General features: G+C 36.9%; 1 protein-coding gene across 1 annotated transcript; it reads right to left on the reverse strand.

The window, feature by feature from the left end:
• Window positions 1-14668: 14668 nt before the first annotated feature.
• Window positions 14669-50890, reverse strand: LOC114053739 (alpha-tocopherol transfer protein-like). The gene is made up of 5 exons (XM_027876881.1): window positions 50625-50890; window positions 30096-30249; window positions 19728-19921; window positions 18194-18304; window positions 14669-15929 (listed from the first exon to the last, which is right to left on the reverse strand). Exons 1-5 carry the CDS (start codon window positions 50829-50831, stop codon window positions 15756-15758), a joined length of 840 nt encoding a protein of 279 aa, XP_027732682.1. The 5' UTR covers window positions 50832-50890; the 3' UTR covers window positions 14669-15755.
• Window positions 50891-72089: the final 21199 nt, after the last annotated feature.

Raw genomic sequence — 72089 nt, forward strand, 5'->3', positions numbered from 1 at the left:
GCTCAAAGGCTGAAAGGGCCTCCTCCCTAAGATCAGTGTCATAATCCTTTCTGAATAACAGAATAGGGCACTCCCCTTGAGTAAGTCTCAGGGTAGTCAGTCATTTCATAGGATCTAAACCAAAGGGGAAATCCATTTAATTAATTTACCTTTTGTACTACTCATCTAAATAAAGGGAAAGCCTAGAATGGGTTTTAGCCTGGAGAATATATTATTTTTTAATATTTTCAATTGAACTAAAAATGAGATTTTTTAATATGAATCAACAACCTATATAGTTTTTCTCTCTTATTTCCTTCTCATTTACTTATTTTTCCCAGCCCAGATTAAGGTATGATTTACAATATTTCCTTCTACCTCATCCATCCTCTTAATTTGAGATATTTATCTATGATCAATAGATATGTTCTCTATATATGTAAAATATATAGATATATCATAGTATCCAGCTCCATAGATTCTCTTTCTTACTTAGGACATCAGCAGAGATGCTGGAGGGTACAGAGAAAATAGTATTAAAATGTTGGTAAACAATGTATTGCTACAATCCTCTTATAATTTTCTAGTACTTGATCCTCACAACCTTTTGTAAAGAATTTTGATAGTATACTACATGTTAATTCAGTCCTTTCAGGAAATGCTTTCTTTAACCAGGATTAACTTTTAGAGGAGAGACGTCTCAACTCTGACACTGCCACCTGGTGTAGGCTCTCATCACCTCACACCTGGATTATTGAAATAGCTTGCTAGTGGGTCTGCCTGTCTTAAGCCTCTCCCCACTCCAATCCATCCTCCCCAGCTCTTAGCACAGCACATAGTAGGCACTGAATAAATGTTTATTGACTATTTTATTGGCAATAAAAAAAACTACTATAATCATTTAGGCAAGAGGTGATGAAAACCTGAAATAAAGTGGTGGCCATGTGAGTGGAGGAAGGAATGCATATATAAGAAATGTAATAGAAGTAGAATCAACAAGAGGGATGGTGTGAGAAGGTACCAGATTTCCTAAGGAGCTTGGCCTTCTTAAGAACTTCCTAAGAATTGGCCTGGGTTGGAAACAGCTCAGGTCTGAGCTTCTGTGCTGATCAGTAGGAGAGTTGGCTGGTTAATGGCTGCTGCACTTCCATCCTAGGTAAGAAAGGGAGAGAAGGAAGTTAGGAAGGAAGGGAGGGAGAGAGGGAGGGAGAGAGGAAGGAAAGGAAAAAAAGGGAAGGGAGAGAGGAAGGATGAATGTCAGGCTTTTCCAGACTGCCAAAGGGATTCATTACATAGACACAAAAGTAAGATTCTTAAGGTCAGGAACTCTTTCATTTTTCATTGCATCCCCAGTTCCCAGCACAGTGCCTAGCATACAATAAACAATAATGAATTGTAGATATTCAACATCTTAAAAAAAAAGTTTCCATTGATGTCTTCTCTTCCTTCTAGAAGGCAAAGAATATGTATTTATGTCTAACTTATCCAGCAAAACTGAGGATAAATGCTATAGGGATAAAAATGGACCTTCTTCTGAGAAAGAGGACTTCCAAATGTTCTTGATGAAAAGATCAGAGCTATGTAGAAACTTTGAAGTTTGAAGGCAGGAGTGAAGAGCATTATTGAGTAAACAATGATAATGGACTAAAAAAGAATAAACTGTTTACATTCAAATATATCATCACAGGGTTCATACAGGGGACCCAGTTAGATAAGGCCTGGTAGTGGTTATATTATGTCTTGATGATCTTGGGGAAAGAATGGGAAGAGAAGGAAAGAGGAATACAGTGAAGTGAGGATGAGGGAAGGGAAATGTAGGTTAAGGAATATTATATCAAATGATCAAAGGAGGAAGGGTTGAGGGGAGAGGATGACACTTGAGCCTCACTTATCTAAACAGAACAAAAGAAGGAATACACACACACACACACACAAAATTGGGTAGAAAAAATACACTTTACTCAACAGGGAAATAGGAAGGAAAGGGGGCAGGGAGAATTAGAGGAAGGGCAGATTAAAGGAGGGATTAGTGTTAAACAAAACAAACTCTAAGGATATGCATAAAAATTTATAGTTCTTTTTAAGGTAGCAAAGAATGAGAATCTGAGAGGGTGTCCATAAATTGGGGAATAGATGAACTAGTTATGGCATTTAAATGTGATGGAATGCTATGATGTCACATTGTTGCCAGAGTAATGATAACCAATCAGGATTTCAGAGGACCAAAGATAAACATGCCACCCATCTCCTGATACAGGGGAACTCAGAATGTAGAATGAAATGATTTTTTGGGGGGAGGGGCTAGGAAATGGGGTTAAGTGACTTGCCCAGGGTCACACAGTTAGTAAGTGTTATGTGTCTGAGGCCGGATTGGAACAGAATAAAAGGTCTTACTGAATCCAAGGCCAGTGCTCTATCCATTGTGCCACCTAGCTGCCCCGAAACAAAAATTTTTTGACACAAAGTAGAAATTTGTTTTTGATTGACTGCATGTTTATAATGGATTTAGCTTTTCTTATGTTCTCAATTTAGGGGGAGGGTCTTGGAGTAGAAGGGTGGGGAGGCAGATCCTGAAAGATTAAAATGAAAAAAATGTTCAAGATGAACGGACAAAGAATGGTGCAATGGAAAGGAGAAGAATCTCCCTACTCTCTGAGTTTTATATAAGCATTTGCAGTGCTTACACATGGAAGTGTATAAATCCATGTTATAGCCTTATCAACACCCCTGAGTTAGCTGACATCAGTTCCACTTATAGGGTGTGCCACCTGAGGTGGCTGCAGGACATAAAGAAGTTATATTAAATTTCAGAGGAGGTGTGTCTTTGTCTGTATGAAGGGTGTGAGTGAGTGGTTGATGGGAACAGACAGAAGATAGGGTGATGGTATCCGCACAAGGTCCACCTGGTCATGCCCTCCAGTCACTTAACTGTGCTGTGTTGTTTTTGTTTGTCCTTCATCCTTGGAATTGAAACAGTGGGTACCTACTTTCCCTATTGAAGAGGCTGACAATACGAGAACAATGAACCCAGGACAAACCATGAGGGCGGATAAAGGATTGGTGAGGATTGCTAACCCTTGGACCTCAGCTGTGTGACAGCTGGCTACCCACTGTACAAGAATGGAAAACCAATAGCTAGAAATGTAAATGAAGCTGAAGGCCTCTTCAACTAAATAACTTTAACACCCAATTTTAATTAAGAAAGGGAATGCAGAATGCACAGTAACATGCTATTGTAACAACTTCCCAACCGAACCGACTTCCTTCCTGTAGGTCCTTGAGCAAATCCATTCTCTCCACAATTGCCAAAATCATTTTCCTAAAGCACAATTTGATCCTGTTCTTGAAGTTTCAGCAATTCCTTATTTCTTTCTTGGCAGTTGGGGTTAAGTGACTTGCCCAGGGTCACACAGCTAGTAAGTGTCAAGTGTTTGGTCTGAGGCCAGATTTGAACTCAGGTCCTCTGGACTTCAGGAACAGTGCTCTATCCATTGAGCCATCTAGCCTCCCCAATTCCTTGTTTTTTCCAGAGAAAATATTCAGTCCTTCTTGTAGCATTTAAAACCCTTTATAACCTGGTTTCCAGCTTACCTTTGAAGATTTATTCCACATGTTAATTTTCTTCTTATTATTTAATAGGTTCTATATTCCAATCAAACAGAACTACTTGCTCTTCTTTGCACTTTGCAATATATCTCTTAATCTTTGTACAGACTATCCCACTATTCCACAAATGCCCTTTTCTGGCTTCTGCCTCTTAGAATTCCCAGCATCCATCAAGGCTCAACTCAGCTGCAACTTACATGAGGCTTTTTGCTATCCCGCAACTGTTTTTGTTATCCTCCTTCTCAAGTTATTGTTATTCAATTATTTTTAATTGTATTGATTACCTTTTTTTTATATCAGTCATTTACTGATCGTAATAATATCAGGTCATATATCACATTCCTTAACCATTGTTCCCCAACTATCTGAGAGGAGGGAGTTCTATTTCACCGTTTATTCTCTGGGACTAGGAAGTGAATCAGAATTTGTCTATCCTTTATTATTGTTTTCCTTGAGTGTTCTTACATTATTGTAGTTGTGTATATTGTTCTCCTGATTCTAGTAACTTCACTCTGTGCCAATTCATAAAAGTTCTTTGAATCCCTCATTTTTTTTTTACACTGGCAAGAAATATAATAGTCTCTTAAATTCTCATTCCATATTGACCAGTCATTCCTCAATCAATAGACACCCACTTGGTTCCAATTTTTTTCTACCACAAATAGTGATGCTATAAATATTTTGACATATATGTGCTTTTCTTTCTATCTTTGACCTTATTAGTCTAAATGCCCAATGGTGGGATGACTACATCAAAGGATGTGAACAGTTTAGTGACATTTCTTACATAATTCCAATTGTTTTCAATAATGGTTGGGGAAAAAAAAAAGAATGGTTGAAACTATTAGTGGCTCCACCAGAAGTATATTAGGTGCCTGTCTTCTCATAGACTCTCCAATATTGGCTATTTACACTTTTTTTTATCACCTACGGTGTTTTGAAGGGAGAGACTGAGATAGATCCTCAGCTATTTAATTTACCTTTCTCTTATGTTTTTAGAGGAAATCTTTTAAACAATTTCCAGTAGAAGCAGCTAGGTGTCGCAGTGGATAGAGCTCTGGCTTTGGAGTCAGGAGGACCCAAGTTCAAATCTGGCCTCAGGCACTTGACACTTACTGGCTGTGTGACTCTGGACAAGTTACTTTAACCCCGATTGCCTCACCAAAAAAATAAAATAAATGGTTGCCAGTAGTTGTAATTATTCTAAAAACTGTTTATTCACTTTCTTTGATCACTTTATCTGCTGGGGAATGGTTCTTGCTTTTAAATATTTGTATTATCTATACATCTTGTAAATCAGATTATATATATGTATATATACATACATGTGTATACTACGTAGTAAGATTTTTCTAGCTACATTTATTTTGTTCATGCTAAAGTTTTTTCTTGTTTTAAATTTTGTTATTTAAATTATTTCATTTTTATGTTCATCTCTTCTGAAAGACACTTTATTCTGTTCTCCTGTATATGCATTTGGAATTTATTGTGATATGTGATATTGATGACCTAAATCTAATTTTTACCAAACTGCATTCTAGTTTTCCTAGAAATTATTGTTAAAAAGGGAATACTTCCTGAAGTTATTTGTGATGTTGGGTTTGTCAAACACAGGACTACTGGGCTCCATTTTTTCCGGGTCTTATTTATCTAATTGTTTTAATGCTATACTTTTCTATTTTCTTACACCTGTATTTCTTCATGGTTTTGAAGATTATAATATTTTAATCGTAATATTATGCATTATAATATGTTTATCCCCATTTCATTCCTGCTTCCACTTCCTTCCTAATTATTTTCCTTGAAAATCTAGACCCTTTTCCACTTCACATTAATTCTGCTATTATTTTGTCTATTAATATAATCTCTTGGAAGTTTTATTAATATAACATTAAATCTGTAAACTATGTTAGTTTCACCACTTTTATTGTATTGGCACAGCCCAACAATGAAAAATGAATCTTTCTCTAATCATTTATGTCTTTATTTCTGTAAAAAGTACATTGTACTTATATATTCATATTTGTATTGTAAAATCCCAACTATTTTATCCATTTTGTAGATATTTTGAATTGAATTCCTTTTTTATATAACTTTCCCAAACTTTAAATTCTGATTGTTGCTGATTTATAACGGTACTTTTCCTGACACTATTGTTTTAATTAGTTTCTTCACTAAATCTCTTCTTACCTATGTGCCAAATATGTGCTGAGTGTTGAGGATACAAAACAAACAAAAAAAGCTTCATTGTTTTCTCATTTATAAAATGAATATTAATAACTGGTTGGGGGTGAGATAATTGTGAGGAAATCAGACTTAAACCAAAATAAATATCATTATCTTTGTCCTGCTTCTAAAATAGGCTCTGAAAGGAGAGCTAGGTTCATATCCCAGGGTTAAGTCCTCGCGGAGCTTGCATTCTATCAAGGGAGACATATAAGTACATATGCTATATATTAAGTAAATGCCAATTATGTGGGAGGAAGGTATGGGAAAGGTACTAACAGCTAAGGGAATCAGGAAGACCTTGTACAGAAGGAAACGATCTGAACTTTGAAAGAAATAGGGGATTCTTTGAGGTGGAGATGAGGAGAGTGCTGGAATATGAACCCAGCTCTCCTTTCAGAGTCTATTTTAGAAGCTGGCCAAAGACAATAATACATTATTTTGATTTAAATCTGATTTTCTCATAATTTCCCCACCTCTAACCATTTTACAGATGAGGAAACAGAAGCTAACAGAAGTGCCCTTTCCAGAGTCACTCAACTAAGTGAAGGATCTACTCTGTCTTAGGTCTACATATTCAAGCCAGTTTCCATTTCACCACGGTGCCTTTAAAAAGGTAGACACTTATGTAGAGTCCCTCTGTCCACATCAGCCCAAATAGCTTCAGACAGAGTATCTGTTTTAACTCAACTTAGATTTGAGGAGAAGTTATATTGTGTGCACTATTTCTTCCTTATTCCTGAGACTAGGTTGAAGCCTTGGATGATATCAAGAAAAAAAAGTGTGTGTACATATACACAATATATATATTATACACACTGTATATATATATATATATATATATACACACATATATATACACATATATACCCATTTTATGTGTATATATACACACATAAATATGTGTGTGCATATAGCTACATACATGCAAACACATGTATATATGGGAGAGAGATAGAGACAGAGAGTTAGGGAGAATATGGTTTTAAATTTTCATGTTTTCATGCAGGGATTGGATAATTCTGGATACGTGGAAGGTACTTTGTGCTAGCAACTCACTCGTCTTTGGTATCTGGTATCTCTTAGGGAGAAATTTTGACCTAAATAATAATCACTAACTTTTGCAAAGTGCTTTATATATCTCATCTAAGCCTTACAAAAAACGTACATGGGAGGTATATTATCACTCTCTTACAGATGAACAAACTGAGGCCGAGAGAGTTTAAGTGACTTGCTCAGGGTCATATAGCTATTAAATATCGGAGACAATATTTGAACTCAGGTCTGCTTGACTCCAGGTCTAGCATTCTTTCTACTATATCACCTATTTAGCTAAAGTCCCACTCCATTTCCAGAAATTGTCTTGAACATGGGATTGTCAAAATCCCTCAGAGGGTAGTCCTTTAAATCAAATGGACTAGGATGGCAGTCTATTTAAGGAAACTGAGGAGCACTTTGGATTGAAGTATGGCTTGTCTATCATGTTGGCCTCGTTGTATTTAAACTTTCTGTTCTCTACTACAAGGAATATAATGTTAAAAAAAAACCCTCAAATACTAAGATTTTAGTATAGTAAAAGACCATGTACAAAATGCCAAGTAAGGACTGGTCAAGGCTAGGAGGACAGAAAATACAAGTGTTCTGATGTTTCTTCAGTTTTCTGGCACACTGCTAATTTTGGCCTAACAATTAACACCAAGAAAACACAGGTGCTCTGTTAGCCAGCACCACACCATTCATACGTGGAACCATTGATTACAGGAAATGGAAAAGTTTGAATGCTGTGGATAAGTTCACTTACCATAGCACGATATTTTCTAGGGATGTACACATTAATAATGAGGTGGGTACATGCATTGACAAAGTTAGCTCAGTGTTTGGGGGGTTCTGAAGGAAAATGTGGGAAAGAAGAGGTATTCTATTGACTAACAAACTGAAGGTCTCCAATCATTGTGCTGACCTCATTGTTGTATGCCTATGAAACCAGGACAATATACCAGTGACATGTCAGGAAATGGAATCGCTTCCATTTGAATTGTCTTAGGAAGATTCTGAAGATCACCTGGCAGGATAAGATACCAGACACTGAGGTTCTTTCTTGAACTAAACTTCCAAGCATTCAAACTCTGCAGCAGAGAGGGCAACTCTGATGGTCTGGTCACATTGTTCAAATGCCAAACACACATTTGCCTAAAAGAATATCTCATGGAGAACTCACACAGGGCAAGCACTCACATCGTGGCCAAAAAAGCAATACAATGACACTTTCAAGGTCTCTCTTAAGAACTGTGCAAAGGATTGCATGACATGGGAGACATTAACACTCCCCAGCATTATGTGCCCTCATCAGAGAAGGTGCTGTTCTCTATGAGTAAAGCAGAATTAAAGTAGCTCAAAAGAAATGCAAGGTGCAAATTTAGAGAATTCATCCCAAATATTCACATGGACTATTTGTGCCTGACCTGTGGTAGAATCTTCTGAGCTCATATTGGTCTGATAAGCCACAGTCGGATACGCTGTAACTTGACTCTAACATAGTGATGTCATTTTGGTCCTCTTTGAAAACAAAGGAAAACAACCAACCAGTTTTCTGGCACATTGAAACAACTTCAGGGATTTGTTAAAGTCACTTCCTGGCAGCAAACCTATACAATTATCATTTGCTTTTATAAAGGGAATAAAAAGTGGTGGGAAACTTTATTTATTGATAATAGGGTTGCTCAAATAATTAAAAACAATTCAGTACTAGGATTTATTTAGAAGATTGGGAAGAGGGGTTGGTTTGAGGAGGAAAGAGAATAAGTTCTGTTTTGTATGTGTCAAGTTTGAAATTCTTATGAAATAACTAGTTCAAAATATCAAACTTAGGAGCTAGACAAGGGCTGGATATGTAAATCTGGGAGTAATCTATATAAAGATTGATTACATTAGCTCGAATAGGAGTTAATGAGGCCCTCTGGATTGTGTGTGTGTGTTGGGGAGCATGTAGAAATAGTGGTGGGCCCAAGAGAAAGTCTTGCGGCATGCCAACAGTTGAGGGGTGAGATATGGATAATGAATGATATAGCAAAGAAGACTAAGAAGGAATAGTTAGATAGGTAGGAGAACCATGAGAGAGAGCAATATCATGAAAATCCATTGGCTACCTCTTTAACAGGGACTAGAGTAAAAGAAGAGAAAATGGGAGATGATATCAAGGGATTTACAAATAATAACAATCCCCTGCTTTTATATAGCACTTTAATTTTTATAACTTTATATATGCATATATGTGTCAATATGTTATATGTGTATGTATATACACAAAACATCTTACATATATAAGCTTATTTAAGAGTCAAGGTGAGAAGGGAATTCACAATGACCTCTATTTTATCCATCAACAATGAGGTGAGATATCCTGCTGAGAAGGTGATGGAAGGGGTGATCTAAGAATCTTAAGAAAAGAAGATAAAAGTTTGAAATGTCACTGACTGTGGGGAGGGCAACAGAAAATCAATTAGGAAAAGTAAAAGGATTATCTTACTTCCAAGAGGGCCCAGTTGAGATTAAAAGACATAAATTTGCAGTAGACACGGTCAGCACAATTTAACAGTATGTGAGTAGGAAGATGGTGAAAGAAATCCAGGTTTGGGTTCGGCAAGGCATTAGCAATGACAGAAAAAGATGAAGAGAGATTTGAGAGTACAGAACAGACTCTGGAATGCATTGTCTGAAGAATGTGGTAGTAAAAAGAATTTCTTCGTTGCTAGTTCCCTTTATTAACAGAATCATAGGTCTAGACATCCCCTCAAAAAAAATCTGTTTGCCTTATATGAAAAATACCTTGTAATCCCTAAATACACACAAACTGACAATGGGGGAAAGTGGTTGGAAGCAGCAGGAGGAAACTGATTGTCTTGGACCTAAATTTTTCTGTGAAGAATTTTGCTTAGTTGTACTTCTTAATTTTGTTGGCAGAAAAAATATTTTTTGAAAAAGATGTCTTGTACATATATTAAAAGAAAAAAATCCAGTATACCAAAGTTTATATGAAATATATTTATTTCCTCATGAACAATATCATTAAAACAAATAAAAAATTAACTTTTGTAAAGTTCAATAACAGATTCAATACTTAACATGGTTATCTTTTAAAGGTACTCCTAGCGCAATCATAGAAAAATAACAGATAAGCAGACAGTGTTATTGCAGACTGTCTACCAATCTTAAAAATTCTCTGTTCATTTCAAAGTGGTCTTTATGGTGTTCTTCATGTACTCTGATATTTTAGAAAAATAATTTTAGAGCCATTTCCCATCATAAAGAAAGCCCTTCACATAGATGTACTTTAATCTGAAAAAATACCCACTGAAGAATCCTTATTTAAGCATACCACCAAAGAACTGAATTAAAAATTTTCAGTCATACAGAAACAAATATTGTTCATTAATTCTAAACATCCCATCAAATGACTGTAAGAAAACACCTTATATGCTCCTTGTATGAAAGAAAGAAAATTTTGTGATGTGATTCCCTTCCTAGGAAAGTAAGCAAAAGAAATGAGAGGGCAACTTCCTAATGCTAAATCAAGATTCAATGCATTTTTAAAAAAGGGATTTATTATATTCCTACCAAACAACAGGCCTTCTTGAATCACTACCTGGTGGAGGGACTTAGTTAGCTCGATGAAACTACACGCTATTCCAGGGTTACCTACGACAGACAAGTCACAGTGGAGAGTTTAGACAAAAGGTGATTGACTAGAGAAGGGAATGGCAAACTACTCCGGTACCTTTGCCAAGAAAACCTCATGGACAGTATTAAAAAGATAAAAGATATGACATCAGAAGATGAGACCCTCAGGTCAGAAACGTTCAACATGTTACTGAGGAAGAGCGAAGACAACTACAAGTAGTCTGGAAAGAAGGAAGCAGCTGGGACAAAGCCAAAAGGAAGCTCAGCTGTGGTTGCGTCTGGTGACGAAAGGAAAGTCCAGTGCTACAAAGGTTAACATTGTGTAGGAACTTGGAATGTAAGGTCTATGAACCAAGGTATGTTGGATGTGGTCAAACAGGAGATGGAAAGATTAAACATCAACATCTTGGGTGTCAGTGAACTTAAATGGATGGGAATGGGTGGATTTAATTCAAGTGATCATTTCATATACTTCATATACTAATGTGGGCAAGAATCCCTTAGAAGAAATGGAGTAGCCCTCATAGTCAATAAAAGGGTTAAAAAAAGCAGTAAAAAATGATAGAATGATACCTGTTCAAATCCAAGGCAAACCATTCAACATCACAATAATACACGCCTATGTTTCAACCACTGATACCAAATAGACCAAAGTTGCTCAGTTCTATGAAGACCTATAACATCTTCTAGAAATAATAAAAATAATAATAAAAGATGTCACATTCATCCTAGGGGAATATAATTCTAAAGTAGCAAATCAAAAGATAATTGAAATAACAGGTAAGTTTGCTCTTGGAGTACAAAATGAAACAGGGCAGAGACTAATAGAGTTTTGTCAAGATAACTCACTGGTGATAGCAAACACTCTTTTTCAACAAACTAAAAGGTGACTTTGCATATGGACATCATCAGATGGTCAATAATGAATCAGATTGACTATACTTTACAACAAAAGGTGGAGAAGGTACATAAAGTCAGTTAAAACAAGACTTGGTGCTGACTGTGGCTCAGAACATAAGCTTCTTATTGTAAAATTTGGACTTAAATGGAAGAAAATAGGGAAAATCATCAAACTATGTAGGTATGACCTAAATAACATCTCTTATAACTATGAAGTCGAGGTGATGACTAGATTAAAGGGATTAGATCTGTTAGATAAAGTGCCTGAAGGACTATGGAAAGAGGTTCACAATACTGTATGAGGTAGCAACAAAAAGCATCCCGAAGAAAAAGAAAAGTAAAATGACTGGCTGATGAAGCTTTATAAATAGCTGAGCAAAGAAGGAAAACAAAAGGGAAAGGAAAAAGGGAAAGATATACCCAATTGAATGTAGAATTTCAGAGAATAGCAAGGAAAGATAAGAAGGTTTTCTTAAAGGAGCAAAGAAGAGAATTAAAGGAAACAACACAATGGGAAAAACAAGAGATCTTTTCAACAAACTTAGAGATAGCAAGGAACATTTCATAGAAAAATGGGCATGATAAAAGACAAAAATGGTAGGGACTTAACAGAAGTAGAAGAAACTATGAGAAGGTGGCAATAATAAACAAAAGAACTATATAAGAAAGATCTTAACATCATTGATAAACATGATGATGTGGTTACTGATCTAGAGTCATTCCTGGACAATGAAGTCAAGAGGGCCTTAGGAAGCATTGCTAACAATAAGGCTAGTGGAGGTGCTGGATTTCCAGCTGAACTATTTAAAATCCTAAAAGATGATGCTGTTAAAGTGCTGCACTCAATATGCCAGAAAATTTGGAAAACTCAAAAGTTTGGAAAAGATCAGTTTGCATCCCAAATCCTAAAGAAGAGCATTGCCAAAGAAAATTCAGATTACTGAACAACTGCTCTCATTTCACATGACAGCAGTATTATGTTTATGATTCTGTAAGCTAGGCTTCAGCAAATTGTTAACCAAGAATTACCAGAAGAGCAGGATGGTTTTCAAAGAAGCAGAAAAATTAAGAGACCAAATTGCCAACATTCACTGGATGATGGAGAAAGCAAGGGAATTCCAGGAAAATATCTACTTCTGCTTCACTGACTACACTAAAGTCTTTGACTTGTGGATCACAACAAAATGTGGCAAGTCCTCAAAGAGATCATCTTACTTGTCTCCTGAGGAACCAGTATGTGGGTAGAAGCAACCATTAGAATTGAACATGGAACAACTGACTGGTTTAAGATTGGCAACAGCAAAGTTGTATATTGTCACCTTATTTATTTAACTTATAAGCAGAGTACATCATGCAAAATGTCACACTGGATGAATCAAAAACCAGAATTAAGGTTTCCAGGAGAAATACCAACAATCTCAGAAATGCAGACAATACTACTCTTATGACAGAAAGTGAAGAAGAGGGGCAGCTAGGTGATGCAGTGGATAGAGTACCAGCCCTGAAGTCAGGAGGACCTGAGTTCAAATCTGGCCTCAGACCAAACACTTGACGTGTACTAGTTGTGTGACCTTGGGCAAGTCACTTAACCCCAATTGCCTCACCAAAAAAAAAAAAGAAAGAAAGAAAGTGAAGAAGAATTAAGAGGCCTCTTGACAAGGGTGAAAGAGGTGAGTGTCAAAGCTGGCTTGAAGCTTAACATAAAAACAAAACAACAACAACAATAAAACAACCTAAGATCCTGGCAACTGGCCCCATCACTTTTTGACAAATAGGGAAGAAATGGAAATAGTGTCAAATTTTATATTCTTGGATTCAAAGACCACTGCAAACAGTGTAAACAGTCATGAAATTAAAAGATGCTTGCTCTTTGAAAGAACAGCTATGGCAAATCTGGTCAGTATACTAAAAAGTAGAGATATCACCTTGCTAACAAAGGTCTGTATGGTCAACACTACAGTTTTTCCAGTAGCAATGTAGAGCTGTGAGAGTTGGACCATAAGGAAAGCTGAGGGCTGCAGAATTGAAGCTTTTCAATTGTGGTGCTGGAGAAAACTTTTGAGAGTCCCTTGGACAGTAAGGAGATCAAAGTGGTCAATACTTAAAGAAATTAATTCAGGCTATTCATTAAAAGGACAAATACTGAAGCTGAAACTTAAATACTCTGGTTACATGATGAGATGGATAGACTCACTGGAATAGACTCTGATGTTGGGAAAGACTAGAGGCAAAAGGAGAAGGGGACAGCAGAGAATGAGATGGATAGAGTCATGGAAGCATGAACATGAGCATGAGCTTGGACCAACTTCAGGAAATAGTGGAGGTTAGAAGGGCCTGTTGTGCTATGGTCCATGGGGTCACAAAGAGTCAGACATGACTGAATGAATGAACACCAGCAAAACAGTTGTTCCCAATCTGTGAGGCCATGAACCATTGATTTTGCAAAGGGTCTGTAAATTCATATATGAATCTAAAATTCAATATGCCTCATATAGATTAAATCAATCTTTGCACATAATTTTGAAAAATATATATGTACTGTTGTGATTAATGAATACAAATTGTGAAATATACTGATAGAGGGAGTTCTCATACGGGCGAGTTTCCCATACTGATTGATGATATCCCATAGACTGAATTCACAGCAGCTTTCTTAATCAATAAATACCATGATACTTTTTTTAATCTTAAAAAGAGATCTGTATACTTGAAAAAGATAAGAACAATGTATATAGATCACAGAAATAATTAATTACATGGTATCAATTATATCAGTATCACTTAATTAGATGATTTTTCTTATACTGGGGTACCATTCAACAAGGATGACATTGCATTATAAGTACCATTATTATGTGAAAAGACAGTTAGCTCCAAAATCCTTTTCTTCTTACAAATTAAAGGTGCAATAAAAAGTGGCAAAATAGCAAATGTAGAAACTTATATTAAAATTGAAATCTATATTAAATAAGAGGGCTGAGTTGTTCTCTTCTTTTGATGTGCTATTGCACACTAGGAATAGTGGAAATAGCACATTTTAATTACCTGGCAATATTTTTCAGAAGCCTAATTAACATTTCTAAGACTTCCTAATCTAATTGCACAACTGCTACTATTAAAAAAAAACAATGAAAATTCTAGTTAAATGACATTTCTAAGATCATAGTATTTACAGTAAAGCTAAAAAAAGGCTTCAGAATTGTGGTCTAAACTGCTAATTTTACAAATGAGGAAATTGCCCAGAGTCACACAGCTAGTAAGAGTTCAGATTTGAACTTAGATCCTTTTGATTCCAAATGCAATGTTTTTTTTTTCCCTACAATGTCAAACTGCTCCCCACTTATATTAAAATAATGTGAACATTTCCTCTATTCTTTAATTTGAGGTTTCTTATTATTCAATTAATATTGTGCTTCTTTTAAAACTAGGTTATATAAGACATATGGATACAATTTCCAAATTCTTGTGCCTATTGTGGTAACTAAAAAAATTAGCTCATCTAGAAGTCAAAATTAAAAGCCTGATTATTATGTAGCTAGGGAAACACACACACACACACACACACACACAAACACACACACACACACAAACACACACACACACACACACACACACACCCATCAGGATTGGAAAACTATTAGCTATACATGAAGCATTTTCCACAATTTTTTTCATTTGTCAATAGTGATGTGAGTAGTTTCACACAGGTTGATATATGATGCACAAGAGTACATGATATTTTGTCATGCTTCAGCTAAAGTGTTTCATTGTGCAAAGCAGCTGAAATACTATTTCCCTGAGATGAATTCCTTTTTTTTTCTTTCCCTGTCTTTCTGGCCTGAGGAAGTAACTTCATATATGACAAGTGAGATTTCAAACTCAGTTGTTTCCATAACCAAACTATTTGGACTGCATTTGTCATAGATGAGTTTGTGTTACTTTTTCTTTTGATGACCTACTCTATACATTCCATTGAATTGAACTGACTTCATGTTTCAGTAACTACAGGAATATTTCTTTGGAATATATTCCAAAGACATGCAATTTACCTGCAGTGGAGGTCAGCCTTGTCATATCTAACTCTGACATAACTTATTCAAGATTAAGATGCAAATCTCCCTTAATACTTTTTGAGGTCTAACATCTATGTAATTTTCTAAAAATTAGTGGAAAATTCAATTTAAAAAATTTAAAAATGGACAATATCCATAGTTGTCCTCACTAAAGTAACTTTCACATTCTGAAGTTCACATTTTCGAAGACTGCATTTGGTAGAGGTTATTATTCCATGTAGTTACCATGGAGAAATATTTCCCCACGATTTGAATTAATAAAGCCTATCTGATGGTTTATCTTATGATAAAATGTTACTGGACATCCTGAGAAATGCTACGAAGATAATCTTCAGAGTTCATTATAAAATCTCTCCACTCTTGGCAAAGGTCCTCCATGGAACATGTCTCACCACCATACTCTATGGGTAGAATGTCTGGAAAATGCTGGGATAAGCTTTGTTTATAATTGCTTCCATGCATATGAATCTGAAAGAAACAGTAGTTTTAGAAAGTGTTTTTTACCCCTTTTTTTCAACATACAAAAAATATGTGAAAAACTATTTCCAACTGAAAGTCTACAGCATAGAACAGGGATGCTCTAATGACTTGAAAGACATGAGATTGAGTTTAGATGCCACATTATATTAAAGAATGCATTTTTACTGTTTTTTTTTATATCAGTACCAGTACAGAGGGCTACAACACTCTCAATTTTGAACCTAATTTGACTCTGACATCAATCCCTACTGAAGCTAAGCTTGAAACACATAAAGAGTCATTATTTATACTGATTCCCTGGAATCCCTACAACCATTTTCATGGTTATAGTTATAGGGAAAGGAGGATAGGTAGGTTGAAAAGGAATATTTTCCCTTCTGAAAGAAAAAAAAAGATACTCAAATTCAACATTTTCTGAATTTCACTTTCTGATATACAACTGATTCTCAGCAAAGTAACTACTCTATTGAAGGATGCTCAATAAATACTTGTAATCATGAAAGTTCTTGCAAATATTATATACGCATCTTAGGTATATGGTGTTAAGAATAATGTCTTTGTACCTTTATTCCTTAGGGTCAATTAGAAATGAAAAGAAAATTATCACTAGTTAAAAATCTGAAATCCCTCAGTTTTATAAATCTTCCAAATTCATCATGTTGAGTGTTAAAAATACTATTATGAAAGAATTGAAAATCCAGTGCCATGTTCATTCTGTTGTTAGAATAATCTTCTCCTCAAATCTCAAACATATTGACCGGTGCTCTGTATTCTAATGTGTTCTCAAATATTAAAAATAAAATTGATTGGTTGATGTTGGCTCAGGAAAGTCTAAATAAGAAAACTAAAGGGGGTACTGTTGAATGGCTTAGAGGAAGACTGGTTGAATTTTTTTTCTCCTTCCTGAGTCTCTCATAGCATTTTTATCTACTGGGATAGTTTCCTTGATTAACCAACTTCTTTATTTCCTGGTCTTTGGGCTTTCATTCTGCTCACTTCTTAGATTGATCAGACTACTTAATGATCTTCAGGTATACAGAAAATTACAAATATCATGGTAAATAACTATTTCCCAGTTCCATAAAACATAAAAAATAGGTCATCTTCAGAGAGAAGGACTTTAGGATAAGTTACATTGAATATTCTTAAACACTAAGCACCCTACAGACATTATCCTGCAGTACTGTGGCAGCTTGATTCCAACCTAACGTGTGAACACAGGACATTCTATTATTAAGTTATATTACTATACATTCCTCTGGCACAATGGAAAGAATAGATCTGAAGTCAGAGGACGTGGGTCGGAATCCAGTTTTGTTTTTACTTGGCCACTGACTAGTAGCAAATTACTTAATTATCCTGGGCTCATTTTCCTCATCAATGAAAGAAAGGGGTGGTACTAGATGAGCACTAGCTTTTAGCTCTAAAAATCAATGATTCTATGATTGCAAAGGAAGATTGTAAAAACTCCATCTTTAGAGGTCTTTAAAAAGCAGTCACCATTAGGAATTTTTTGGATGTTGAACTGTCAAATCAGGCAGGAATGCAGGTTTTTCCTATCACTGATCATTTTGACTATACTTTGGTTTTCCTCCTTGTCCTCCTTACCCTTGAACTCTACCTCTGGGACCATGGGCTCTGATAAGGTGAACTTTCACCTTATCTTTCCTGGAACAAGGCCTCTGCATCACTTCCTAGGCATTTTTAAACCAGATCACTTTTTTTTTTTTTAAAAAGCTTATGACAAAGATTTTTCTCAATTTTTTCTTTTAACTTTTGATAATCAATCTATTTTATTCTATTTTGTCATCTGTGACTTCTATTTGTTGAACTGCTAAGATTTTTTTCCTTTTCTGCAACCGAGATAGATATAATTCACTATTGCCTTCTAATTTTTAAGAAAAATCAACATTAGCTGATTTCAGTATATTAATGATAAAAATAATAGCTAGCCTTTACATAGAACTTCAATGTTTACAAAGTACTGCCTATATATTATCTCATTTGATTCTTACAACAAACCTGTGAGGCAGGTGCTATTATTATCCTCATTTTACAGATGAGGACACCGAACCTGAGAGAGGTTAAATGACTTTAGTCACACAGGTAGTCTAAGACAGGATTCAAACTCAGGTCTTCCTGACTTCAATTCCAACACTGTATAACCTAGGCGTCTAGGATTCAAATAGAGGTTATGAAAAACCATAACTTGCATATCACCATAGAACAAATGATTTAAAAATATTACTTACCCGTTGCTTAATTTTTTCAGTCAGAAAAGGTTTAATCAGAGAAAAGACCGTATGGAAGATTATAGGCTCATTTATCAAATGGATACCACGAACTTTTAAGGGAAAAGAGTCCTTTAAAAAAAATTAATGTGTCAGCAAAAAAGTATAAATAAATATTAACATAATTTCATTATAAACAAGGTGCAAGTGAAGTATTTCTTTAGTATATTCATTATACCCAAAGCCAAATCAGAATTATAACTTTTTTAAAAACATTCATACATTATAAAAGTTTGTCTGATTCACAGATAAAAGTAAACAAGCCAATAGAATTTATATTTTAGATTTATTTTAGGAATTTAGATCATACAGATCTACCTGAGGGGAAAAAAAATCACAAAATCCACATAGATAAATAATAGAAAACCCTCTCCCCATCTCCCCCAATTATATACACATCTTATAATTAGTCTGAACAAAGTTTTTCATTATTCATTTTGGACATTGGCATAAGCTATAAAAGGGGCAGTTAGGTGGTACGATGGATAGAGCCTGGGGCCTGGAGTCAGGAAGCCCTGAGTTCAAATCTGACCTCAGACATTTACTAGTTGTGTGACCCTGAGCAAATCACTTAACCTCTGCTTGCCTTAATCCACTGGAGAAGGAAATGGTAAACCACTCCAGTATCTTTTGCCAAGAAAACCCCATGGACAAAAGTCCATGGAGTCATGCAGAGTTGAACACGACTGAGTGACTTAACAACAATAATAAAATAAGCTATTAACACTAGATTTTCAAATCTGATGTACATATGCACATACTTCTCTACATATTTCCCTCAAATCAGCTTCTGACCTACTAATTTAACAAACATCAAATTCCTACTGTGTAAAAAACATTGTTCTAGGTTACAAAAATGAAATGGTTCTATCCATAGCCAATACTACACAGTTTTTCTAAGTTATGACATTTGAGTTATTATGTGTATCTTTGCATATGTTGGTTTCTTTTGATTTTACAGAGAGGTCTATTATTTTCTTGGGACTCATTTATATGGTACAAAATTTATAAGGCTTAATAAGGTGAATGGAAAAATATTTTAAAGATCCAGTAGGGCAAAAGCTCATAGTCTGGGCTTTTGTGCTACACGTAAGCATGTAAGCTTCAGTTAAGGTCAAGACCAAGTGATTTGATTAATCACACTGCACCAATGGTTAAAGCTTCCCAATTCACTTTATTTCACTTCATGATATATGAAGTGTTCAGTGGAAGGAGTAAGCAGGTTGGAAAAAAAAGCCATTCCTTATTTAAGTTTGATCCAACATAGCATAGTGACTAGAGTGACCTTAACCTCTTTAAGTCTCAGTTTTCGTATCTGTAAAATGGAGATAACAGTAACTAGAGTATCCATTTGTTTTTCTTAGAAAGAGGCCATTTTTCTACTTGCCTTCTACTAAATTCAGCCTAGTGTTAGTCACAAATGTCACCAAATATAAGCACTGCTTGTAAATATTAAATCTGATACTTAGAATTAAAATTTTTGTTTTAAACTTACTGTTAGCACAGCAGCAATCTTCTTGGAAACAGACGGACTGATTTGAAAGGCATGAGAAAAATGCCATCCTTCCAGATCAAAGATAGCTTTGATTCCATTCCGTTGAGTGTCTACCTCCTTAACAATGAGCTCTGATGTGATAAGACTTACACGAAATACATCGTAAGCTGTGAAAACCTTTGGGTCCCAATATGCTGAAAATAAAGCATTATATTATAGAACAATGGAGATCTTAAATCACATGCCAAAAGGATTAAACAAGTTTTGCAAAGACAACTATCAAGAAAAGACACAGGTATAAAGGATAAATTAAAATAAGCCCAATGAAGATAAGCCTACATGCACAGTATCTTATATCAGTGACACTGGCCTCCTTTTCATTCCTCAAACAAAATACCCCATCTCTGAACTCCAGGCATTTGCCCCAGTTATTCTGCATGCCTGGAGTGTTCTCCCCTCATTTTCTGCCTCCTGGCTTCCTCCATGTCCTAGCTAAAATCCCATCTTCTAAGATAAGTATTTCCTGATCCTCCTTATTGCTAGTGCCCTCTCTATGATGACTCTCTCCAATTTATCCTGTACATATCTTGTTTGTACATAGCTATATTATGTTGTCTTTCCCCATTAGACTGTGAGCTCCTTGAGAGTAGAGACTGTCTTTTCTCTTTCTTTGTATCCCCAGGACTTAGCACAGTGCCTGGTCCACAGCAGGCACTTAATAAATACTAACTTTATGTCAACCCCGAGGACATTTCATAAATGTTAGCTCAGGCCTGTGGGGGCTCAGGCCCTTGTATTTAAAAAAAAGCTAAGCTGTTGGTAATTAAGAATTTTAATAATTAACTGAAAATCCAATCTACCTTCTAATACTAACACTATGCTTCAGACTGCCATGTATATGTTTGCTGCAACAATGGCAAATGTGAAGAGGACTAGCCTAATAGAAGTTAGAATATTGTGTCCAGGTGATGTTTTAGATGTGATCCATGATTTGAACTTCACTGCCTACCAGATTCCCTGGCGACCTCGGGAAAAAAATGCAAAGTCATTTCAATGCTCCTGGTACACACAACACACACACACACACACACACACACACACACACACACATGCATCACTAGGAGTGAAGATAAATACAACATAAAGTAAGACCAAAAGACTTAAACCCTATGGACTCCAGGTATAGGTTCAATAAATAGTCTGTAGGAGAATTTGGCACATCATTTTTTAAAATTATCCCTTCACATTTGGCCCATTAAAATGTTCTGAAACATAGTTCATAGTCATGCTTTCACCTAGGGGATTATTTCTCATCTACTCTGTATATATCTCATATGTACATACACACGTACATACATATTCCTCTCCCAACAGAATGTGAGAGCTCCCTGAAGGCAGTGGCCATTTTCCCCTTTCTTTGTACTCCCAGCACTTAGCACAATGCTTGGCTCATAGTAAACACTTAATTAGTGTATTTTGATTGATTTTTCGTCTGGTTCTTCCTACAATCAAGTATGTTTTTTTGTGAAAGATACTGTTCTCCAATTGTTTTCTAAGTCTCTGATGGCATAAGACAAAGAAATTTTTTTACTAGGTCTTCTGATAAATCTGCTTCAACATTTCAAGTATCAGTAATTTTGTGAGAAAACCCTATAAAATATGGTAGATGGTCTTCAAGGGTTGGAGTGTCCAAACATTTAATCACTTTGTGGCTAAAAGAGCATCATAATGTAGCCAACGACTATCACCATGTCTGTCCCTGAAACATTTTCAACTGGGTAGGACCTGTCCAATTGTCTTCCATGGACAGATCCTTCAAGAACACAGGTTTACTTCTACACTATGATGAAGCATAACTTTCTAGGTATATATTCTATCTACAGATTTTTAGATTTGGAAGGGTCCTCAGAAACCAAATATGCTTACTCTTCCATGAATAAAAGCAGGAAGAGTGTACACATGGCAACATACATGGTCAGGGTGCATTTGTGGAGGAGAAACTCATGCCTCATAATCCAGGTCATACTAAAAAAAAAAATTCCCACTATAATATACCCACCTGTGCTTGAAGACCTTCAATGAGGGGGAACTCATTCTTTCCTGAGGCAGCACCTGCCACTTCTGGATAGTTCTAATTTTAGGAATTTTTCTTTTTTATAATCAAACTTTAGTGTGTCTCTTTACAACTTCCACTCATTGATCCTATTTCTGCCCTGTAGTGCCAAACAAAACAAATATAATGCTTCTACATGATAGCCTTTCAAATACTCATAAACAGCTATCGTGCTCCCCAGCCCTCAACCCCAAGCCTTTTCTTCTTCAAGCTAATACCTCCAGCATCTCTCACCAATCTTCAGATGACATGGACTTAGAACCCTTCAATATTCTAGCTGCCCTTCTCTGAATTTTCTCTAGCTTGTCAATGCCCTTCCTAAAATTTGATATTCAGAATTAAACCCCAAATTCTAGATGTGCTTCTGATTGGGGCAGAGTATAATGGGACCATCTGCTCCTTATTCCTGGAAGCTATACCTCTTTAGATGGGGCAGTAGATACAGTGCCGGGCCTGAAGTCGGGAAGACTCACCTTCCACAATTTAAATCTGGCCTCAGACACTTATTTGCTGTGTGACCCTGGGCAAGTCACTTAACCCTGTTTGCCTCAGTTTCCTCCTCTGGAAAATGAGTCGGAGAAGGAAATGGTAAATCGCTCCAGTGTCTTTGCCAAGAAAACCCCAAATGAGGTCACAAAGGGTCAACTGAAACAACTGAACAACAACAACAACAACAACAACAACAACAATATACTTCTCAATGGATCCCAAGATCACACATATCACACTGTTAATTCCTGTAGAGCACACAGTTTCCTAAGATCTCCAGGTAAACTGTGCCTAGCCGCATCTTCTCCATATCAAAAATCTAAAGCTAATTTGTCAAACCCAAGCATAAAAATTTACATTTATGCCAATTGATTTTCATTTTAGAGTAGAGTAACATAGATTTGAGATCTGGAAGGGTTCTGAGAATCCATCTAGTCAAACTTCCTCATTTTATAGATGAGAAAACTAGGGTCCAGGGAGGTTAAGTGATTTGCTTATGTTCAGTCACAGTAATGACTGAACTTAGGATCTGATTCCAGTCAGTACCTTTTCCATTGTTCCATGTTGCCTCAGATTCAGTCCAAAAGTTCTAGCTTGTTAAAATCTTTTCAGACTTTAATTCTGTCATCTGAAGTTAGCTACCCCTTTAGGATTTCTGTCACCTTCATAAATTAATAAACGTAATATCTATACTTTTATTTAGGACACTGAAAAAAATGTTTAAAAGCATAGTTCCCTTGAACATTCCATTGGAGAGCTCTTGCTAAGTCAACATAAAAGTACTGATGACTATTCTTTGAGATCAGGTAATCTGCTGACTGTGAGGCAGCTAGATGACTCAGTGGATAATGAGATGGGCATGGAGTCAGGAAGACAAGTTCAAATCTTACTACTAGCTGTGTGACCCTGAGCAAGTCATTAAACCTGTTTGTCTTAATTCACTGGAGAAGAAAATGGCAAACCACTCTAGTATCTTTGCCAAGAAAACTCCATGTACAGTATCACTGTGCTAGTCCATGGGGTCACGAAGAGCCAGACATGACTGAACAACAAATCTACCGATTGTATTATCATTTAATTCACATCCCTAAATCTTTCCATAAGAATAGCATGAGGAGACTTCATAAAATAGTTTGTTAAAATCTATATATGGTATTCCTTTAATGTCAGTTCTATCAAAAAAAGGAAATAAGGTGAACTTGGTATGATCTGTTCTTGATGAGGCCATGCTGCCTCTTTATTGTTACTATTTAACTTTCTAGACATTAATTAACCATCTCTAAATAAACACATTCCAGAATTTTTTCCAAGAATCAAAGTCAAACATCCTGGCTTATAATTTTCAGTTTCCATTATTTTGCCTTAAAAAAAAAAGAGCCATTGAGACAATATTTGAATTTTTCCAGTCCTTCAAGTGCCTTTCTATTTTCCATTATCTTTCCTGAGGATAGCTCATCAATCACAGCCACCATTTCTTTCAGTACCTGATGATATAGTTCATCTGGGCCAGGTGATCTGAACTCATCAAGGTTAATTAGGTGTTCTCATATGATCTCCTTATTCATCTTGGTCACCAACTCCCTATTAGCTCCCAAATTGCTTTTTTCTGTCCTTTCTAGTCCAAAGGTCCTTCTCCTTGGCAGAGAAAACAGAAGCAATATAAGAACTGGGCAGTTTTGCCTCTTCCCAGTTGTCAATGATCACATCTCATCAACTCCAGAAAGTAGTCCAATCCTTTCTTTAAAATTTCTTTTCTCCCATGGGGAGAAACACCCATGGGGAATCTCCCTCACCCAAACTCATGGGGTGGGTCCACTAGGCAATGGCTATCTTAGTTTCAAGGTACTCCATGCATCTGCATCCCATAAAATTAGGAGTCCACATTGATGTGTTTGCCTATAACAGCCATAAGATATACTTTAGTTCACAGAAAAGATATTTAATAAAGTATCCTGGTGAGAAAAGTAGCAACAAATCATTCCTTCCATAAAGCTGTGGCTAACTCTCCCATGAACAAAAACAATTTCTGTGGGAAGAGTGTACCCACAGCAACATGCATTGGCAGGGTGCACACGTGGAGGAGCAAGCCATGCCTCAAATGATAGGCTACTGATATTTTCTAGCGATTTCATCATGCTTCTAGATGCTGGGAAGGACTTGCCCACTTGGATCCTGCTGTGCTGGATGTTAGTCCAATAATCCCCTCTCTTTCCACCCCCACCCTCCTTTTTCCATTTCTTTCAGCTTCTGGTTCCACTGAAAACCTTGGCTCTCTCCATTTTGGGGAAGAACATGTCCTGACGTGATGTCTCAGCTTAAAGTATATAGGTTTTTTCCCCTCTGTTCTTTTAGATATAGCAGAAATACTTTCCTGGAAACTAACAAAAACTTCTTTAATCTTGTTCCCTCAGAGCTTTGGTTACTGAAACATCTCATCTACTCAGTAAAACATTGTCAGTCCCAAGCTCCAAGTTCTTTAGAACTAAGAGCAGGGTTCTCCAAGGTAGCTAATGTTATTCTTTTCTTTGGACTCCACTTCTTGGTGAAGGCTTTGAGGCCCTTTTGTCAGACATCACCCTGGTTTATGGTAAGCACACACCTCCCAATTTTCATTTCCTAAAAGCTGAACTATAAAACACAGGCAGCTGGGTGGTGCAATGGATAGAGTGCCAGGCTTGAAGTCAGGAAGATTCATCTTCCTGAGTTCAAATTTGGCCTCAGATATTTACTAGCTGTGTGGCCCTGGGCAAGTCACTTAGCCCTGTTTGTCTCGGTTTCCTCATCTCTCAAATGAGCTGGAGAAGAAAATGGCAAACCACTCCAGTATCTTTGCCAAGAAAACTCCAAATGGGCTCACAAAGAGAAGGATATAACTGAAATGACTGGACAACAACAACAACAACAACAAACAAAACTATAAAACAGGACATGTGAGCTGGAGAAGGAAAAAAAAATCAAAACAGGTAATGTTTATTTTTCTCAATAACTACCAGACATTTGTGGGATTAAGGGTTCCCTAAATTTTAATACTCTAAGTGTCTTTCTCCCTTCCATGTAGCTGAGTGGGCAGAAAAAAGGATCAAATAGAAACTAAGCCCAAGTGGCAAAATCTGTTGCTTCTATCAAACTAACTGCATGCCTGGTCTTTTGATATGCAGTTGCAGCCAGATAGATATGCACTTAAATTGCTTAATTTTTTAAAAATCTCTTTTATTGTCCTTAGTTTTATCTTCCATGCTTCAGCTCATTGTAAATTTTAGCACTCCTGACATTATTCTTGCAACGCTATGCCTCACTTATGTATTCATCTTATCCTTGCTCCCATCTTCTATACATGTCTTTTGAAAATCTAAGTAGGTTAATAAAATTGCTATATATACATCCAAGGCTCTTTAGATAACAGAATTGTTTCTCTTTCTGTCTTTGAAATTGCATTAGAATTTTTTCTAACTGCTAACCCTCTAGAATTTAGAATTTTTGTCCATTACATTCTACTCATCCTTTCTTTGACTCCTTCAAAATCTATCCTCCCAAAATCTCAGGTGCATGTCAGATTATGCCCAGTTCTCCTCCCCTTTATCATACATTCTTAGATGTAGCAGTCCCTTTTCTTCCCACTCTTGTTCCGCCCCTTATTACTTTCACCCCGGCAACTTATTCCCTTTTGGTCCAGAATAGATCCAGAATAGAATTTCACTTTGTTGGTTTCTACATCTTGTGAAAGGGAAGCTAGGTGGTACAGTGGATAGAACACCAGACTTGGAGTCATAAAGATTTGAGTTCAAGTCTGACCTCAGAAACTTACTAGTTGTGTGACCCTGAGCAAATCACTTAACCCCTATTTGCCTCAGTTCCTCATCTGTAAAATGGGGACATACCGGGGAAGGAAATGGCAAAGTATATCTTTGCCAAGAAAACCCCATCGACAAAAGTCCACAGGATTATATAGAGTTGGATATGACTGAACAACATCTTGAGAAATATGAAATGATCATTAAGGCAAGTCAAGAAGCTGCTCTGCTTTTGGTAGAGAGAAACAGTGCTCCAGTATATATATGCTGGGTAAATTAAATCCTCCATCACTATTGTGTCATACCTCAAAAACAAGTTTATTTATGGTCAGTTTCATAAATTCCTAGCCTATTTCCTCTGTCTTTCCATATGTTCTACAGTATACTCCTAAGATAAAATTGAAATGTTTCCACAGCTCTTCACCATCCTTATGATTCCTGATTTCTGAATTTCCTCACATGAATATTTCTTATTAATATACAGTGCTATCTCATCCTGTCCCCCTCCCTTTTTAAACCTAATCTTGTTTACTTTAAATAAGATATATCCATCCAGAGCCAGATTGTAGTCATAGGTCTCATCCCACCAAGTCTCACTGATATTTATGAAGTCAAATAAAATTGCTTGTGTTCAGACCTCAAGGTCACCTTGTTTGCTACCTATATTTTGTTCATTTGTGTACAGACATTTAAGGTCATGAATTTTAATAGTCACTTTTTCTTGGACTTTTTCTTCCTCCTTCTAGGTGAACTTCTAGGTGCTTCAATATCTTTTCTTCCTTCCTTGTATCTGCTCTTTGGTATCTACTCTTTTATCTAGCTTGGTAGAGATACAGAGGCAGTTTAATCCCTCCCCTCATCCCTCACAGCTTAAAGCCTTTTTGATTAGATTTACAAGATACCAGGCAAATACATTCTTACTAGCCTTTGTCAAGTGTTCTCCATCCCTAGTGAGGAGTCTGTTATTCCAAATTTTAAGCCTTCCTCATGAAATCCAAATCCATTCCCAAGACACCATCTTCTTAGCCAGCTGTTCACTTCCAAAATTTGCTTTTCCTTTCTACATCATTTGTCTTTAATAGGTAATAGTGAGGAAAACATTATGTCCTTATCATCTTCAGTTTCTTGCTTAAGAATTCATAATCTTTAGGAAGTCATTCTAGGTTCCTTCTGATAGGCTCAATTATGTCCGTATGAATATTCAGAAGTGGTTAGTAGTAGACTGTTTTTTACCAATCCTGGGAGGGTCTCTGTCACGTCTTGGATACATACCCTAGGAAGACAACAGGGTTCTTAAAAGTCATAACTTGTTTTCTTAACAGTCAAATGGGGATGATAATAGCCACCCAGTTGTTATGAGAATCAAATGAGATAATATTTCTTTTAAAAAATTTGTAAAGTATTTGTAAAAACAAGAAAAATATTTGTAAAAAAGACACTGTAAAAGGGGCAGCTAGGTGGCACAGTGGATAGAGCACAGGCCCTGAAGTCAGGAGGAACTGAGTTCAAATCCGACCTCAGACCAAATATTTGACACTTACTAGCTGTGTGACCCTGGGCAAGTCACTTAACCCCAATTGCCAAAAAAACCAAAAAACAAACCACAAACATAAAAGCACTGCAAGGCACAGTGCTTGGCAAACTGTAGATGCTATATGAATGCTAGCTAAAATAATAAGAATTATTATTATAGATATGATTATACTTTTATTATCACTTTAACATATGGCTTTCTTGATAGATATAAGCAAGATTCGTCCACCACCTCTTCTCTTCTTCCCCCTTACTGGAGAATATCTCTCCTACCAATACGTGTGTTTACCTTACCAGTTTTCTCCTCTTCAAGAAGAGACTCAAATTGTGTGGTTTTCTTTTTCTTCTTCAAATTTATTCTTCCCTTCTTCCTCTTCCATTCTGTGGCAAATTAGAATTCTCTGCCTCTTTTAATACCTTTACTTATTTCTTTTCACAACAAAGCCCCACTTTCAGGTTTTATTTTTTGCTTTTTGTTTTTTCAAAGAAACTCTTCACTGTTACTGATTATTTGGAAGGTGTAAAGGCAATCCTTGATCCAACAAAGTTCCTTGAGTCACCTCTTGGAAGAAAGTGGATGGGGTACAGGTATAGAAGGGGAGGTGAAGTGGCTAGATATCATTGCACGTGGGGATGGTATTGAATTATCAGCTCATATGAGTTAACCATATGATGTGATTGCCTAAAAAGCTGATGGAATCTTGGGCTACATTAACAGTCCCACTGTACCCCATGAGGATCAGATACCTGGAATATTGTGCTCAGTTTTAGACACCAAGAAATGAATCAATAAACTGCAATGCTTTAGAAGATGGTGGCCATGATGGTGAGGCAAGTTGAAGCCTTGTCATATGGTGAAGCAAGTTGAAGCCTTGTCATTTAAGAATGGGTTAAACAAATTAAGGGCATTTAACCCAGAGAAGAAGAAAATACTCGGAGGCACATGATAGCTCCTTTCAAGTATTTGAAGTGCTTTTACCAGAGGAGAAAAAAAAAAGAAAGGAAATGGGTTGTTTCTGTGTGATTTCATACGGAAAACTAGGAGCAATGAGTAGAAGTTGCAACAATGAACATTTTTGTTCAATATAAGAAAGAATTTCTTAATAATTAGCATTGAAAATGGGATGTGTTATTTCACAAAACAGTAAGTTCCTTGTCACTGGTGGTGTTGAAGTAGAAGTTGGATGATTACTTTTCAGGGCTGTCGTAGAAGGTCTTTTACACACTAGAGTAAAATGTGGACTATAAAGGTGATTGGTAAACTCCCTTCCAATTTCAGGATTCTCTGAGTTAGGTCCTCAGCCAGAGCCTCAAGCAAAGTGAAGGTAAGTTCTATGTCTTCCCAGTTTGGTTTCAGCTATGCACAACTATTAGGAAAGGGGAAGGCAGTTATAGGGTATCAACCTGCACAGGAAACATCACAGGAGCAAAAAGGGTTTTTCACATAAATTTATTTTGATCTTTGAACTGTCAGTAGGGCAGAGAGAGAAAGGGGGAGAAGGGGAGAAAGAAAGATAGAGGGGATGAGGGAGCAGGAAGAGAAAGGGAAAAGGAAGGGGAGAGAGAGGGAGAGAGAGAAAGAAACATAGAGACAAAGACAGAGATGGCAAAGACAAGCAGTAAGAAAAAAATGAAATAGAGAAAAGGAAAAAGCAGAAGTAAATATAAAAAGAGTATAAGATCATAGATTTAGAACTGGTAGGAACTGTGGAATCCATCTATTCTAACACTTCATTTTGCAGATGAGGAAACTGAGGCCCAGAGAAGTGAAATATGTTGCCTAAGGTCAAGAATGTGGTAAATGGTACTGCAAGGATTTGAGCTTAGGTCCTCTGACTCCAAATGTAGTACTATTCCCACTACAAATGAGGGAAATGAAGTCCAAACAATTTGAGGGATTTAACCGAGGTGTATATTGTGAGGACTATAAAAGTGCCACTCATAATTGCTGTGTGTTTAACTCACATGGGTTACATCCTATACCAATGAACTATGCACTTCCCAAAGCTGTCCTCTACTTTGTGCTGTGCCTCTAGAAATCATGTTCTAAGTACTCTATTATTGTTGTTTGACTCATTATTGACTACTTGCAAACTTCCAGATGTCTGCTCCCACTTATTCCTTCCTCTTCTCCCTTTAGATCTTTTAAATCTCCTTCTTCTTCTCTTTTCACTTTTTCCTTCTTTTCTCTTACTACCTATATTTCTTAAGGTTGATACTACTGATGGTAGGTTATATTGAAAGTTGAAATCACAAGTCCTTGACCTACTGGCATAATGATGAAAGCAGCTTCATATATCTAGGTGTTGCATTCCCAATTTCCAGAATCACGCTGAATGTCTGGACCCTTGTCTTCATCTTAAGACTAAAGGCTAGTAGCTTTCAGTAAAAAGTTAGTGTAGATGAACCACAAGGCAAAAAAAGTACTATTTTATTACTTACCAATTCTATAAATAAGAACCCTACTTCCAGTTGGGTCCCTGGATCTCAGGACCCCGTGGTAACCAGAATTCAAAAGGCCAAGGATAGTTCTAGGGCGGAGATCTGCAGTTATTTCTGGACATTCCTCTCTCCATTTGTGATAATTTTTCATTAACTGAAAAGAAAGTGCACCTTCAGATAACTCTTAGTAAATAGGAAATACTTAGGAAATTTAGAAAAAGGTAAGAATTATGCAATGATAAGGTATCTGTTTCTGTTGTGCAATAGTTAGCAAATAGAACTTTGAATCAAGTATCTCCTGTGTCTTTATTTTTTGAAAATTATGCCAGAAGAGGGCAAGCTTCAACAGGTTCTGCTGAGTTGGAAAAGTGTCTCGTACAAACCCTGAGACAGAACTTTTATTGCTTGTTGCTTGAATAGAAATGGCACCTGAAAGTGAAAAGAATCAATCTGCTAAGTCATGAAGGGATTGGGAAAGGCAAAAGGAGAGGGCATATACACACCCATGAAATCATAGACCTTTTAAAATAGTAATAAGATATTATTCCAAGACTATTTCCTCCTTGGCAGTCTACGAGAAACAAAAACAAAATAAAATTTAAAAAGCCTTCAAAAGGTCCATAAGGATTGTCAAAAGGATACTGTGATAAACACATCTATTAAAAATTTATCTTACTAATAACATACTTTGTTGAAAAAATTAAAATGTGTATAGAGCAAGATTTTGTTGCTGAGGAACAAAGATCCTATACTTTAAACTGCTATGGGTTAGGTATTTGATTTGTTTGATCCCCTAGTAACTTAGCCCAAACTTGTCTGAGGGCCAAAAAAGAGCTTTAGATTTTATTTTTATTCTTAAAGAAAAAAAAATGATCCTTCCAGGTAGTAACAAGAACACTAAAGACAACCCCATTCTCTGTCTTTGCTATCTCCCCCAAACATATGTACAACTTTCTCAATTCTGGTCTCAGAAATACAAAACAAAACCAAACCACCCAAACCCAAACCAAGAAAACCCAAATCTAATATGCCTTTTTCCTTCTCTTCCCCAACCTAGTCAAATTAAATCCCAAAAAAACACCTTAAGTACAGTCTCCTTCCATGGTGACATGCAAATTAGAGTCCAGAAAAATATTTCTCCTCATTACCCCCCCCCAACAAATTCAACAGGGTGGTAAATAATCTCTAGCTAATCCAATGGGTAAATAGCAATATAATTTTCTTTGTAAAGGGCTAAACCTCTTACCTGAGCTTGCAATAGCTAGTCTTAACAAACCTCAAGGGATTCAAAACTGCTGCTGATAATGAAAGCCTACCAAAAGTGTAATTATGTGGAGAAAACAAATCTTTTACTTCCTCCTCAAAATGTGATAGGGAATAATACATGAGTACACATGGCACTATGATGTTTGGCAGCAGGAAAAAAAAGTTCAGACAACCGGACAAGAGACCTAGTCAAGCTAAAAAAGTCATCCTGAGGCTGTGATACTTTAAAATATACAATGAAGAAGAAAGATGGAAAAGATCTACAGTATGAGAATTTTTACCATGAACTCTTTCACTGTCAAGGTCAGTGGAACCAGGTAAGTGGACTTTAACATCACAGTTATAGGTTTGTTTCTTGAAGAAGTAGAAATGGAATCAGAGAAAACAAAGGTGGAAAAAACAGCTGGACTAAACCAAGTAAAAATGACCTTATTATTTCCCCCAAAAGGCAACCAAGAAAACAAGAATGACAGCTGGTTCATATGTCTACCGTCTCTCCGACAAGAGAATTTCTAGCTTAATTTTCTTCACGTCACATAACATGCTAAAGCCTGCAAAACAGAGCTTGAGATGTCACCTACCGTTCCAGTGTTAACCAGATTCTTTCCTGTTTTACATGATATTGATCTTCTACTTCAACTATCTGTTCTCTGATGTGCAAATCATTATCTTCCCCTATCGCTCTGTGAAATTCCATTGTACCCTTCCTGTTTATGTAACACAAAATGTAGCTTAAAACTGATGCTTGGAGCTCACTGACTGATGGGTAAGTACTTGTTCAGTGTACTCTGAGTGTAATAGCCTGCAGTTTTCTCTTATTTTTCATTAGATTGTGAGCTCCTTGAGGGTAGGGATTGTCTCGTCTCTTTTTGTATCCCCAGCATTTAGCACAGTGACTGGCAGATAGTAGACATTTAATAAATTTTTACTGACTGACTAACACTGATTGCTCATTGGCAGCAGCACTTAGTCAACAGATTCCTGAACAATTCTGTCACATTATCTATATAAATGTTTATCAAAATAATCTACATGAACCATGAGAATATCACAGTGGAATTAGTAGATTTAAACCATATTCCATGTAAAGTCATATCTTTAGCATTATACAATGGACTGAAAGATGAAGAGAATATAAGATCTCAATTGTGTTTACTGTTTGTTTACTATGAAAAAAGGTTTGATTCAATACAGCAAAGTAATGGCTAAGGTAGCTCACTTCCAACAAGGTGTTTCCCCTGTGGAAGCACATTAAAAACCTTCTTTTTAGTTCAACTGAAAATATTAAGATGTAATATTTTCTCCATCCTAAAGCCCTTTCCAGACTTTGCCCTTTAGGAAAGTAGGTAGAACAAAAGCTAAGACTTTAAGGCTTTAAAAATGTAACTATAATTTTAAACAGGGCTACAAATGACATTACTGCATTTATTAATCCAAGTCACTTTTCTCTAAACACAGGCTTTGAAAGAAGCAGCAGAAAGCATGAAAACAAAAACAGAAAATAAATAACTCAAAGTTAATCCACAATTTGAGAGTACCTCATGTGAAGAGACAAATCTATGAAGTAACTTTAAATTTGATTTTTTAGTGTTTTGTTCTCTTTTTAATTAATTATGAACTTACATACAAAAAGATAAAAAAGAACATTTCCATGTACCCAGCACAACATAAAAAGAGGACTCAATATAAAACCATGAATTTCCATTTCTGTTTGCTTTAAAAAAAAAACAACTATATAATAAGTACTATGCATCATTTTCAAAGCTACCTGCTTTTCTGTGCTTCCAAATTTTCTTTTGTTTTCTGCTGTGAACTTTTTTTTTCTCCCTCCCTCACCATTCCACCCTAAAGAAGATTACCTAATTTTGATTTTAATAGATTAAGGGTGATAACCAAACTTAACTCCAGTCTGGTTAAGATCAAAGCCCCCACTTACTGAAGTGACTAGGCTATTGTCCCATCTAAAGGATATCTACTCTTTCACCATCTCTGGAAGCCAAGATGCTATGACTCACCCTTTTGCATTCAGAAAAGTTTACCATGTTGATAATGATCAATATTAATTGCTGGGAGGAAACACTTGAAATCCCAGGGAGTAATAGTTTGGGAAGGAAATGAGTGGTGACTACGGTTCTGAAATCATAACCCCAAATTGTACCTTTTCCTTGTTCAAGATTCTTAGAGACATTACTTCCATTTTGTCTTGGAGCTTAGAAGTTCATATAAAAGGGCACGGTGGGGACAGCGGTGGGCAGGGAGGAGAAGGGAGAAGGAACACAATTGGTCATTCCTCTGTAAGACAGAAAATTCTTAGATATAGAAAAATGTTAAATTAAATAAGACAGTTTCTGGTAGATTCGTACCTAAAGCACAAAGTACATTATTAATAGTTTTTTTTTGAAGTGAACCTATGTTAAAATTAGATGTAACCCATGGTTCATGGGTGATGGACTCATATTTTCTTTGCACAGGTTGTAGTCCATATTTGGAATGTACAAACTCCTCACCTCTGCCTCTCAGAAACCCCAGTATTCTTCAAAGCTCAGTTCAAATATCACCTCCACCATGAGGTTTTTCTTGATCCTTCTAGCTGCTAATAACCCACAAATGACTTTGTATTAATTTTATATGTACATAGCTTATATATTGTTATATGTATACATTTTCTCTCGTACATAGAAAGTAGCTCCTTGAGGGCAAGAAAGATTTCGTTTTTGTCTTTGTGTCCCATATAATAAAGATTTTTTTAAAGAAAAAAGAAAAGAAAAAAAGTCAGGAAAACATAAAAAAAAAATCTGATGATATGCAATGTTCCACATCTGTGGACTTCCCACTTCTGCAAAGGGTGGGGAAAAGGGTGTTCTCATTTCTTCTTTGGGGCCTAGCTCATTCTTTGTCATTTTATAGCATTTAATTTTTATTGTTTTGTGGTGGTGGTTCTTTCCATTTACATTGTTGTAGTCATTGTCTATTCATGTGATTTCTAACTTTTGTGCTAACCTAATAAGCATAGCTATTTACCTGAGCATCTCCCCTCCCATCCAACTCATATATTTCTTTGTCCTTTGGAGAACAAAGACAACTGAGAAAGCTAACCTTATAACATGAGAGACAACAGAAATAAACAAACTAATGAATTAAGAAACAAACAGTAAGAAAGTTAAATAAATAAAGAAATACTTGTTTAGGGGCTAGTAGGGGCACGGGATACAACAGAGAAAAAGCAGTTAAATTATGAGGATAATTATTATATTTCCCTCAAAGTCTGCTACCCCTTTCTGATTTCCCTTTTTCTGTCTGTAGTAACTTTCATTTTGCTTCCCAGGTTTATAACCTTGGGGCTATCTTGGACTCTTCCCTCTGCTTTCCTCTTACATCAGTTAATAAGTTATGGATTCATGTTCCATTTCACCTATTGGCCACCTCCACCTCCTCTTTTCTATTCCTATTATTTCTACTCTAGTACCCTCATTACCACAGGCTTATACTGTTGCAATAGCCCCACAAATTATTTTCTGACCTCAGTATTATTCCATAGTTGCCAAATATATATTCCTCATGGGAAGATTTGATTCTACTACTTGAGATTTTTCTTTCTTGAATTAAAAGTCATACTACTTAATTTAGCATTCAAGGCTCTCCATAAATCTGACACTACATTATCTTTCCAGCTTTATCTCACTTTATTCCCTTGCACAAACTGCACACTATAGCTAAAATGCACTACTGCATACACATACTTCCTATGTTCGCTATGATCCATAAAAGTGGAATGCAAATTGCAAAATTGCAAATCTTTGCCTTTTGAAAATTTATTTTCTACCAGGCTGTACTCCTCTAGATTCTACTTTGTTTCTGGCAGATGTGTGCCTTAAACAGAATGTATATTATTAGTAGTTTTTCTTTGACATGAGCCCATGTTAAAATTAGATGAAATCCATGGTTCATCACACTCTGGAACATCATATCAACCCGGGAACTCAGACCTTGTCGGTATGCTCTGCCACTGTTGTCCCTCTCTGATTGGAAAGGGGAAGATTATTTCAAGAACCTCCATTGAAGGAGGGTGCTCAGGCCTGTCATCTCTTCATTTCCTACCAGGCTTCAATCCTCTGGACTTCTCTATCATGTCCTTATGACATCTGGTACATAGTAAGCATTTAATAAATGCTTGTTGATTGATATCTTACCCATCCATTAAGAAACAGTTCAAATGTCATCTTTTCTATTAAAAACCTCTTTGATCCTGAGTCTAATGATTCTTTCCCTCTCTTTTCCTTGCATATCACTTGTGTCCTTAACAAGTACCATTACTATTATAGTTATTTGTGTAGAACATATCACCCCACCCCATTCTCAAAGACACCCCAGTAGAATTCTAGGAGGGCAGGGACTATGTTTTATTTAATCTGAATATCTTTCAGAGCTCTCAAACACCATCAACAAAAGTACCTGAAATAAAACTAGAATTCTCTCAAGGCAAAATAAAAATGAATAGACTTATTTATTTATTTTTCTTACTTTTTTTAGGCAATTGAGGTTAAGTGACTTGCCCAGGGTCACACAGCTAGTAAATGTCAAGTGTTTGGTCTGAGGTTGGATTTGAACTCAGGTCCTCCTAATTTTAAGGCTGGTGTGCTATCCACTGCACCACCTAGCTGCCCCAGTGAATAGACAGACTTATTAAAGAAAGAAGTGAAATTAGCAAAATATTATCAGAGGGGGTAAAGGAGCTGAATGTATCTTTTAAAATGGGTAGGAACTCACAGGGGAAAATTCTATTCTTAATTTGATTCTTACCAACAAAGAGAAACTAGCAGAAATAATGGGAATCTTGGAGGAAAGCAACCATTTTATTTTAGACTTTGTGATAGAGGAAAGCTGAGAACAGTCTGACATATAATCTAGGTTTTTGAAAAGCAGATTTCAGAGTGCTCAGAAGTATAGACAGTGGGGCAGCTAGGTGGTGCAGTAGATAGAGCACTGGCCCTGAAGTCAGGAGGACCTGCGTTCAAATTTGGCCTCAGACCAAACACTTAACACTTACTAGCTGTGTGACCCTGGGCAAGTCACTTAACCCCAATTGCCTAAAAAAAAAAAGTATAGACAGGATCCCACTGACTAAAATTCTAAAGAGAAAGTCAGTTAAGAAAAGGGTTAGTGTAGACAACAGGCATGGAATAAAGAATACATTTTCAGACATGGCCAATATGCTGATTTGTTTTGCTCAACTGTATTTATTTGTTACAGAAGTGGGGGGGGAGGTAGTAACAATGAACTTTGAAAAAGAAACCAACATTGATAAAATTTTTTAAAAAGCCCATCAATCATACAAAGTGAAGTGAACAGAACCAGAACACTGTACAGCAATACTGTATAATGAAGAATTGTGAATGATTTAGCTAGTCTCAGCAATACAATGATCTAAGACAATCCCAAAAGACTCATAAAGAAAAATGCTCTCTGTCTCCAGGGAAAGAACTGATATTGCCTGAATATGACTGATGCATACCATCCTTCTTTGTTTGTTCATTTCTTTGCTTCCTTCCTTCCTTTCTTGAGTTTTCTTGCACAAAATGACTAATATGGAAATGTTTTACATGATTGCACATGTATAAACTATATCAGATTGCTTACCATCTCAAGGACTGGGGAAGGAAGGGAAGGAGGGATAGAATTTGGAACTCAAAACTTAAAAAAAATGAATGTTAAAAATTGTTTTTACATGTAATTGAGGAAAAATAAATTTTTATTTAAAAAAAATAAAACATAAACAACTTGGAAACAAATTCTATTAAAAAATCAATAAGCATTTATTTGTTTGTTTTAGGCAATTAGGGTTAAGTGACTTGCCCAGAGTCACACAGCTAGTAAGTGTCAAGTGTTTGGTCTGAGGACGGACTTGAACTCAGGTCCTCCTGACTTCAGGGCTGGTGCTCTATCTACTGTGCCACCTAGCTGCCCTCAATAAGCATTTATTAAGTGCTTACTATGCACCAGACACTATGCTAAGCATTAGAAATACAAAGAAAATAAAAAAAGGTAGCTCCTGTCCTTGAGGGAGACAACAAACAAATATGTATAAATAAAATATAGGAAATAATTAACAGAAGAAAAACACTAGAATTAAGAAAGGTTGGGGAAAGTTTCCTGTAGAAGGTGGGATTTTAGTCAGAACTTGGAAGGAGTCAAGGAAGCCAAAAGGCAGAGATAAGGAGGGAGAACATGGCAGCCATGGGGGAGAACCAGAGAAAATGCCCAGAGCCGGGTATCTTGTTTGTGGAATCTCCTGGAGGCCAGTGTCACTGAATGGAAGAGTATGTGTTGGGAAGTAAGGTGTAAGAACTCTGGAAAGGTAGGAGGAGTTAGGTTATGAAGGGCTTTGGATGCCAAAAAAGAGGATTTTACATTTGATCCTGGAGGTAATAGAGATGCACTAAGTTTATTGGGAGACGGAGGAGAATGGTTACATGATCAGACCTGTGCTTTAGGAAAATTACTTCGGTGGCTAAATGGAGGATGGGTTGGAATGGGGAGAGACTTGAGGCAGAAGACCCATCAGTGGACTATTTTAATGGTCCATGTGTGAGGTGATGAGGTCCTGAACCAGGATGGTGACTGTGACAGAGGAGAGAAGGTGGCATATTTGAGAGATGTTGCAAAGATAAAATCAATAGGCCTTGGCAACAGATTAAATATTGGGGAAGGCAGTGTTGGTGAGAGGTAGCGAAGTCTCAAGGATGATATCTAAATTGTGAACCTAGGGGACTGGCAGGATGGTAGTGCCCTCAACAGCAACAGGGAAATTTGGAAGGAAGGAGGGTTTAGGGGGAAGGACAACTAGTTCTGTCATGGATACTTTTAGTTTAAGATGTCTTCTGGACATTCAGTTTGAGATGTCTGAAAGGCTGTTGGAGATCTAGACAAAGTCAGAAATCAAGGATGAAATAGGAAGGTCCTATAGTATGACAGATTGAGAATTGGAAGGGATCCTTGAGGAAATCAAATTCAATCCTCTCATTTTACAGATGAAGAAACTAAGGCTGTATGAGATTAAGTGGCTAGCCCAAGATTACACAGGTAGCTGAATGTTAAAACAAGAATTTGAAGCCAGGTTCTCTGATGTCAAATCCAGCTTTCCAGTGGACAGAGTGCCAGGCCTGGAGTCAGGAAGCTTCATCTTTCTGAGATCAAATCTGGCCTTAGACACTTACTTTGTGTGAGCCTGGGCAAGTCACTTAACTCCATTTGCCTCAGTTTATTCATTTGTAAAAATGAGCTGAAGAAAAAAAAATGGCAAATCAATTCAGTATCTTTGCCAAGAAAACCCAAAATGGAATCACAAAGAGTCAGACACAACTGAAACAAATGAACAACAACAAAAACAACTCTTCCCAACAATGAAATTTTGAAAACATAAAGAGAAACAATTCATATGAGGAAGAAAAGGAAAATTGCCTAAAAAAGCCTATTTGGATTAGTGGATAGGAAATCAATCAATCAACTCAAATATTTAAAAGATATGTAGAAGATGGAGCCAAGGAAAGCAAACAAGATAATACATATGTAGCATCGTACTCTACTGATGCAAAGCTTGAAATGAGTTGAGAATCTAGAGAAAAGCTAAAGACAATCACCTATAGAGCAAATAAATTTTTAAAATAACTTGCCCAAGGTCCTATAGATAATTACAGGCAGAGCCAGGATATCTGGTCCAATTATTCCAAATCGGTTTTGTTTTGTTTTGTTCTTTTCTACCCTTAAAAATATTATATGAAATTAAATTCTAAGTAATTAATAAGAAAAATGCAAATTAAAAGAACCCTAAAGTTTCACCTCATCTCCAGAAAATTAGCAAAGATGTAAAAAACTGCAATCAGTTTCTCTTCTTTGTAGAAATGCAAAGGGCTAAGGGAACAGAATGTTGCATACATTGGCAAATATGGTCATTGTAATTAGTTGTCTTGGCTTAACTATTTTTCTTTGTTATGAGAGGGTTTGATGGGAAAGAGGGTTTAAGGGTGGAAGGAACAGAGTAGGAAATATCCAGAAATGACTAAACATATAACATGTAAATACATATAAACATAAAAGGCATCAATAATATTTATTTAAAAAAAAACAGAAGAAATACAAAGTAAAAAATTGGCACCTAGAACTGAACACAATACCCCAAGTACAGTTTTCAAGACCAGGACAGAGAATAATGATAATATCACCTTTTTGTTTCCAGATGCTATGCTTCTCTTCACATGATCTAAGATTTCTTTCTTGGGTACCATGATATACTGCTGACTCATATTGATCTTAAAGTCTACTGAAATTCTCAGTTACTTTACAGATGAAATTCTGTCTCAACATGCCTACCCCATCTTGATTTTTTTACCTCAATAAATTTTAGCTAATTAGATTCAGTTTTGATGTTCTGGCTTGTCAATATAATTCTGAATGTTCAGTGTGTTAGTCATCCATTATCGCTTTGTATAATGTGTAAATTTGATAAGCATGATATCTGTACATTTATCTATGACACTGATAAACATGTAAAATAAAATAGGGTTTATTTTCAAAAAAGGAGAGAATAGAGCTTAAAAACTATATAGATCAGTGAACCTGACTGATTCATGGCAAAATTCTAGAAAATATTATTAAACATATATTCAGTGAATATCTAGAAAAGGAAGGAGTGATCACAAAGTCAGTATAGCTTCATCAAGAAAAGGTACTATCTGACTAGACTTAATTTTTTTTTGCAAGGTTACTAAACTAGCTTGTTATTGTTAAGTTTGACCTCAGACCAAACACTTGACACTTACTAGCTATGTGACTCTGGGCAAGTCACTTAACCCTAATTGCCTAAGTTATTTTTGTTCAGTCGTTTCAATCATGTCTGACTTTTTGTGGTTTGCCTAGAGTGGTTTGCCACTTCCTTCCCCAGCTCATTTTACAGATGAAGAAACTGAGGCAAACAGGGTTAAGTGACTTGCCCAGGGTCACACAGCTAGTAGGTGTCTGAGGCTGCATTTGAATTCAGGTCTTCCTGCTTCCAGACCCAGAGCTCTAGTCACTGTAGGTGTTTAATAAAAGCTTATTCCATCCACCCATCCCCCTTTGCTACTGACTATTCTTTCATCAATGTAAAGAGTACTGTACCTGGACTCACAGAACTAAATCCTGGCTCTACCACTCATGGCCTGTGAGACCTCAGATAAGTTATTTCACTTCTCAAAGCTTTAGTTTCTCCATCTGTCAAATAATGGAATAAAGCCTCTAAGGATTCTTCCAGTTCTAAGTCTATTTTGCACTTCTTCCTGTTTCTTATTGAATCATCTCACCAAGGTCATTACTTTTATAAAATATGTACTCAAAGTAGCAAAAGAAACTTAATTATGGTCAAATAAAAGCATCCACTAAGAATCTCAGGCCACGACCCTCATCTAGTCCTCTTCTAATCACCCAAGCAGGAGGGCGGGGCAACAACCTAGAACCACAGTTCTTGGATCCTTTTAGCCAGGAGCTGAACAAAAGGAACTTCATTCATGAAAGAGGCAACTGCTTACAGTGGGCTGATGAATGTCATGACCACAGGCCAATTGAGTGTCTCCCGAACACTACCTGACTTCCTGTGAGCAGGAGGCAGCTGGAAGTGATTTTGTCAGCAGCCTCACCTCCTTCTCATCTTCAGTGATCATCTTCCTCAACTGAGATTGCAGGCACATACCAACCTATGTCTCTTTTCTTCCCTTCCTTTGTATTTAGTACTGAAACAAAGTCTGTTGGGTTTCTCACAATGGAGGTAGCATTGCTAGGCTATTACAGCCCTCCCCAGGCAAAAGGCACATGTGTGAGCAAGTTGGCTTGACCTCCACTGTCATTACTCTTCCCTAAATCTCAGCATTTGTTCCCATTCCCCCCCCATCTTTGACTTCTACCTTTAAAAAAACAAACAAACAAAAACAAAAACTCTCTTCCTATAACTGTTGACAGTACCAGCACTCTCTCATGCACCAAGGCTCAAAACCTAGATGGCATATTTTACTACTCACTCTCTCTTACCCCCATATCTAACCTGTTGCCAAGGTCTGTCAATTTCATCTTCATAACACCTCTTGTATATGCCCCCTTCTCTCCTTTGACATTGCCACTACCTTTATTCAGGCTCTCATTCTGCTACATCTGGCCTACTGTAATAACCTGGGGCTTGGTGCACCCAGGCTCAGCCCCAAAGTGGAAGTGCCAAAGATAAGTGGATTAATTTCACCAGGTTCAAATCTATCCCTGTCCTCCACTCAGCTGAAGTACAGGTCTGACTGTGTTACCTTCCTATGCAATAGACTCCAATGGCTCCTTATGACCTCTAGGATCAAATATAAAATCCTCCACTTATCACTCAAAGGCATTCATTAACTAGCCCCTTCCTAACTCCCTCCTCATATCCACCTCTCGATTTCCCTCATTTCCTTCCATCCCCATCCACAATCCCATCTTTTACAGGGAGTCTTTTCCAACCCCCCCTTAATTCTATGTCTCCTTTTTATTATTTCCAGTTTATCCTGTATATAGCTTGTTCATACATAGTTGTTTGCATGTTGTCTCTCCCATTAGACATAGCTCCTTGAAAAAAGACACTGTTTTTTGCCCCCCCTTTTTTTGTATCCTTAATACTTTTCACAATGCCTGGCATTGATTAAGTGCTTAATTAATATTTGACTGAGAATGATGGCTAAGGAAAAAAAAAGTTTAAATCTAGGGAGTCAAAGGGATGGGAAACAGTGCCATAGGGAAGTCAACTGGCACAATTTTTCCAGAAGCAATGATAATAATGATTTGAAGTATAAAGGATAAGAGTATGTACATAGTTTTAGGGAAGATGGTCTTTGTGGATAGTTGGACTTCCAGGGAGTGAGGCTATAGATTCTAGAAATTTGGTTCCTGGTATTAGTTCAGGGTGGAAGCAGCAAGACAGGTGGGAAAAAGGCCTGGAGAAATGGCTACAAGGCCTGCTTTGGGGCAGGAGGATATAACAGATTAGATAAATTCAATGATCTGTAAAGTTGATTTTAGTTCTAAATCTGTGATCCTATAGCATGATGCATCAAAATAACTCCAGCTGTTATCAGAGGAAAATGAAATGAATACTAATCAATTAACAAGCATTTATTAAGTATCTACTATGTGCCAGGCACAATATTTGGGATAAAGAAGACAAAAGTAGGGGTAGCCAAGTGGCACAGTGGATAGAGCATCGGCCCTGAAGTCAGGAGGACCTGAGTTCAAATTCGGCCTCAGACCAAACACTTGACATTTACTAGCTGTGTGACCCTGGGCAAGTCACTTAACCCCAATTGCCTAAAAATTAAAATAAAATTAAAAAAAAGAAGACAAAAATAAAACAGATGCTACCTTCAGGCTAAGAAAGAGTTTTTTCAATCACAGTATTACATTTAATGAGAATTAACCTCACTCCCAAATTATGCAAGTTAAATAAACTAATATATACTATAATGATGTTGTGAAACTCTGAGCAATGAAGGGGAATACAGAAATCTTTCAGGGCATTATATGTCTGTCAGCTTCTGCTAGACCACCATACCATATATGTATAAAGAAATCTTCCCTTAGCACAAATATAATATATATATGTACATATATATATATAAACATAGTAAGTCATACAGTTTCTTATAGTGTTGTGTCCAACTCTTTGTGACCCTATTTGGGGCTTTCTTGGCAAAGATACTGGAGTGGTTTGCCATTTCCTTCTCTTGCTCATTTTATAGATGAGGAAACAGGGGTTAAGTAATTTGCCCAGAGCCACATAAGAAGATGAGTCTTCTTGACTCCAGCCCCCAAGTGCTATCTACTGTGCCACCTAGTTGTCCTTCTTATGGTACAGAAATAAAATTTGGAGATGTAAGGTATAGCCAGGATGTATGGGGTGTTCAGGGAAGACTAGCATCTCTGGTTCGAGGGCTTGTCAAGTCTTTTTCAGGGCTGTTTATCCATCTTTGGTGTCTACTTGGCACTCAACTCTCATCTACAGCTCCAAGAAGCCGTAGCATGCTCAGTGGCCACATCCTGATCAACTTTCTTGGCAAACAGGCTAAACCAAGTTGAGGGAAACAGATGGGCCTCAAACTCATTAGTGAGCTAGAGGGATATCTACCCCAAGCATATGAAGGCTCCTCTCAGCAGAATGGGCAGATGAAAACAATTTGTTTCAAGGGCCATGAAGGCAGTTGAAGCGGGTACTATGGAGTGCTTAGAACTTAGTCAGGCATTGAAGATGCCAAGGTCATTCACTGCATCCTGGGCCATAGCCAGCTGTCTTGACTTTGTATTGCCACTGGACTTTGATGACTCTGGAAGAGAGAGTAAGGCTGATGACTTTGTGCAACTCTGCCTCACTTAATTCACACCCAAATCAAGACATCATTGATCCTCTTCAAAAATGAAGGATAAACAACAACAAGGTCTATACAAGCTGGATCAACATCATCTGTTTTCCCCTTCATTGTCTCAAGAGAGGGAGGTGTCAAGTTGAAAAGAATAGAGGAGGGAACTTTGGTATATGAATGTAATGGAATACTATTGTGCTATAAAAAATGATGAGCAGGCAGATTTCAAAAAAAACTTGGAAAGACTTACATGAACTGATGCAGAGTGAAATGAGCAGAACCAGGAAAGAACATTGTACACAGTAACAGCCATATTATGGGATGACTGACTTTGACAGACCTGACTCTCCGTAGTGATGCAAGAATCTAAGACAACTCCAAAATTTTCATGATAGAAATTGCTATCCACACCCAAAGAAAGAAATATGGAGTCTGAATGCAGATGGAAGCACACTATTTGCTCTCCTTGCCCTTTGTTGCTTTGTTTTATTGCTTCATTCTTGTGGTTCCTTCCATTAGTTCTAATTGTTCTTTGCATCATGACTAATGGGAAAATATGCTTAACACATGAATGTATATGGAGAGCCTATATCAGATTGTTTGCTGTGGGGGGGGGGATGTAGGAGGGAGAGAAAATTTAAAACTCAAAATCTTATGGAAGTGAATGTTCAAAACTAAAAATAAATCAAATTATTTTTTAAAAAAAAGGAATAGAGGAGGGAAGGTAAAGGAGCTCATGTCGAATGGCCTTAATCTTCTCAAATGACTCTACAATTTACTTGAAATAGAATCCTTTATCAAGGATGTGATCTCCAATTATAACATTTGTTTCTAGGGAAAAATTCAGTTGGCTTTGTTACAAGGTAACCTTATTTTTCAAAGTGAAAAGTGGAGACAGGCCAAAATAGTGACCAACAGCATAAGATCTAGCACAGAATTAGAAACAAAGTAATGGGGTACCTCCACCAGCCATGCTGCCTTTTTTCAAACTACTGAGTACACAGTACACACCATTGCTGATACTTTGCTTCTACAAATGGAGAAGTCTAGTCTGCAATATGTTTTCTTTTCCAATAATTGCTAGATATAAAGCTCTAGTTTAAGCAAATAAATTATTGACCACTATTCAGCAACTTTCAAATAATTCAGTGAACAGGCACAAAGGGAGAAAAATATTGGCATTGCATGAATATCCTTTATTGTGAAGCCTCTTTGCTATGATGAAAAATAAGTAAACAATCACTTAAAATGTCATTTTGTTTTAGTTATTTATACTTTGTACATGAAGATATTACCATACTACTCTGTGAAATCACTCAAATATAACAGAAAGTCTAATCTATTTAAATAGAAGATTTCTAGTTAAGGAGGAATATACGAAAGAGGGCAGTTTAGGTAAGCAAAATATGAACTGTTTGGAAAGGCTGTATGGAAAACAGAGGATTGGAAATTTAGTTCTGTGGGAAAATGTTGAAGACACTAGAGCTGAAAATGCTAGAAAAAAGTAGGGCAGGAGAATTACTTAATTATCAAGCTTGGGAGGGGCTATGTAAATAATGGTCAACAGAGCTTCCCATATATCCTGAGGACTATAAAATTGTTTCAAATTGTAGTGAAGAACACTTAATTATAGTAACACTTTATCAATCAAATAGTATTCATGATTAAATGTGATTCCTTGATATTTTAATTTAACTGCAATATTTAAAAAAAATCTTCAAGCAATCAATATGTTCTAATTACTTACTAAGAGGTATAGGGAGACAGGGAAAGAAAAGAAAAACAAAGCTGTTGTCAAACTTTCACCCTTTCCCTTTTCCTCTCCTTCACAGAAAAGCAAAGAGAACCATTCAAAGGCCTTGATTCATTTCCAGTTGATTTGCAACACAGTACTTGCTTAAAATTAACCAGTTGCTTCCTGGAAGATATAGTACAATAGCAAATGTACTCTCATGTCACATTTTTTTAGCCCTCTTTTTGGATTAATTAAATAAATCATGCAGAAAATATAACAGAGTTGGTTTTTTTTTGTCATTTTAGTTGCGTTAGATTTTTGTGACTCCATGTGGAGTTTTCTTGGCAAGGATACTGAAATAGTTTGCCATTTCTTTCTCTAGCTCATTTTACAGATGAGGAAACTGAGGCAAACAGGGTTTAGTGATTTGCCCAGGGTCACACAGCTAGCAAGTGTCTGAGGCCAGATTTGAACTCACAAAGATGAGTCTTCCTGACTCCAGGCCCAGGGCTCTATCTACTGTACCACCGAGCTGCTCCTAAACACTATAATAAATGCTAGTTATTTGGAGTCAGAGGACCTGGATTAAAAATTCCAGGTTCCTATTTGCTACCAAATATAACCTTGGGCAACTCATTTAACCACTCTGGGCCTTGCTTTTCTTCCTTTGTAAAATGAAGAGGAGCTGAAGGGGAAGGCATTAACTAGGCGTCCTTTAAATCTATTCCCTACCATGAAGGTGCATGAAAACCATTTACACAATATTTATTTGTTGCTAAAGTTGCATGCAAGAAAAGTCTTCCTTCAGTTACCATTTCCTTTCCTATCATTTTTCTTTATTACCACCTCAAAATGTAGATCAATGCAATGGTAATTTATCTTTAAATGTATGCTGCAAGGGCATGGCAGGGTCCCGCAAATTTAAATCTTAGTACTATTGCCACTTACTACCTATGTGACCTTGAACAAGTTATTTAACCTATCTGGGTTCCAGTTTCTTCATTTCTAAAATAAAGCATTTGTTTAGAAGACCTTTGAGGCCCCTCCCCGTTCAAAGTCTAAGATCAGATGATCTGTCCATATTTTGATCCCATCTTCTTTGATGTGGTTTCTCTTTCATACATCTTTAATCAATTTCTCTCCATTGGCTCCTTTCTCTCTCTTATCCCCAATCCTAAGTATTTTTAAGCCTTTTATTGACTCTTCTACCTCATCTAACTACTATTCTCTCTTCCCCTTCACAAACAAATTTCTTCATAAAGTTGCCTGTATTACGGTACATCCTTCAACTTCCCCACGATCTATACTCAACCTGACTTTAGCCCCTACTATTCTACTAAATTTGCCTTCTCAAAAGTCATTAGTGAGCAGCTACTCACCAAATACAACACACCTATCACCACTCCCCTTCCCCTCATTCTCTTTGGCCTCTCTACAACACCTAATATTGTTGACAAAATTGGCAGGGGCTAGTGGTGCAGTAGTGGATAGAGTGCCGTCTCTGGAGTCAAAAAAAATCTGAGTTCAGATCTCTACTCAGACATTTATTAACTGTGTATAACCCTGGGAAAGTCACAACCTCTGTCTGCCTCAATTTCCTAAACTGTACAGTGGGGATGATAATAACACCTACCTTGCAAGGTTGATGTGAGGATAATAAGAGATATTTGAAAAAAGTGCTAAGGATAGTGCCATAATAGGTGCTATATAAATACTTATTCCTTTCCCTTGACAACTATTTCCTCATGCATACTCTTTTTCTCCCATGGCTTTAGAGACTCTGTATTCTCCTGGTTCTTCTTCCTTCTTAAATTACCTTTTCTCTGTCTTCTATGTTGGCCCCTGTTCTTTTCACTACACTGTACACTACCTGTTTGCCAAGTTTACCAGCCCTGTGCTCTCTTTTCTCTTCAAATTCTCTTCTATGACATCTAAGTCCTTTGGCCCAGATCCAATCAGCAAATTGGGAGTTCCCTCGATCACCCCTGTTATATATGCATACAAACATACACATATATACACATACATACATACACACATATACACACATACACACATAAATGTGTGACCCTTTCTAGATCTACAGATCACAGTTGCAACTACTTTCAGCACAACTCAACCTGGATGTCTGACAGGTATGTCAAATTCAACATCTTCAAATGCCAAACTTATGAGTATTTTCCAAAAATCTGCTCTTTCTTCTGACTTCTCTATTTCTTTCAGTTGCACCAGCATCCACTTAATTCAATTAAAACATCATTTATTAAATGCCTACACTACATACTAGGCCCGGCACCAGGAGCAAGATGTTACAAATGCAAAGATTAAGTAGTCCCTGGTCTCAAAAAGTTTATATTCTTCCCTGAGGGTTGATGTGAGGCAGGGTACAATATTACATAAAAAAGTAAATACAAGATATTTTGAGAAGGGAGAGAGTTCTAACAACTATGAATAGCCCATGAACATTAAAAAAAGTAATAACTGTATTTCAATAAATTGGTTTCCTTTGTAGTCCTATGTATTTTATTTTATTCACTTAAAAAACATTATTCTGAGAAGGGGTCTGTCAGTTTCACCAGATGGTTAAAGGAGTCCATGACACACACAAAAAGGTTAAGAACCCCTGGCCTAGGGGGGTAAGGACAATAACTATTACAGTGCTCTTGAAGAGGGTCACCATGGACAAAAAGACTGGTCCAAGCCTAGTCATTTTACGAGCAGACTGTACTGGAAATGATTTGGAAAGAGTATCAAGCTGAGGTGAAATGTAAAGTACTTATTAAGTAGTTTTTTAGATTGCTCTGTTTATTCTGATGGTTCAATAGTCAGACTCCCATAAAAATCTAACTAACTATGCAGCTACCAAACCAATTTTAAATCATTTTGTTAAGGCATGCTCTGACTCATTTATGTTCAACATTGTGTGTAAATAAATTACCTGCCACATACCTGCCTTGTATTTCACACTGACTACCTTTTCTTCCTTTCCCTTTTGTGAGGAAGTCCTAGGCATGAGCTGTAACCTAAGCTATGTTTGTCTCCAGGGTACCAGTGAGAGACATGGGGTGTCTAACAAACCAAAGAGTGTGGGAAATGGAAGTGTAAACTCATCTCTTTTTTTTTCCAGGCTGATCAGCAAGCAATTGACTTAAATAATTCCTTAGTTACTATCAACCCTAGGAGATAGGATGCCCAACTATCCATAACAGATTTAGAGTCATAAGATCTGGGACCTTGAAGAGATCTTCAACACCATCTTAACTATCCTCAGTTTTCTAGATAAGAGGATTAGAGAGATCAAGGGACTTGCTTGGTGTTACAAAGCTAAGAATGGAGCCAGAACCAGAATCTAGGTCTTTTGACTCTCAATCTAGTGCTTTTTATGCCATCTCAAAGGTTTTCGCCCTTTGAAGCTTTGAAATTAATCACTTCCCAATGGGATATTTCTTTCAGTCAATCTGAAAATCCTCCCTTCTCCTTTTCTTTATATTCCTTTTACCATCCCCTTGCTACCATGCCTTGGAAGACACAGAGGGAATGTGACTCATTAGAAAACATATTTTAATATTCTGTAATCCAGCTGCCCTACCAGTGGTATTAAACTCAAAATAATAAAAATGGCTCCCAGGGAACGACATGTTGGCTTAGAAAGCCACAAACTAGCATTACCTATGTTGTACTATATTTTTTATTTATTTTGTTCAACATTTACCAATTACATTTTAATCTGGTTCCTACAGCTCTGGGGAATTTTGCTGCTACATATGAGTTGACTCCTCTCTTCCAATAGTCAACATTCCTTCAGCACTACATATTCCTGTGATGGTCACTAATGGATCTGGACCAAAAATTAACTGGCAGAGCGAAAATGAAATAAGAAGAAACAAAAGAGACAAATCAAGTTGTTAAGCCATAAGAAAAAACATAATCAAAGTTTAACACAAATAATGGCAGAGGATATATGACATTACATGGAAATAAAAGTATGTCTATGTTCTGTGCAAATATTATTCTACCCTCTTACAAAACACATTCGCACAGCTATTTTTTTCTTTTACCATAGCTAAATATAAACTTCCAAAAATATTTGTTGAGAATATACTAGAGAAAAAATAGGAAATTACTCATTCCCATTAAGAATTCCCATTAAGGATTCCTATTAAGAAAACTCAGGTCCATTATTTCCAGTGACGTAATATTCCTTTCACCCATCTATAATGCTTGCAACCCTCCAGCTCTTGACCCCACTTTTCATATTGTTAGCCATTCACAAAAAAAAAAATTCACAGAAAATGAGAGTATGGTGCAAAGTAATCAGCATTTTTGGAACTCTGCTCTCTCTTAATTTTAATATCATTGACTCCCACCAACTTTTTGATTGGAATTCAATGCTTTGCTATAACCACCCAGGATAAAATTCAAGTATTCACTTGCTCTTCTGGCACGTGGGAAAACTTTCCCCCAAACTTCCTCATAGACGTGCCTCTTTCTAAGAATCCTGAGCCTAGATAAATTACGGGGTTTCAAGAGCCAATATCATTGCTGTTGGGGGAAAAAAAAAGATTAAACTAAACTAAATTAAATTAAATTCTCATTTCAGCATTATTCTGAAACCACCTGTAAATGTAAGAATCATATCTCAAGCAGGGGTTCTTAACTTGGGGTTCATGGAAGGATTCGTTGGTGAACTGGGAGGGGGTATTTGAGCAAGAAAAAAATAAGTCTCTATGTTAAATAATCTCTAACTGAAATTTAGCATTTCCTTCAATTAATTAAAAACTTTATTCTGAGAAGGGGTCCATTGACTTCACCAGAATGCCAAAAGGTCCGCGACACACAAAAAAGGGTAAGACCCATTTAAAAATCCCACCTGGGACAGCAAGAGAGATAAGTGATCAGATTTCTCCTGTATACGTGAAAAGTACCCATTTCCCACAAATGCCCTCCGAGAATTTTCGCTTCTCCCAAGATTTATCTCCTGTCCCACTCCAAATTCTTCTTTCTCCCCAGGCTAAGGCATTCAAAGGATGCAGACCCCGCCTGCAGGGCAGCGAGCATCTGGGAGGGAGCCTCTGTTCCCAGGAACTGGACAACTTCCTCTAGTCCCCGCCCGGCAGTCTCGAGTCTTACCTTCCAGGCCAGGTCCAAGTCAAAATCCCTGGCGCGCAGAAACCTCAGCAGAAAAGCGTCCGTGAGGGGCATGGGCCAGTTCTGGCCGCGGTCCGCTTCTGCTCGCCGACGCAGCTCGCTGATGCCGGGCTGCAGCAGCGGAGAGGTGTCCGGTAGGTCGTTAAGGAGCTTCCCGCTGAGCCCCTGCTCGGACCGCTCCAGAGCCATGATGCTGGCGCCCGCGACGGCTGCTCCTGCTCCAGGCTCAGAGCTGCAGGACGCAGAGCAGAGACTGCCCAGCCACAGGCAGCTGTGGCTGCAAATTTAGGGACGAAAAGGGCGGCCGGTGCCGCTGCCTTTGCGGCCAACCCATCACCTGCTCCTCCTTCAGCAGCCGCTGCCAATCGGGACAACCCACCCTCAGAGGCTCTGACGGGGCCCGCGCTGCCCTTACATAACTGGGTCTCTTGGATGGCGCTTGGACTCTCTTTACCCTCGCGGTGCCAGACGGGGAGTGCCCCAGCTCAAGGGTCTTTGCCCAGCCTCCCACTGGAAATCGTTGGCAGCTTGCTGAGTCGGTTTCCACACACTTGCATTCACAGGGAAATGACTTCAATGGGACCTTTCTCTTCAATGCCTTGTTTTTTGCTAAAGAAATTGCAAGGATTCCGAGTATAAGTGCATTGATGGGGGTGTTCCTTCACTAATCCGAAAGAAAATGGTTAAAAAAGTTTTAATAGCCTTACTGGTTTTGGCTCCCTTAGGGGAAAATAAGTAATTTTAAAATATCAATAGTAAATCTACGGGATTATAGGATTTAGAATTGGGAGAAACCCTGGAGATAATCTGTCCAAACTTTTCCTTATACAAATTAGGGAATTGAGACCCAGAGAGAAGAAAGAGACTTGCCCAAGGTCACACAGTCAAAAAGGGGGCAAAGCCAGGGCTAGAAACTACCGTCCTCAGATTACTCTAAAATGGAATTCTGACTCCCTTCATCTTTTCGCCTTTTGAAAATTAAAACAAAAATGTAGGCTGTTTCCTTGAGATTATTTTAAGGATCTGTTTTTTAAATGTCAATCAATTTAGTTTGGGTTTGTAAGCTTATTTACTGAAAAATATGTGCCAAAACAAAGTTTAAATTCCAGGGTCTCTTATGCAATGCCTGTTCATGTATTTTTTTCTCCAATTTGCTAGCTTTGTTTTTACCCTGGTGACCCCATTTGACGCTTCCTTAGCAAAGAAAGATACTGGAACATTTCCTTCTCCAGTTCATTTTACAGATGAAGAAGCTGAGGTAAACAGGGCTAAGTGACTTGCCCAGGGTCAAACAGCTAGTGCCTGAGGCCAAATTTGAACTCAGAAAGATGAGTCTTCTTGCCTCCAGGCCCAGAACTTTATCCAGGGTGCCACCAGATAAATATATAGTAGATAGGAAGTAACCTTAAAGGAGATGGAACTTGGTGGGGAATGGAGGTGGAAGCAGGGGGTGATAATTGACCTCAGAACTCATAATAAAGATGTTGGAATTAGGAAATGAGATCACAAAAAGAAGAAAAAGTAAATAGTCAAAAGATAGACCCATGATTTGCTTTTAGAGCTATTTTGTATCTTAAACTTCAACAGTAATTTAACTTTGGTTATTAGATTAACATGGAGCAGTGATCATCAGTTTACCATATCTAAGGTTTTTAAAATTCAGCTTAACCAGAAAAATACTCACATGCCATTTCTCTCTTTGACAGCTTAGTAAAAGAAGTTTCTTTTGCTGTAAATTTGAGTCTTCATCTATAGCTCATTGCCCAAATTCAAAAGCTAATTATTAAATAGACCAGTACAGTCTCCTTAAGAAAAAGCATTAAGGGGGCAGCTAGGTGGGCTGTTCTTGGAGTCAGGAGCACCTAAGTTCAAATCCACCTTCAGATACTTGACACTAGCTGTATGACCCTGGGCAAGTCACTTAATCCCAATTGCCTCACCCAAAGGAAAAAAAAAAGAAAAAGCATTAACATTTTATTTATGTATAAGGATGTCTATTGTCCATATTATGCAATTACATGGACAACCTAAAGAGCTCATCCATAGTGTATGTATCTTGGACAGCCAGCATAAAATGAACAAGGTGAGCTCAGGATTGAACATGAGGAAAGTAGATTGGAAATCACTTTTTAAAAAAAATGGTATGACAACAAAATGCTCCTTTAATGCTCTCAAACTTTCTCCAGAAACAAAAGCCCATCTTTACGGTATCAATGTTTTACCAGTGTTATTATGAGGCTGCAAGTCTTAGAATATACACTCTCTGAAGTTCCCTCCAACATATGGAGCACACTTCTTGTGGCGAATTAATGGGAGTACAGAGGCAAGAGTTGCCCAAGATGAGAAGTCATGGATGGCTTATAATCTGCACCATTAAAGAGAAATTCCACACTGATGAGATCCATTTGAACATAAATTTTGTCTTAAAGTATAGGTTGATGTGATGCAGACTATTACATAGAAAAATAATCTTAAAATCTCATAGTTAGAAGATCACCTATTCTATCTGTGGCTGCCGAGAAAGCTCTTTAGAACATGCCCACACTAGGGGTCACCCAGCCGAGACTTGAAAACTTCCAGTAATGGGAACATACTAATCAAGGCAACAATCCATTCATACTATTTTAGACTCCTCTAACAGTTAGGAACTTTTTCCTTATGCTTCTATAAAATGAAATTCTACTGCTTTACATATTCTGCTTCATTATTTCTAGCTCTGTTGTTCAGGACCACAAAAAACAAACAAACAAAACAAAAAACAAAACAAAAAAAAAAAACCTAATCCCTCTTCCAATGTCAACCTTCAAATATTTGAAGACAGTTATGGTGTCCTTAAGTCTTTTCTTTGCCATACTAAACATTCTCATTTGGTTCAACTAATAAAAAACTTTACATTTGGCTCTATTAAATTTAATTTGATTAAATTATATGTTCATCTCTGTCAAGAGCTTTTTGAATCATGATTGTTATTCAACATGTTAACTATTTCTCTTAGATTTGTGTTACCTGCAAATTTGATGAGGATAAATCTGAAATCTATGCTTTTATCCATACTCTGGGGTACTGCAGAGGAGACTTCCTTCCAAGGTGAAATTAAACCATCAGTAGCTGTTCTTTAGATCCATCTAATTTCAAATACACCCAATTATACTATTGTCAAGCTCACATTTCTCCTTTTTTTTCCCTTTCACAACCTCTGTCAACTATCTGCTTAATATCTAGGTGGGCTTTATTTATTGAATTACCTTGAGCTACGAGTTTAAGACATAAAGATAAGAATCTGTGCCATCTTTAAAACTGGAAACTGTCAGTGTGCTAACTCCTTCCACCAATGAAGATAATAAGCGATCTATAACTTGACAGATTAAGTCTAGGAAGTTGGCTAAAGTACATAGAGGTTAAGTGACTTGCCCTGGATAATGTAGCTAATAAGTGTCAAGGATATATTTGAACCTACATTTTCCAGACTCCAAGCTCAGCATTTTATCAATAGGCTATGATATTTCAACATGAATTTATTAACTCCATCAAAAAGAGAAATATGGTTGGTTAGTCTGGTACAACCTTTTCTTGAGGAAATCATTCTGATCAATTATTTCCTGTCAAGGTGTTAATGATAGTAGAAAAACTCAGAAAAAAAAAAAAAACCTTGGATTTTCAGGCTAGTCTCTCCTGTTACCAATTATTTCTGTTGTAAATAATTTCCTTCTACTACCTGATAGCTGAAGTCTGTAAGAAAACTTTCATGCTGCAGACTTCCATCTCCTGTTTATTCCTGCCAACTAGACCATCTCTACCTTTGACAGGAAGGCTGGGAGACAAATCAGTTCTACTAGTTCATTTCCTACTGCCTACTACACATTGTCTTCATCCTTAAAAAAACCTTAACTAGACCCTGTCTTCTCCTTAAGTATCATCCATATAATATAGTTTGTACTTTCTCAGCCAAACTCCTAGAAAAAGCTATCAACCACTCATTGCCTCCACTTCATTTCTCACTCCTCAACCCTTTGCAATCTGTCTTCTGACCTCATCACTCAGCTGAAACTGTTCTCTCCAAAGTTATCAATGATCTCTTAATTGCCAAATCTGATGGTCTGTTTTAGACCTCATTCTTCTCAATCTCTTTGTTACACTTTGTACTGCTGACCATCTTCTCCTAGGATCAGGGGTCCATGAACTTTTTTTTTAATATTGGTGACTATATTTCCATACACTTGTTTTCCTTTGTAATCCTATGTATTTTCTTTTGTTAATTTAAAAATATTCTGAGAAGAGTTCTGTAGACTTCTTCAGACTTCATAAAAAGGTTAAGAACTCTGTTCTATCTATGTATTCTACTCTCTGGATTGTCATATTACTGCTGTCTCTTAGTTCTCCAGTCACTCTCCTTGTCACCTTTTCTCAGTTTTTTTCACTGGCTTCTCATCCATATTATGCCTCCTAATTGTGAGTATATCCTAAGTCTCAGTCCTGGGCCCTCCTCTCTCTGATCTTACATTTGTTAATCTCATCAGCTACGATAAGTTTAATTGTCACCTAAATGCAGATGACTTACAGATCTACATATACAGCCAAATTCTCTCTTCTGTATTCATCAAATGCTTAGACATTTTACCCTAGAAAGTGATTTAGTTAGTTGAGTAGACAAGTAACATGGTCAGAATTGTGTATAAGGGAAGTCACTTTGACAGCCATGTGGAATGTTGTTTGGAATGGGGAGAGACTTGAATCAGGGAGACCAATTATGAGGCAATCTAGGAAAGATTATGAACTAAGATGTTGACTGGGTGAGTAGAAGGAAGGTTCAGACATGAGATGATGTGTAGGCAGAATCAACAGGACTTGGCAACTGTGGACATTGAGGAAGAGTGAAGATAGGGTAAAAAATAAACTCCTTGTTTAGCTTTTTAAGCCCTTCAAAACTTGACCCTAACTTATCTTTCCAAATTCATTATATTTATTCTTCTTAAATTCTACAGCCTGGCCAAAATGGACTTCTCACCCTTCCTCACATTCGATACTCCATCCCCTCTTTTCCTACTTTGCACTGGCCACACAGTCCCTTGCATGCCCCATTTCTCTGTCTCACTGAATCCCTAACTTCCTTTAACACACAGTCTTCGTATTACCTTCTGACACCTTGGCTAACTCCCTCAAATGCTAATGACTTCCCTTGCTGCCTTATTTTTAGCTACTTTATATCTATTTTCCATTTATTCCTATTTATTCTATTTATTCTCTGTTATTTCCTATTTATCTCTATTCCTATTTATTCTCTATTATTACAGAGAATAGGCTTCTAAGCCAGGAAGACTTTAAGTCCCACCTTTGACATACATTGGCTGTGAGCGGTCTTCACTAAATTCTCAGTGTTCTAGGAAGCTCTCCAAGAGAAGTTGCAGAGAATCTTGCATTGGCATAGGCAGTTTCCTTACCCAGGAGTTCCCTGTACCAATGAGATCATAGGTTCAACTTATATATACATACATACATACATACATATATACACATACATATTTGAGCATGTATATGTATGTCACACATATACATGCACACATACATACATACACACATGTGGGGGGGGGGGACTGTGTACATACTAACTCCCCTGATAGAATGGAAAGGCTTCCAAGATGACAAGGATTAAACTTGTACCAAAAGGTAGAACTAGAAGCAACGACAGAAAGGTAGATTTAGGCTTGATTAAAAAAACCCTCTAAATTAAAATTTAAAAAATATATAACTACTTAACAATGAGTTCAATCCTACATAGAATGGGCTAACTCAGCTGGCAGCAGCCTCTCCCTCACTAAAAGCTTTTAGGAGATATGGAGACGACACAGTTCAGGAAGTTGGGGGGGGGCAGAAACTGTTTAACCTTTTTTGCCATGGACCCTTTGGCAGTCCAGTGAAGATGGATCCTTTCTTCGTATAATTTTTTAAAAGGTATACAGCAATATACATAGGACTAAAAAAGGAAACCAATTACACTGAAATATAGTTATTGAGCCATTTTTTCTAAGAGTTCACAGACACAGGTTAATAATCTCTGGTGTAGAAGGAATATATGGTCCACCTCTGAGTCCTCTTACTAATCTGTGATTCTGTGCTTCTGCCCACTATTACTGCCATAATTCTTAGATATTTTCTCCTGTGAATGATTGGCCTTTCTATTCTTCTTCCTGGGTCATACTTGCTACTGTTCCACAAAACCAATAACAACAATGACCATTTACTAAGTACCTATTATAGGCCAGGCACTGTACTAAGTGCTAGGGCGACAAAGCCCAAAACAAAGCAGTACTTGCCCGCTGGAGCTTTCATTCTAGTGAAACAACATATGCCTATATGTAGAAAAAAAAATCTGTTGTTGTTCAAGTGTATCTAACTCTTCATGATATCATTTGGGGTTTTCATGGCAAAGATACTGGAGTGGTTTGCCATTTCCTTCTCCAGATCATTTTACAAATGAGGAAACCTTGGCAAACAGAGTTAAGTGACCTGCCCGGGATCACATAGCTACTGTCTGAGACCACATTTAAACTCACAAAGATGAGTTCTCCTGACTCCCAGCCTGGCACTCTATCCACTGCACCACCAAGCTGCCCTACACAGAAAAAATAAATACCTACTGTTATGTAGTATCTGGTTTACCACATGTATGTATGTATATGTGTATATGTATATATGTAGGCAGTTTTCTCCATTCCTCTCCATTTTCACTTTAAAGTTCTTTTGATAAGACATGCCTATTCCAGGGCCCAGTGCAGTATATTACAACTGCGTCCCAAGACCTTGTCATACTTGTATCTGAAACTCTTTCATTGATATTCAAATCTCATCTTCTGACACATTCTTCTTAAACAGCTTTTCATTCTTCACAATAAATAATTGATATTATTTTCTACAATATAATTTGAGCGTCTTCTTTTTATTGACTACAAAGCCTTATTTTACTAATACAAATAGGAGTAAAAAATATGATGCCTCCTCTAATACTTTTGTACTTACGAGGAATACAATGTATTTGATCAACTAGCATAGTGGCAGACTATACAAAAACATATTTGGAACTGAGATATTTTTGAACTACATATTTACATTATTATTGCCATGTTAATTTACGTAGCTTACATTTCTTTTGCTATGTTAATATTAAATTGTTGGTATTCCTAAGCACATCTAAGAGAAGATGGCCTAGAAGTATGGATTAATAGAGAAGTCATTCCTGGAACAAAGCTATCACATAATACAAAAAAAATGAGCAATCCATATGCAAATAGAATTGGAAACTGCACAGATGATACTATACTTTCCAACACTGTACAAAATGGGAATAAATATTTATATTTAGCAAATGTACTCCCTGCTAAGTGCAAATGAGAATAAAGTAAGCTGTGTCATGTCTTTAGCAACTTAGCATCCACACCCTAAAAAATGGCTCAGTCAAAGGCTACCTACTGAAAGGGACATGATTTGATAATTATTCACAGGATCATAGAGTTACATTTTAAAATAATTTTTATTTATTTCCTCTGTTTTTTACTGTCAAAGTTATTTGTGGATATACCCTCCCTCCCCCACCTACTTCCACTGAGCCCTTTCTTACAACAGAAAAATAGTTAGGCAAAACCAGCCAACATAGAAACCTTGTCTGACAAAGTATGAATCATTCCACACCTGTAGTCCTTCAATCTGTTTACCAAAAGGACTATGAGAACATTTCATCCATTCTCTAGGACCAATATTTGTCATCACAGATCACAGAATTAGAGTCAGAGATGACCTTAGGGGTCATCTAGTCTACTCTCCTATTTTAAAGACGAGGAAACTGAGGGCCAAAAAGTTAGTGACATACCCCAAATTACAGGTTATAAGTAGAAAAACTGGGAATTGGTCTCTATTTTAGGAATATTAATTTGACAGCTTCATAGAATGGATTCAAGATGGGAGAGATTGGAAACAGGAAAGCAATTAAGATGCTAGTGAAATAGGTTAAGTAAGAGATGAAAAGGATTTGAATCAGGATAGTGGCTCTGTGCATAGATATAATTGTGGATAGAGAATCAGCAAGACTTCATAGGTGGAAGATTGAAATGATCCAACAAAGAAGATTGGGAAGCAATGGTCAGATGGATAAGAGGAGAACCAAGACAAATTAGTGCCACAGAGGTCAAGAGAGGAAAAGTATCTGGGAAAGGTGTTTGGTCAATGGTGTCAAAGACTGCAGAGAGATCAAAGGGGCCATTGGATTTAGCAATTAAAAGATCATTGGAAATACAGGAAAGAGTAAGTCAAGTCATGCACCAGGCAGAAGTCAGATTGCAAAGAGTTAAAAAGTAAGTGAGAGGTAAAATAATGAAGAAAAAAGTGCAAAATATGCTTTCTGGGAGTTTGGTTGTGAAAGATATGAGATATTGGATGATAGCACGATAGACAGGATGAAGTCAAGGTTTTTTAGGTAAGGATAGGAAGAACTGGGCATTTTTGAAGGCTACTGGAAAGAATTAGGGCTATCTAATCATTACAAATTATAAGACGTCCTTGAAATTTTATGCAAGCCAAGAGAACATCAGGTTTTGTTCATGAACCAGTTTTCTGACACTGATAAATAAAAGCCTTGTGTAACAAGTTGATTATCTGAAGAGTAACTCTAGTTTTTCTGCCAGGAAAAATTATGGTAAATTAAATATACAGCTATGTGTCCATATACTATACATATAATATATACATATATTACCATTGAAGTCAATGTTATATATGCATATGAATAAATTAAACCTCAAAAATACCATATTATAGTATCTTTTATGCAAGGCCAGTATTCAACAGTCCATTTCATGATCTACTAGCAATTAAATTTATCTAATGGACATCAGACTGTTCATCAAGGCAACACCAGAAATGGATACATGGTAAAGATTTGGTGAATAAACAACATTGTAAGAAAGTGACTTGGTATCATTTTTAGAAGATAGTCTTATCAACAGATATCCTATCTGTTGAGTTCTTTTTATTTTCTGATTTAGATTTAATCATTATTTCAAATCCCCTTTCCTCTCCCAACCCTCCCTCATTTTAAGTGCTTTCAATAGACCAAGAATGAAATGATTATGCTTCTTCAAAAATATCTTCTATGCGAAATAAAATTGAAGAGGCAAAAAGATACTATAAATAATTGGTAATCAAGTCATGTTTGTGTATATATTATATATGAACTCAAAACTAATGAGATACCAAGTTTACAAAATAGAATAAGCAGGATAATATCTTATAAAGTTCCCTATAAATGAGACAATATAGAAATTTCTGAATATAACCAAATCTAGAAAAAGTGACAGTTAAAGAATTTATTCCTGGGGACCTTCTTATGACTTAAACTTTTAAGACCTGAAGTCTGTTTTTAAAACCAATCAAATAATGTGAATGTCAATGAATCAGGTGATTGACTACTGAAGCTCAAGTGTGCAGACTTGCAAGCAAGCAGGTTACTTGCTCGTGCCCAAATTAACATCTTACATTAGTTTGGATACTTTGACGTAACTGTCATTTCACTAGAGTTATTACTCTGCACCTAACTCATCCTGCTCATTTCTTGTCCATGGTTTTCTCATAAATGTGAAATCTATTGTATGTCATTGCTGCTAAATTCTTGTCTCATCTCCTTTTAGAATCACACTACTTAAATACTTCTGGAGTGGTGACTTCATTTGTGACAGCACAATCACTAATGAAGTAGATTTATGTCTCAGGAGATAATCTTTGAGAGTTGCCGTGGCAAAACAAAACCAAACCAAAACTGATCCCCTAGTGATGAGCTTCTCTGGGTAGGTGCACAAAAAACAAACATACATTTTGTTATCAAGTGTGTATTGGAAGCCTTTCCACCTTGATAAGATCTTCCAGAATTTGTAGTCTACTGGCATATCCTTCAAGAAACTGAGGTCACTTTTACATCATGATGAAGCATCTGAACAGCACTTGAGTAGAAATTCCATTTATACAAATCTTAATGTCTTTTATATCACTTTTAATGAACAAACTGTCACTGGTAACATGCCCATATGAATGAAACCATCATTGGATTACTCTTTGGGCTATTCACAATTTTAATTCTTCCAAGGTTGAAATATTCAATTATTGACATATTCAATTATTTACAGGCATATGGCATGACTGGGAGATTATCAATATTAAAGAAAAATTTATGGCAGAAAACAGTGTGGGGTCACTGAAAGAACTGCTCAGTTTCCTAAATGTGATCAAGAACAATCTCTTTTTCATTTCTGTTCTGGGTGATTGTAGAAGGTATACAAATTGATTGGTTTGACCTTCGTATCAAAATCTAGGCAACGTGTACTTTCATTTACTTTGTTTTTCCCAGTATGGATGTTTTGACCAATCTCTTTCTTATTGTTACTGATTTCATTAAGAGGGCTTTTGTGATCAGCCTTGCTGCAATCAGAATAATGTCATTTGCTAAGTAAGAGTATTTAAAGACTTGTGCCATGAAAAAAAAATCCTATTTTTGCTCAGATTTCATGTAGGGTATCTTTTATAACATTGGGCAACATCTTGGATAAACATACATCTCTCACTTTAACTCCTTATTTGATGTCCATACTCAGTGACTGGTGCCGTAAGGTATATCTATCATAAAATCCTGTCTAATTTAATGCACTCATGAGACATATCATATTTGGGGAGAGATTGCAATGCAGAATTTGGCTCTTTCTTAAGTCACAATTGCTTCCTCAAAATCAATATTCAAGTAACTTGGTGTGATCTTACAATCCTATTCATCTCTCTAAGTTGTCTGAGTATAAATAGGGGGTCTGTGATAGAAAAGTGACTGGTAATCAGTAATTTCATAGTGGAAAATGTCAATTTTAGGCAACAGAAGCTATCTAAGTTAAAAATAAAAATTCTACTGGTGGCAAGTCTTTAGAAACATAGCCTTCAGGAATCATGAAAACAAATAGTCACAGGCCTTAATTTCCTAAACTATAAAGTTCTTCTATTAGACTCAAACATGGAATAACTGATTGGTTTGAGATTAGGATAGGAAGATGACAAGGCTGTATATTGTCACCTTATTTATTTAACTTATATGCAGACAACACAACATCATCTGAAATGCCAGACCAGAATCAAAAAGCCAGAATTAAGGTTGCCAGGACAAATATCAACAATCTCAGATATGCAGATGATACTACTCTGAAGGCAGAAAGTGAAGAAGAATTAAGAAGCCTTTGGATGATGGTGAAAGAGGAGAGTAGAAAAGCAGGCTTGAAGCTTAACATTAAAAAACAAACAAACAAGCAAACAAAAAAACCAAACTAAGATCATGGCATCTGATCTCATTACTTCCTGGAAAATAGAGGGAGAAGAAATGGAAACAGGTATATTCTTGGACTCAAAGATCACAGCATTCAGTGACTACAGCCATGAAATTAAAAGATGCTTGCTCCTTGGAAGGAGAATTATGGCAAATCTAGACAGCAAACTAAAAAGCAGAGCCATCACCTTGCCAAAAATAATCCACAAAGTCAAAGCTATGGCAATGTATTCTGTGAAAATTGAACTAAAAGGAAAGCTGAGCGCTGCAGAATCAGCTCTTTTGAATTGTGTTGCTGAAGAAGACTTTTGAGAGTTCCTTGGACAGCAAGGAGTTCAAATCAATTGATACTTAAAGAAATTAACTCTGACTAATCATTATAAGGGCAAATACAAAGCTGAAGCTTAAATACTTTGGCCACATAATAAGAAGGCTGGACTCATTGGAAAAGACTCTGATGCTGGGAAAGATTGAAGGCAAAAGAAGAGGATGGCAGAGGATGAGTTAGATAGATAATGTCATAGAAGCAACAAACATGAACTTGGACAGATTTCGAGGATAATGAAGGACAGAAGAGCCTGGTGTGCTATGGTTTACAGGATCATGAAATATCGGACACAACTGAAAGACTGAACAACAAAATTCTTCTAGATCCTAACTGTTATTTCAGTGTGTTCCCAGCTTTGTGTTATCTGCAAAATGTGATGAGCATCCCATCTATGCCTTTATTCCCAGTCATTGATAAAAAATGTTCAGCAGCGCAAGGCAAAGACAGATCTCTAGGGTGTTCTTTTGGGATGGAAGTCAGTTCTGAACCCATCAGATTATATTAAACAACAGTTTAATCCATTTCTCTCTTCTCCACAAAAGTACTGAGATATTTTATCAAAATCTTTGCCAAACCTAGAAAAACTATATTTACAGCATTCCCCTCATCTACTAATTTAGAAATCCTGTCAAAAAAGTTAGTCTGGCATGACTTGTTCTGTCACCTAATAGTGTAAATAAAACTGTTTTCCTTTGTGGAGAAAACAAACTCAAACTCAAGTATTCTACATTCTAGTCAAACTGGGCAACTACACATGTCTTACTATCATTCTGCTCTTTCCCATCTTCTTGAATTTTATAAGCTATTCCTCATTACTGGAATGTACCTATTAAAATCTTTCTTTTCCTTCAAGACTCAGAAAAAGTGGCACTTCCTCCATAGAGCCTTGCCTAATCGTCACAGCTAACAAATATTATCTTTCACATTTTCCTACAGCTCTTTTTCTGGATCTCTCCTTTGCCCTTAAGATATTTTATCTTGCAATATACATATTTGTGCACATATCACATCACCTTCACTAGAATATAAGCTTTCTAAAGGCAGGGATCATATTGCTTTTTTATCTTATCTGCAGCACTTCATCTAGTGTCTTGTATAGAGTGGTTGCTTATTAAATGTTTGTAAAACTGAATTTTTGTTGAGATGGGGGGGTTATAACAGAAAAATTTCAAGATCTTTTCAAAATCTAATATTGTATGAATTACACCCAAAGGAAAAGTAAAAGTAAAATCCATTACATTCAAAAAGATAAATAACTGTCAACTCAGTCTTTATTTAAATTTTTTGATTTCTTGATTACAAAATAAAAATGGCCTTCAAAGGGGTTTTAAAAGTTGGATTATTGACTGCCAAGAGGAAGATGATAGAGTATCTAAGAAAACTTTTGGCTCTCCAAATTTCCTCCATAAAAAAAGACAGAACATTGCCTCAGAGTGACTGTAGAACAGCAGAAATAAACAAGAGTCTGGGTAAAGCAGTTGTCCTCCAAAAGACAACTTGAGAAGACCCCAAAAAAGACCTGACCTCCAAAGGCAGAGATCTGGCCTAAATGGAATTCAAACACCTCCAGGCCTACTCTTAAGAATGAACAAACAGCAAGCCCTGACAGCAGCTGGGCTGAGAGGCAGACAGCCTTAGGAACTTTCACCTCACTGACAGGGTGGGGATGAAAAGGCTGGGTAGAAGATTGAAGGACCTTCCACTGTCAAAGGATGCCAAACACAGCTCTGCTGATCAGACACATTCCGGGCTATGGCTGTGGGGGAGAAGAAGCGAACACATGTCTGGTGAGTGCAGTAGCAGAGGAGACCCTGCTGGCTGTGGGCACTTGTAGGGGAGCAGAGCTCCTGGTTTCAGCTCCAGGGCAGAGAGGACAGCTGTAGTTTGCAGCCACTGAAGAGACTGCAGGTAGCAAGAGTGTTTGTGGGACAGTGTGGCTGGGGGCCCTAGCAAGGCTGGACCCTGGGAAGAACCTCAGAAAATAACAGTAAGAAGGATCTGAAGCTTGGGGCATCATTCCCCACACCTGGGGACTAGAACTTGATTATGTTAATAGCTGTTAAAAACAAAATAAAAATGAATAAAAAAAGGAGAAAGAACCCAACCACAGATAGCTATTATGGAGATAGAGAAAATCTGGGTTCATATTCAGAGGAAGATAATGGAGCTAAAAACATCACTCTTTTTTCAATAAGAAATACCAAATGGTTCCAAGCACAAAAAGAGTTTTTGGAAGAATTTAAGAAGGACTTTAAAAATCAATTAAGAGAGATTGAGGAAAAATTAGAAAAAAAAATAAAAGCAATCCAAGAAAATCATGAAAAGAAAGTTAACCAACTTGAAATAGAGAATCAAAATAACTTAAGAAAGAAAATAATTCCTTTTTTTTTTCATTTTGGTGGGAGGCAATCTGGGTTAAATGACTTGCCAGGGTTACACAGCTAATAAGTGTCAAGTGTCTGAGGTCACATTTGAACTCAGGTCCTCCTGACTCCAAGACTGTGTCCACTGCACCACCTTGCTGTCCCAAAATAATTCCTTGAAAATTAGAATTGGGTAAGGGGAAGCTAATGATGTTTTAAGACACTAAGAAATAATAAAACAAAATCAAAAGAATGAAAAAAATAGAAGAGAATTTGAAACATCTCATCAGAAAAACAACTGATTTGGAGAACAGATATAGGAGAAATAATTTAAGAATAGTCAGGCTACCTGAAAATTATGATTAAAAAAAAGAATCTTGATACAATATTACAAGAAATTATCAAGGAAGATTGCTCTGAAGTTCTAGAACAGAAAGGCAAAGCAGAAATAGAAAAATTCCACCAATCACCACCTGAAAGAGATCCCAGGAGGACAACATACAGGAATATCATAGTTAAGTTTCAAAATTTCCAGGTTAAGGATAAAATACTTCAAGCAACAAGAAAAAAACAATTTAAATCTCCTGGAGCTACAATAAGGATTACATAATACCTAGCCAACTACTACATTAAAGGACTATAGGTCTTGGAATACTATATTTTGTGAAGCAAAAGAGCTGGGGTTATGACCAAAGGTAACTTACCCAGCAAAGTTAAGTATAATCTTGAAAAAAAAAAGACATTTAATGAACTGAAAGACTTTTAAGCATTTGTGACAAAAACAGCAGAACTCAATGGAAAATTTGACATATAAGATCCAAGACAAATATAAAGTAAATATTGAAAACCAATTATAAGGGACTCAATATAGTCAAATTGTTTGCTTCTTATATGTGAAAATGTTATCAGTACTCTTATGACTGTCATCATTATTTGGGTAGTTTGAAAGAAAGGCTTGGGTTGAGCTGTGTATGATGGGGTGAGTCTATAAAAAAACTGATTAGGGAGAGATAAAAAGGAGTAATCATCTCATACAAATGAGGCATAAAAAGAACTGATACAGGAGAAGCAAGTGGAGGGGGGAGGGCAAGTAGTGCTAGAACCTTACTCTTATAGGGAATGGTTTAAAAAAGGAACATACACATCTAGAAGGTTATAAAAGCCTTCTAAAATCAGAAAGAAATAAGAAAGCAAGGGTATAGCGTGGGGAGAGAGGATAAGGGAAGGAATCGGGAATGGGTAGGTTAAGGAATAGAAGGGCAAGATAGCAGGTAGAAATAAATTAGAGGGCTGTGATTCTTACAGTCTAGCCAATAGCCCAGAGATGCTCAGATTCCTTAAGAGTCTAGCTAATATGGCGAATCTTCAATAAACCTTGTTTCTTGTTGCAAGAAGGCTTGGGTCGAATTCTTTCAGGCAGGACCCGGGTGTTGTGATTTTGGGATTCCAGTACCCCTAAATTCTAGTTTGCATCATATGGTTCCCTGCACCTGGAAAAACTGCCTATACCAAGTTCTTCACCAGCCAGGACTGGAAGACTACAGGCCATTCACCTACAGTTGGTAACAGCGAGTGCCAGCCAATGTCCCCCCATCGTTCCCTGGATGCAGCCTGTGCTGGGTCCAGTGAACCTCCTCTTTGGGATCCCCTTGAGGTAGGGACAGCTCTACACCCCTTGCCAGTAGGAAGCAGTTTCAGAAGCTGAGACCTTCTCCCCTTACCCCAAAAGAATTTGGGTTCCTGTGCCGGTCGCGCCGTGCACTCTCCTCCTATAAGGAGCAGGCTGCCAAGGTCATACTTACCAGTCTTCGGAGCCCACCTGGATAAACACAGAGACGAGCCAATCAGGAGGTGCAAACACTCAAACTTTATTCAGAGGCCATCACAGCAAGGCCAAGCAGGAAAGCAAGAGCAAGAGAGCAGGAGCAAGAGAGAGTGAGCTCCGACCCCTACCGCCCCTATATACCTTCCTAGCCCCTCCTCTTCAGCCCGCCTACCAGTGAATGATTGTAGGATCAGATACCGGAAGGGGATGTCTGGGGTTAGCGCTGCACCTAGGGAGAGGACGTGGCAAAGGAAGCTAGGCCCGGATACAGGAAGGAGACATCTGGGGTTAGCGCTGCACCTAGGGAGAGGACGTGACAAAGGGAGCTCGTTCTCTGCCGTCCCACTCCCACGTGGCACAGCCCCCTGCCTCAGGAGCACATGATCCGGCTACTTCCCCATATCCTGTTCCTACCCCAGTTCACCACAACTCCACATGGCATAGCCCCCTGCCTCGGGAGCGTGAGCTCCGGTTACTTCCTAATATCTTGTCCCTTCCCCTTCTTGCCACAACCCCCATGTGGCACATAGCCAACATCAGACAATCCCTCACAGGTTCCCATTTGTTTGAGGGGGGAATGATGGGGTTGGAATCTGGGCCCCAGAAAGGAAAAACCCTGGACTTTCCCACATGGCCAAATCTCTGGCATTCCTCTGAGGCTATAATCCCATCAACTGGCCTTTCATTGTTGCTACACCCAATCTCCCCTCCATTGTTTTACCTCCCTATGGCCCCTGGCCATTTCCCACCCTCAATCCTAGCTAGGCTCCATGAGGTCCAGGTCCCAGGAGTTCTGTTCACCCCAGCTTACTAGCCACTCCCATCCAGATCATCTCCTTAGGCCCTTCCTTCTGTCACCCCAAACTACTTGGCCAGTCCTAGATCCCTCCCACAGTCTTTCTGTATATAAGGTCCATCTTGTCTCTATTAAGATGCACTGATTCTTAGAATCTAGCCAATAGCCCATGCTCAGATTCCTTAAGAGTCTCGCTAATATGGCAAATCTTCAATAAACCTTGTTTTTGGCTGCAAAAAAAAAATTAGAGGAGTGAGGAGGGATAGGGTTAGTAGGATGAGAAGGATAGTGTGGAAAAATAGGAAGGAAGAAACACACAAGTAATTATAGCTAAGAATGTGAATGGGATAAATTTACTCATAAAATGAAAACGGATAGCACATTAAAAATTTGAGTTCAACAATATGTTGCTTTCAGGAAAAAATAAAAATGAGAGATACACACAAAGATAAAATAAAGGGCTGGAGTAGAATTTATTATGTAAAAAAACCAGGGGAGTAATCATGATCTCAAAGTTAAAGCTAAAATAGATTTAATCAAATGAGAAAAAATAGGGAAACTGCACTACGTCACCAATAATATTCAAGATTGATTTAGATCATTTAAAATAAGTAGACATTATAAAATACCTATGAGTGTACCTGCCAAAACAGACACAGGAACTGCAAGAACATAAATATAAAACATTTTAAAAACAAATAAAGTCAAATTTAAATAATTTAAGTAATATTTATTGCTCATAGATAGGTCAAGCCAACATAATAAAAAATGACAATTTTAACTAACTAATCTATTTATTCAATGCCATCCTAATTAAATTACTAAAATTTATTTTACTGAGTTAATAAAATAAAAACAAAGTTCATTTGGAAAAATAAAAGGTCATGACTTTCAAAGAAACCAAGGGAAAAAGATGTAAAGGAAAGAAATTCATCAGTCTAAGACCTTAAATTATTTATAAGATGAGAACATTTGTTGAAGTGTAAAATGGATAATTTTGATTATTTTAAATTAAAATTTTCTTGTATAAACAAAACCAATGTAGCCAAGCATAGAAGGAAGGCAGAAAATTGTGGGAAAACTTCCATAGATTATCTCTTAGATAGGATGTGATTGTGTAAGGAAACTGTTGTAGTATAGGAAATAATGAGCTGATTGATTTAGAAAAACATGGAAAGACTTGGACATATGAAGGAAGATGCCATCCACCTCTAGAGAAAGAGATGAAAAGTAGAAATATGCATGATATGGTCTTACATATATGTGTATTGGTGTATATGTGTATGTTTATAGATATCTATGTATATGTATATGTGTATGTGTATTATGTATGCATATATATGTGTGTGTCTATATGTGAATATATATATCTCTATATAATATATAGAGATATATATATATTCACATTTAACTGTAGCCTTCTTTGGGGGGGGAGGGACAAGGAGGGGAAAAAATAAAAGTACAAATATGCCAATGAGAACAAAAGAAAAACTAGAAGGAAGCAAAGAAAAGCTGGGTAGCTTTGACAACAATGGGTAGTATTTATTATATAGGTTTTCTTGAAATGGAAATGTATTGTTTTATATAGAATCCTCTCATGTTCTTCTGTGTCCATGGAAATCTTTTTTTTTCTTTTCTCATTTTCTATTTAAATTTAAAATGGATAAAGAATTTTACCAAAAAAAAAAAGTTTAGATTTTTCCCTTCCCTTCTCAGTATTGGTGAATTTAATTTTATATTATTCTTCTGTATTATTTAAGAAGAAAAAAAAGGTGATTTTATGATTCAAAAAGAAAAGTCAATATATTAGCAAAGTAGGTTAAGTAACAGTCCAAAGACTTGGGTTTTTAGTCTCAGATCTGACCCTAACTAAACACTTAGCATAAATGAACCACTGCAACTCCCTGGGCATTAGTTTACATATCTTAAAAACTGAACTAATATCTGCTCTACCTAATTCATAGGAATGTAGAAGTAGATTAATATAATATTAAGCAGTCATTTGAGCTTTAAAAAATAAATTTCCTGATTAAATAAATATAGATACATACATACATATGTATATATGTTGTAAATAAATGGTATTTTTTTTACTAACTTTTTTTAGTTTCCACTTTATAGTAAAATACAGCTTAGATACAAAAACTCATATTGTTTATGGGTTGCTCTTTTTACTTTGGTATAATTTGTATTTGTCAAGAAAAGGAGACAATTATTACATCTAATATTATAATATCTGCATAATAACATCAGCATAACTGAGAGAGGCAGATACTTCTGGTATTGCTACCATAGTGGTACAGGAGATACAGAACTGGGCCTGAAGTCCAGAGACACCTGAGTTCAAATCCAGTCTCAGACACTTACTAGCTGGGTGACCCTGGGCAAGTCACTTAACACTGTCAGCATCAGTTTCCTCATTTGTCAAATGAGCTGGAAAAGGAAATGGCAAACCACTCAATTATCTTTGCCAACAAAACCCCGAATGGAGTCACAGAGAGTCAGACACAAGTGAACAACAATCCAGTATCAAAAACCCAATTAGGGACAGCAGCTATTAAGGACTCAAATTCAGGTGCCACACGCCTACAGCCCTTGCTTTCTTTCTCTCAGAATCCTTATGGTGACATAAGCCAGACTCACAGCCTGTTATTTTATGGTGGGCATTGCTTCTACTGAGCGAGTATACATGTGTTCGTTTATTTCCTGCTGAGCAGATACATCTTCTCTGTTGTTAGGAACAATGAATTCATCTACTGACAACATAAGGCTTGAGCAAACAGTCAAAAATGGCCTCAGTGACAAGTCATCAGACACTTAAGAGAATCCTGCTGGTGCCCGGGATAGCTATTGCCCAAAGCTCATTCACAGAAGTGACATACAAAGGAACTCTGGATCTTCTTTCTTCACCCTAAAGCCACAATTGACTATAAACGCTCTATGCTGCCTTCAGGACCCCTAGATCTAAATTCTGATTTTAATATATTATTCCCTCATCTCCTAACAGCATTAGGAGTGTCAGCTGCAAGCCACACTAAACATCAAACCATTCCTTCTTAAATGATAGAATGGCTGACCCCTGAGTCGCTCATCAACCAATGAGGTTCTAAGCATCATCCAATTTTGTACCAACGAAGTAAGAGTTATAACAACACAGTTATTGGGTTCAATGTAGAATAACAGCAAAGAGCATGGGCATCAGAAACACTCTGAATACACATCAGGATTTGATATTATTGTTAGTCGTTGGCAGAGAAATCTAAGGAGTATTGCAGACGAGAAAATGTTACAACATACCTTGCACATATTAGACCATTAACCAATGTTTATTAATTTGGAAGAATATCCAGCCCTGCCACAAACTAGGTTTGTAAACTTAGTAAAATCATTGAATCCTTCTGGTCTTCAATATTCTTCTTTGTAAAGAATTGGTGTGGGGGAAAGGAAGGGATGGTAGTTAGCTTAGATGATTTCTAAGGTCCCTTCTGGTTCTAAAATGGTATGATTCTATAACTCTACGATAATTAAGCACCAATTTTTAGCATATTATTTCCAGAAAAATAAAGCTGGAGTAAGTTGTCTAACTTTTCTGGGCCTCAGTTTTTCTTTTCTTTTTTTTTTAAATTAATTTATTTTGACTTATCAACAATCACTTCCATAAGCTTCTGAGTTTAAAATTTTTCTTCCCCTCCCTCCCCTTCTCCCTCCTCAAAACAGCGCATGCTCTGATATAGGCTATACATATACATTCCTATTAAACATATTTTCACATTAGTGATGTTGTAAGTAAGAATTAGAACCAATAGGCAGAACCACCAGAAAGAGGAAACAAAATACAACAGAAGAAAAAAAATAGCAAATAGTATGCTTCGATCTGCATTCAAACTCCATAGTTCTTTCTTCTTTGTGGATAGCATTTTCCATCATGAGGCTTTTGGAGATGTCTTAGATCTTCGTATTGCTGAGAAGGATTAAGTCTTATCAAAATTAGTCATTGCACAGTGTGGCTGTTACTGTGTACAATGTTCTCCTGGTTCTGCTCATTTCACTCAGCATCAGATCATACAAGTGGGCCTCAGTTTTCCCATTTGCAAAATAAGACAGCTGGACTTAATGACAGTAACAACAATTAATAATGATGATGATGATAATAAATAGCTATCATTTGTAAAGCCTTTTTAGGTTTGTAAGATACTTTACACATATTATTTCATTTGGTCCTCACAGCAACTGTAAGGATCTCACAGGTTTTATATAAGTAGTTTCTCTTCTATTATATTTTTAATAAAATATATAAAGAATGTTACATGCTTTAGAAAATTAAGATCTTTGTAATAAAGAGCTTTCAGGGCAAAAGCCAAACAAAATGTGCATAAAACATCAGCTACCATCATCATCATACCACAACTATACATATTGCTAAGAAAAACACAGTTACTTTTTCAGCTAGATGAAGGAAATGCCAAATGATGAAAAAGAAATGTTAATTTCTTCATTAAATTACTGCTTTAATTAAATACCTAACTTTAGGCAGTTCCTCATTTGTAATTATGATTTCAGTTTCAGATTTTTAATAGGAGAAATACAATTTATATAATTTTACATATTAAGCCTGATCCATTATGTTGAAAAGATTTCATGACACTTACAAATGTAAAAGTTCCTCACATGTTTAAATTTTAACTACTGTAGCTTACTCTGGAGGTCAAGATTCTTTTTTATTAAAAAATTTTTTTTGACCTAGACCTTGATCTATAGATGAAGTTTTTGTAAAATCATTCCTTGCATTTCTTA

The sequence above is a fragment of the Vombatus ursinus genome, unplaced genomic scaffold (assembly GCF_900497805.2).
Source record: "Vombatus ursinus unplaced genomic scaffold, bare-nosed wombat genome assembly UNPS02014812.1, whole genome shotgun sequence".
In the NCBI taxonomy this organism is placed as follows: Eukaryota; Metazoa; Chordata; class Mammalia; order Diprotodontia; family Vombatidae; genus Vombatus; species Vombatus ursinus.

Bases quoted from the DNA above. Each gene is read 5' to 3' on its own strand.
- LOC114053739 (XM_027876881.1), bottom strand. From the start codon at position 50,831: ATGGCTCTGGAGCGGTCCGAGCAGGGGCTCAGCGGGAAGCTCCTTAAC. The intron at 18,305-19,727 runs GTAAGTTTAAAA...TTTTTTTTAAAG, and splicing joins AGATTGCTGCTGTGCTAACA to GACTCTTTTCCCTTAAAAGT. The intron at 15,930-18,193 runs GTAAGTAATATT...TGTTTCTTTCAG, and splicing joins CTGAAAAAATTAAGCAACGG to ATTCATATGCATGGAAGCAA.